The sequence below is a fragment of the Ricinus communis genome, chromosome 8 (genome assembly GCF_019578655.1).
Source record: "Ricinus communis isolate WT05 ecotype wild-type chromosome 8, ASM1957865v1, whole genome shotgun sequence".
Taxonomy (NCBI): Eukaryota; Viridiplantae; Streptophyta; class Magnoliopsida; order Malpighiales; family Euphorbiaceae; genus Ricinus; species Ricinus communis.
This window is the reverse complement of record NC_063263.1, coordinates 7,142,197-7,212,237: the sequence shown is the minus strand read 5'-3', so window position 1 is coordinate 7,212,237 and position 70,041 is coordinate 7,142,197. Positions and strand designations below refer to the sequence as shown.

Genomic DNA, 70,041 nt, shown 5'->3' with positions numbered 1-70,041 from the left:
CGCCTATATTCCATGAGGAAGATAAAGCCATTTTTTTTTTTTGCACAATTAGTATAATATATTAAACTCTAATTTAAAAAGAAGAGTAGTGATTTATTTCTTCACCTGAAATGACATCAATATTTTTGTCTTTTTCATCGTGCTCATTTGTAAGTAGAGGGCGAGTGCAAGTCGTCGAGTTAGATTATATCCCACCACTTTCAATATATTTTTGCAATAAAACCAATAAATATGCATACTTCATGGAGGAAGACCAATCTTGGAAAGGGGTTCTACAGTTGTAGGAGTTATGATATAAGTTAAATTATAAAAAATAGTTTTCTCTCACTCACATGATATAGGCGTGACTTTAAAATATTCAGAGCAGTTATTATACGCGTTCTTAAAATAATGAGACCCTTACATTTAATGATATTTTGGACGTTGTTAGCATTAGAGATTAATTGGACCTTTTATAAAATTTAATAGGTTTAATTGGCAAAAAAAAAAAAAGAATGAAAACTTAATTCTACTTTTTATAAAAGATAATAAATTTAATTGAGAAAAAAAAAGAGAACTTAATTAGACTTTTCTAATAAATTCGAAAATATTTTTGTATCTTTTACCTTTTCATTTAGTGTGTCTTCCTACCGTATTAAATAAAAATAAGATTAATTTTTATGAGAAAAATTAGGACTCTAAGAATTTTTTTTAGTATATATATATTTAGAATTAATCTATAACGTGCCATAAGACTCTTATAGATGATAAAATATTAATTTAAATATGCTATTCTAAGAATTTAAATTTAGAATTTTTATCTAAAACACGTTAGTATCTAGATATAATTAAATAAGGACAATAATTCAGTAATTAATCAATTAAATACTATTATTTGATAATTAATAATTGATTATGCCACATCACCCATTATTGCCAACCTGGCACTTGTTCCACCGGGGACCCTACTTGGCACTCAGTTGTGAGCATGTGTGTGTGTGTATGGCCTTATAAGAGCATGTGGAAAGAAACAACAGAGACTCTCTTCAATCATCTTCTTCTTCTCCCTTCTTCTTAGGCGTGGCTTTTGGCTTTCATTACCTTCTCTTTCTCTTTCTCTTTCTTTCTCTCTGTGTGTGTATGTGTGTCTCTCTCTTTGAGCCATCAAGAACCCATCAATGAACATGTCTGCTTTCTTTACTTCTCTTTTGTATAAAAAGAGTAGTGAGAGCAAAAAGACCAGACTTCCAGTCTGTTTTGTCTTAGTTTCTCTTTCACATATATAATCATCATCATTCTTGCTTCCATTAATTATCTTTATCCTCTCTCTCTCTCTCTCTCTCTCTCTCTCTCTCTTTAAACCAGCTTTTTTAACAGCTAGTAGTACTATTTCAAGCAGACAACAAATCATTCAAAACTTACTGTTTGATATCCTTCTTTGTCCTTATTCCAAGAAAAGAAATAATTAATCTCTCTATAAATTGATATGGATCACCACCAAAGAGAAAATCCGTCTTTCTCTTCAACTCTTCTTGATGCAATTTACCGTTCGATAGACGAATCAAACGGTAAAGGAGAAGAAGAGTTGATTTTGTATAGAGAAACTATGAGGAAGAAGCACAGCAGTAATGGTTTCAAAGATGGAGCTGCAGTTAAAGAAGAAAGAAAAACAAGTTTGAAAAAAGCATGCATGATTGAGAAATGGATGGAGGAGAAAGTAAGCTACGAAAAAGTTGCTATCCGGAGAAAATCCATGGCTGATTTCGACAAAATAAATACTCGAAAGGATTTCACTCATCGTCCTGTGTTGCTTAACTCGAGTTCTACTTCTTCAGAGTCGAGCTCTGGTGGTGGGTTTTCTTCTTCAGAATCTGAATCAGTTTATGGTCTGAGTTCAAGATCATCGTCAACTAATTACACCATGCAAAGGCCAAAGCCAATTAGAACAAGTGCTTCTGCTCGGCCTGTTGATGAACTTGGTATGTACAATCATCATCACCCCACAACACAAAAGCCTAATAATAAGCATCATGAAGGCAGTTTTGTCAAGACAAAATCCAAAGCCTTGAAAATCTATGGTGATCTCAAGAAAGTCAAGCAGCCTATTTCCCCTGGTGGCCGTCTTGCAAGCTTTCTCAACTCTCTTTTCACTGCCGGAAATGCGAAGAAGGCGAAGATATCTTCGCCGTCAGGGTATGAGGAAAGGACCAAGTTCAAGTCCGAGCAGACATCAACATGTTCTTCAGCTTCTTCATTCTCAAGGTCTTGTCTAAGCAAGACTCCTTCCTCCAGAGGAAATGGAACTAAAAGATCGGTAAGGTTTTATCCGGTTAGTGTAATTGTTGGTGAGGATTCCAGGCCTTGTGGGCACAAAACTTTATATGGCACTGATCAAGAGAATCCTAGTCTGATGACAATCACTACAACAAGAGTTCCTACCAATGAAGAGCTCAAGTTTCATGTAATGAATGAAAGCCGCCGAGTTGAGGAGGTTGCAAGAGATCTTTTAAGGAATTTTCAAAAGAAGAAGCAAGAAGAGTTCGATGTTAGCAATGGCAATGTTCCACGATACCAAGAATTAGAAGAAGATGACGATAATGAAGAAGAAGAAGATGATGATGATGCAGCAAGTTATGCAAGTTCTGACTTGTTTGAATTAGATAATCTTTCTGCTATTGGGATTGAAAGGTATCGAGAAGAATTGCCTGTGTATGAAACAACTCATCTCGATACTAATCGAGCCATTGCCAATGGCTTACTTCTGTAATTCCATGAAAGCAAGCAAGAAACCAGAAAAAAAAAAAAAAAATTTAAAAGAGAGTACATTTTGTATTAATTATAGCTTTATTAATGAACGGTGCGGGGGTTTACATCAGAGAATAAGATTTTTCATCCTTTTATTTATTTATATTTCTTTGTTAGCTTTGTTTCTTCATTTTCATTAAAGAAACTTAGAAAATAATTATCAAACATAATCTTCAAATATATATTTATATATAAATTAATTTATACATATAAAATGTAAAGAAGAAGTAACTTAAAGATTCTGCAATCGTGTTCATACAGGAGAACTGGAAAAGAAAGAAAGGGTAAAGATGGTGAAGAAGATGAGGTTAAAGCAAAGGCAGATTTTCTACCTTATTTTCCATATCAAGAGAAAGAAACAACTTTCTTTTGTATTTTATTTATTTGTTTTCTCTTTCTGATAAGTGGGGTCCTTATTTGCTTCAAAATAACACTACCTAACTATAGATACCCAGAGGATTACCAGTAAAAATAAAGTTAAAACTTGAATTATAATGTTAAATGTATGATATAAATTTTTTAGAGCCAAAAAAATAAAAAAAATAAACACTATCTTTATGAGTTTGAGATGTGTGATTAAAGTTATATCTTGGCAGATTGTAATTAATTTAGTGGTAAATAATGACACAGGTTTGATAATGGTAAAAAGGACCAACCAAAAAAAAAAAAAAAAAGAAAAGAAAAGAAGGTGAATTGATGAGGTTAGTGGGAAAGAAAAGGAAGAGGAAGAGAGATGCATGGTCCCTAAAGATGTAGACAAAAGGATCTGCACTTTGATCCTCTAAACCTTGATGTCAAATTTGGTTGGCTTCTAAGGTATAAGCATGGGGTTTTAAAGTTTATGATATGTCTTCCTCATTTTGCTATATACATGTGACCGCTAATCTCATCTTCAAGAATTGACTCCAATTTTATAAACTTTTTTCATAGCTTTCCATTTTAGCTAAATTTTACTTGCATCGACGAATAAAAAACTGATATATATATACACGAATATTTTACATTTTGACATAAAATGATCAACAGACACTTAATTATTTAAATTTAAAAAATATATATAAATCGTGCATACGTCTAAAATAGATAACTTTTTTCTTTCATTTTTGTCTCTCTCACATCAAATAATAAAGGGTCTATATCATGTATCTTATACAATTGGGTTATTTGTTGTTACCTTTTGTTAATATATTTGAGCTTCTTGCAATTACAGGACAAATATTAAATATCAAGGATCAAAAGCTGTCTATCAGTATTTGAATCAGAATTTTGGTCCATGATGCACCTTAAGTTTGTCATTAAGTCTTATTTTGAACTTTTCTTTAAGGTATATATACATATATAATATTTATTTATTTTCCCATTTAGCCTTCTGTTTCATGGTGTGGTCTCAATTACTATAGGTCCTCGTATTGGTATATCCCTCCCTCACCTATCATTCAAAAAGAGTAGACTTTAGGGGACCGATGTAGAATATCAAAACTGTCTTGGATCTGTAAATGCAAATTGTCACAAACACACAACTTTTACAAAATTTTGTGGTTGCAAAGTTATACATAAAATTCAAATTATGTTCAAGGTCAAATAAGCTACATCTCGCTCTACATTTTGAAAAGGAGTGAAGGAATAACTTTTGCCACACATAGTAATCCTAGAGGAAGGGAGGGAAAACACTACACTTTGTATGGACTCAAATTTTTTTTCTCAAACTAGTGTTCTTAAAGTCGGTCCGAGTAGCTAGTTCAATTGGAAATTAATTACTAGTTCAGTGTAATTTAGTGTATAAAATAAGAAATTTAGTCAAGATAGATTTAGCCAGTTGGTTCAATTGGCTAATCGACTTTGCATTATACACTCATAAAAATGATAAAAGTCAAAAAGAATGAATTAAAAAAATTTATCAAACAAATTAAATCGACCGATTTAATTATCCGACCAACTGAACTAGTGATTGAACCACGTCCGAGTCGATCATTATTTCAATATTTAGGATACTGTTTGAAATGTCATGGAGACCAAACACACTCACGAATAATGTTTTTACGTTAGTTGTATGTTACCCATTGCCGGGTGGTGACAAATTCTTCCAAGAAAAGGATTAAGAGAACTTTTTCTTTTGAAACTAAGGATTGAAAAAACTTTGAATCTTGAACTTCAATTGGAAAAACTAATTTGTATTAGTACTCAAGCTTAGTTAGTTTAGTTACATGTTCTTCAGATTTACAATATTTTGCCAAAGATTCAAAATTTCCTTCTTTTCTCTTTTTCCATATTGTTCGTGAAGAAAACCAAATGGAAAATGTTCTTTTTGCAACTGCTTTAATTACGTAAATGTACTAATTTTTTCATATTTCATGTTGTTTCTCTTTGGGACAATACTCTATTTATTGCCATCTCTAATTGAGATTTTAATTTCTTATTTATTTTTAGAGAAATCCTTTTTTATTTATGAATAGTTATTCCTATATATATATATATATATGATTTGAATATATCATTGCAAAAAATTAAAATTCCCGAGACAACTCTTCTCCAATCCCCATCAAAATGAAGAGTCTTGTCTTGTACAAGTAGAAACACCCTTATTGTGAGAAAGGCATTATTGCTAACAAAATCTCATATTATATACTAATCTTGTTTAGTAGACCCTTTAAATGATCTCACTCAACATTCTTAGCAGTTGGCACATGCATTCTTATCAAAAACAGTTAGATTTGCCCATATAATTCTCTTCCTTTTCTCTAAAAAATAATGGATTAGCAAGACGTCAAGAGAGGAGAGACCAAAGAGGACCACAAAATCATAACAGTGTGATATGCTAATTAAGTTATCATAATTAACAGATCCATAACTAGCAATTTTTTAACACCCAAATATTTAAAAGTTAGCTTAAGAGTCTTAAACTGTAGGAAAAGAAAAGGCTATCCCTATAGACTATATACAGTCAAAAGTGTTTATAGGTCCAAAATGACTATAGGATTAGAAATAAATAATGCAAAGGGGACCAGTACTAAATATAAAGTATGCTAATTGGATTGAAAAGAAATCAAGAAGTGACATTCTCAAGTTATTAATTTCCCATCTAATTATAAATAATTAACTAATAACATTATTAGCTTGGGAATTGTTACTTAAATGAAAGCTTTATCTACTTAAGATTTGATGACATCAATTTACCTTAATTATTTAACTAACTATTTAGGAGGCAGTAGTTTTAAGTTCAAGCTTTCATAAATGAATTATCGCTTTTATAATAAGTATAAAAATTGATTATCTCATATTTTATAACCCACGTCCCATTAAACTTTTTTTAATTAAAAAGAACTTACCCTTGTTTTTATTTTATTTCTTATTTTCTATGAGGTAAATTAATTATATTTTTCCATATTATTGGTGAAGTGGGAATTAAGTTAAGAGTATAATGATGAGGTTAGCGGTGCAGTGGGTGTGAGACCACCTACCCTTGAGCGTTGACAAGTATTTTCTTTGTTAATAACCCTATGGTCATCAATCTCAGAAATTAAAAGAAAAAACAGAAACCTAAGATCATGACCATAATCATTTTTTCTTCTTCCCTTTGGATTTTGGCCGTCAAAACTCTTTACATTGCATATGCACATCGAAATAGAAATTGGCACGAGCATCTAGTGAGGCAGTCCAGTACAGATGGTGTCTTAGTGTATGCATATACCTTCAAGTGCATACATTTAAATACATATTAAAAATAATGCCAGTGTTTTATATATTTAAACATTTAATATTTACCTCAATCATTTACATAAATATGTAGTATTTATTTATTAATTTTAAAAGAATTATTGTATCTTATTTTTATTTTGTTAAATAAAGTGTTAGATAATGTATTCCCATTTGTAAAAAAAAAAAAAAAATAGCTTTCATAAATTTTAATATAAATGTTGTAGGCAAGTCTTGGAGGGGTATGCATTGTTACTTACCGACCATGCATGTGTAGTGTAGCTGTATGGTATTAGCAGGCAAGCAACCAGCTTAATTATGTGGCAACTGAGTTGCAGACAAATTTGGATTAGGGTATAAGTGTACACCACAAATTACATTATGATTGGATCAACTGACTTTATGATTGTCCTTGTACAAGGGTGCATAATGGGTCATCTAAAGGCAAATTATTTTGAGGTTTTAACCCAATTTTTGTCTCAGGAGGAGATGAAGGATTTGACCCTCAAATTTTGATTGATATATAGTAGCTTCCTAGTGTTTGCTAACCTTTGTTTTACCTTAGTTGTTCAATTATTTTGTATGAGCTATTAGAAACGGGAGACAAATAGGACAAAGTAAATTAGCATAAGCTGTCAAGGGTTTTTTGTCCATCACCAAACTTCCACTCCATTCTTGCTAATCATGCATATATGTAATGGAAGTGTACTGCAATTGTTTGCAATCAAATAACTCTTTCGGTACACACGCACTTTTTATCTCGTCGATTCCGATAAAAATTAAATTTAAAATTTTATTTTATAGAGTTATTTCAAACTAATGAATGAATCAGTAATTAAAATAAGAAATTTTTAATACTATATCAAATAATTATTTTATTTAATAATTTAAAACTGTTGGCGAATAGTTTTAATGTCTCTTGCACCGTTACATTGTTATGAATCAAAATCTAATAATTATAGTCAAATTACAAGAAATATGTTTCTCTCATTCGCGAAACGTATATTTATTTTAGTAAAGAAAGTGAGGCATGGCGGCCCACAACACAGTGGCATGTTATTGCTAAGGTCGAAGAAGAAGAAGTGGTGGACAGAGTTGGTATCAGTTGGCTAATTCTAACGCAGAACTAAACAGTGAGCTTTTAACCGCACGTGATGGAGTACCCAACCTTGTCTCACTCTTGTCGCGCATGCACACGTGTGCACTTCCTCCTTAAATTTGTACCCCTTTGCCACAGTTGATTGCCACTACTTCTTCCCTTGATATTTTTCTTTCCTTCACTCTCTTCTTCTTTTTTTTTTTTTTTTCAAAAACAAATTCTCTCCACAAGAAATAAAGGAAATAATGACCGATAAATCAGAATTATCATTGCCTTTCTCAAATAAAATTTTGATTTTTCCTTTAATAAAATTATAAAATTTTAAATTAAATGATTCATATCAATCCTAAGCATAAAAGGTATTAATAATAATTTTTCTCATATATAAATTAAGTAGTTCTATGTACGGTCATTAAAAAAAAACTTGTGCTATAAAATATGACCCATGTCACATGTTATGAGTTTCATATTAATGCAATAGTACAATTAATATTTCTGGTCAGAAATATTTCTTTTTCTTCTTTGTAAAATAAAGGCAGATGAGGGTGCAAAGTAAAAAGTCTATTTTTTATTATCACAATGTACCCAATATTCAAAAAGAGTAATAACTCGATGTTCATTTTATGACAAAATAAACGCACTTTAACATGTATACTGGGCTCAGGCCACTAGGACTCCAAAGAGTAGGGACTTAAAAATCTTAATTTTTTTTAATGTATTATGTTATAAATGTTTTTAGATGAATAAACAAATTATTAATTTTATAGATTTCTGAAAATTATTTAGGATAATAAATAAATACTACTAATACATAATTAGCTTGATAAATGCTGTTAAAATATCTTGAACAAAACTTAAAATTTTAGTTCCCTTTATGACGTATCTAATTTAAATTTTTCTGATGAAGAAGATTTGTTAAAATTAACATTTAATAATTTTTTTATAATATAACATGCTTTTAGTATTGATAATTTTTATTTATTTTAGAATTAATAATTGTAAAAAAAATTATAAATACCGAAAGAATGACGTCTATTAATTTATAGATTTTATAAGAAGAGTAAACATTCTTTTTAAATGTACGGATAACTTATAAAATATTTAATTTAATGCATTATTAATATTAAAATATATATTCTTAATTTTATAAATTATTAATAATTTATCATATAGTTTTGTTTATATATACATGAGAGGGTGTAAACAGTTTGTAAATTCACATAAAAAAAACTAATAAAAGAGCGGATATAATATTTTTTTAACTTTATTATGCTAGTCTGTCAATATATATGATCATATCTATATGTTATTTTTTATAATTCTTAATTTACTAAAAATTAAATTATCTATAAACTTATAAAATATATAGCATAGTTTTAATTGTAACTATCTGCCAATATGGAAACTAAATTGAATATCTATCCATTAATACCAGAGAAATTGCCAAGAAAAAGTTGAAGCAAATCCAGTGAAAAAAAAGAAAAAAAGAGCTAACTGTACTGGGACCTCTTGGATAATTAACCTTGCCCCCTTATTGCCTAACAAAAAAATAGTCACAACCACTCAGTACTCGACACATGTAATTACCTTCACGTGTGGCCACGTCACCCTAATACTTAAATAAAATTACTAAAATGCCCATGTTATTTGAAAAAGAATTGTCTTTTGACATGGGCATTGTAGGAAAAGAGAAAAAGAAAGGGACAGGGCAGCTTTACTAAAAGAAAAGGAAGGGAAGTGCTTGTGTGTGGTCGTGTGGGGAGTAAAAACAGAAAGTTTATATTAAGAGAATTTTTGGTGATCCCAAGAAGATTATTGTGGGGAACTCTTTAATTTGCTGCAGCTTTTTCTTTTTTTCCTCTTTGGAAAGAGACAGAAGACAAAGAGAGCCAGAGACCATGAGGAGATTTTATTCAATTTTTCAAGTTAAATTTTATTTATTAATCAATCTGATCAACATTAGAAATATTTAACAAAAAAATAAATATCTCTCTATATATCTTTTTTATAAATATAATAAAGTCCTAGTTATATGGTCCGACGAACGGCCGACAAAAAAATCAATTTTAAATTTTATTTATCGAATAGTTTAATTAAACATCGATGGAAAGTTAATTTTAAAATCTTACAGCTATAGAAAGTTAATTTGAAAAATTCCTATTATAAACAGAAACTAAACCGGTAATCAAAACTAAGCTAATCAAAGCCAATATTCCAATAAAGAAAGAGGAACTGAAATTGTTGCCAAGGAAATGAGCCAATGAGTTGAGTCTTCCTTTCTTTTTGTGTGTGTCCTTTTCTCGATTTTCTTTTCCCTCATCGATGACAGTTATTGTATCCAATAAGGCCTTTTCACGGAAATAAGCATCTTCAATATTTGTGTGTTCAGGTATGAGTTGGCTTTGCTTCAAAAAATTTGGCAATATTGTGCATGAAAAGCAGCACTTGGAATAATCCTGCACATACATAGAAGGCTTTCTCTTCTTTTTATTGCGGATGAAAAACAGAGACAAGGCTGTGTGTTTCTCAGGCAAGAAGCTTGCTGATGTGATACAATTTTTAACAAAGGTACTTGTGAACAAAATTCCATAGCCTGCAATAATTAGAAGCACATCCCACACACTAACCATTCATCATTTTTAATTATTCTCATGCTTTTTCCCTTTTTGTGTTTGTGCAGATATATATGCCCTCTTTTAAAAATATTAATTTCCAACTATTTCTCCAATTTTTAAATGTCTATAAATGAATTTATTAAAGTTATACAAAATTATTATTTGTTAAATATACATGTGCATCCTTAAAACTTTATCTAATATTTTAAATTAAGTTTGAGATATGTCCCCACTTATACAAGAGACTGATAAATTATTAATATATGTTTATTAATTTAAAATAATAAAATATATGTCAATCATCCAATACTAAAATATAAAATACTCATAATGCATATTTTTTTAATTTATTTTAGTGTATATAACGAAACTATAGTAGATATTTATGTACGGTTATAAAATTATTTTTGAAGCCTCACTTAGTAATTTATTCTTTTGAGTGGAATAATTCTTTCAAAATCTTGATTATAAAGTTAAAAAAATTTATTTAGAACTGGTGCAAGGGACCCATTAAATTTAATTAAAAGAAGATGTTAGAAGAGAATTAAGATTAACCTTTTGCTGAGTTGCTTTCGACATTTCAAAATTGATACTTTTGATATCACGTTTCTCACATATATGATTGAGAAGATCTGGCTGCCATGACTACCATCAACTTATAATGATTGCAAAGATATGGATTAATATAATTAAAAACAAGACGTACCAAAAAGCCTTTCCATTAGGGCAGCTGCTGTTAATCAATTACAAATTCATTTAATATATAAACATATATATCATCCTAACCAACTCTAATGCTCTCTAGTTTCAACATTCACTTTATCTTTTCTTTTCTTTTTTCTTAAAGAAAAGAACATTTTGCTTTCAGGAATGGGAAAGAAGTCATTTTTACAGGTAAAATATAGGTGAGATTTCACATGAATGGAACCAATAAAGCAGATTAGATCAGGTCTAGCTAGCTATCTTCTTTTCCTGAAACATTTCTTTCAAAATTAGTATCTTTCAGCTTGTCAAAATCCCCATGTCAATGGATATGAACTCCTCTAAAGCATGTGATCACTATTTCTTTTTCCTGCTCAGATTACTTGTAAATCACATGAACACATCAAAGCAGTTCCCACAGGCCATTAAATCCTTACCTAGAATACTATGCAGTCGCTAACTACAATGATAGAAAAAGACATGCATGGATACAGTGACATATGTGAACTTTTCCAGACTTATTAATTATAATGATAGAGACCCAATTAAATTATTTCGAAGTTGAATACTTAGGGAAAGACAGAGATGGTAAACAAAGTCTCCACAATGCATTTCCTGTAGCCATTAAACAATATCTCTGTGTCTTTAGATCATTCACAAGGTTTTCATTGATTCCTGATATATGTGTACTTGATGTAAGAAACCCTAGCTAGCTAGCTAGCCAGCCAGATAGATTCCTTGTAAAAGAAGACATGCTTGGCCGGTTCATATCATATATATATATAGACCATATAGGGCAATGATTAATGTGCTGTTATAACTCTATTATAATTTTCTTTTAGTGCTTTGGCGGTATGGGGTCATTTTTTCGAAAAATATATTTTTCCTAGTTGGATCAAAGACAGACCATTTGTGCTAAAATAAAAGAATTTACATAATAGCTAATCATATAATTGGTTTTGTTTAAGATTTTTGGATTTTCTTTTCATTAGGGTTCAATCAAACTATATTAATTATACAATTAGGGTTAATTCTTTCTATTAGAACATTATTATTATGATGTAAGTGATTTAAATTTTATAATATTTCGAAAAAATGATTATATTCAATTTTATACTTTTAGAGATTCAAAATTTTCTTTCTTTGCGTGACTTTAAAAATTCAAATAATCAGTTGATGGCAATGGTAATATCAAGAAAAACTTGACAATCAAAAATGAAGTTAATCAAAATAATGGATCAGCATATGTACTAATCTACATTTTACAGTCAGTCAGCCTATCAAATATCTACCACAGGATATATGGAGTTTTCAAATCTTTGGGGAGGAAAGTGACTGTACTACAAACCGAAGCAACCATATAGCCACCACATTGCATCTACTCCGGCCGCTATAAATCATTTTGAAGGGCACCCTAAGTGGCAAAAGGCAGAATCTTTTGAAAAGAAAACGTGCTTGGATGGCTAAAGAATTAATGTAGGGTAATCAGTAGTGTCCTACCAATACTTATTATTGATACCCCTATTTACATTGTCTTCTTCGATGATTCACACTAACACCATCGCTATCTGTTCATATGCTTTTTTGCATGCATGAAACTTCAAGAACTTCAATTACCTTTGCTTTATTTGCTTTCTTTTTCTTGATCATAACGTTTTCGCTCTTTTTCTTTTTTACATTGTAAGACATACCATTTGAATTCATAGCTAAAAGAAGCCAATATTCTTGGTAAGTCCTTGGTAAATGTTTCAGTACAAAAGGAAATATTAAACAACAATGAAAATTTGAATAATTTCATAAGTATATATGAGTTATTTTTTTATTTGATTTATTGGAGCACCGATGAGCTGTGGACTGCACCCGATATAGTCATTTTCTATCACCCATAAAGATAAATTACTCCCGTCAATATTATTGAATATAAGAGATGAGATTTAAATTTGAAATCTCTCAAATCTCGCAAGCAAGAGTGCCAACCGGACCAGAGTTCGGCGTGGACCAGTACCTAATTGAATTTACTTGTAGGCTGTAAAATTCCAAGCTCTCGATGACTATGAGACTCACAATCAGGCGTGGCACCAGTTGAAAAATACAGTTTTTGTATTCTTGTAAAATCTTGATTGAGACTGGAACAATCTTTGATTGTACACGCACCAAATATATCAGTGGTTATTGCATGTATATTTAGACAGATCTGAAACAGACAAAATTAGGGTTGTGCCAAAATGTGCACATAAATAGTATATTGCGGCGGCCAAATTGGTTTTGACATCATGAAACATCAATAAATTGGATTCAATTAAGATGGGTAGAGAATTTGGTGGGAGTCTTTATCGCATTGGTTTTGTATGAAGGAAATATATGAACAAATCTGTAATCTTTTAGCCGGTGATGATTGACCCCAGAATAGTTCATTTGATGTTAGACTTCCCTTCATTTACTTATTTCCAATAAGAATTTAGGTCGGTATTTGCTATATGTGTATGTACTTGAAAATGAAGTTTTTGGTGTGCTTGGCCTGATGATACTCAAGTTTACACTGTAGCTTTTGCTGCTTTCTTTAATGCCAAGTTGAGTGAGAATGACATTGTTGGCATCTTTAAAATACCATAAAGAAATTCAGGAACATACAACCTAAATTAGTAAGAAGCTGTAAACTACTTTGCTAGTCTAATACGGAATTAATATGAGTATCACATATCTATTAGCATTAAATAATTATTATATATGTTAATTATTTAATATTAAAATATTGTGGAACTTTTTCGAGTGACTAAAGAGATGTGGTAGTTAAATCCATATTTAGATATCTAAATTTTTTATTATTTTGATCATTTTAATATTTTAATTTTTAATATAATTTGATAGAGTTTCAATTTATTTTTATTTGATATTTAAATCCATTTTAATATGCAGTTTCATTTAACAAGTTCACGCGTACTGCGTATTAGTATTTAAATATTATTAAAAAATAAAATATAATGTATTTATTAAGTTAAATTAAAAATTAATATTTAAAAAATTATAAAAATAAAATTTAAGTAGTAGATGCATATTTAACCCTCTTTTTATATTTAACTTTCAAAAAGCTGCTGCTGGGGATTCGTTTATGGGCCTTACACTGAAAATAGAAGAGCCCAAATAGGATCCAAGGTAAAGGAACATTGAGAAGATCCAAAATGTGTGAATTGGGCCGGCCAGAATTCTTAGGTAGGGTAGCACAGAATTCTTTTGTACATCTTTAAAGAGAATGGCTTTGCTCAACCTGCTCCATAAATTAAAATGCTTAACCTACTCCATTAATGCCACTAAATTACTAACAAATGCAATGAAAAATTGGGATTACCTACTCCATTAAGGTTAACCCTCTCCCTCCCACTTTCATACTCTATTTTCACTTTCCACATATTAAAAAAATTAGTTATTAGATTTTGACTCTTTTCTTTTCTTCTATGATACTCTTATTATTATTTTTAAATACGGTGTATAATGATTTAAATATTAATAGATTTTTCGACTCATTTATTATCTCATTTTATTCTAATAAAATTCTAATATTTTTTATTTAATTAATTTATTTATTAACTATGGATGATATATATATATATATATATATATATATATATATAAATTAATGAAGGATATATTTAATAATTACTTATTAAATTAATAATTGAAAAGAAAATGGAATATATTGAGATGAAAGAAAAAAAAGAAATGGGTTATGAAAGTGGGAGAAGGGAGTATGTTTAAACACAAAAGAGAAATTCTAGTGTGGTCAAGACACATTGAATGTTGCAACTAGTACACCCCCTATGTTGATCAAATTGATAGCCCTATTGAATCTAGAAATACCTGACATCAAACCTAAGATTCTCAAGTTTACGTTATTTTATGCAAATCTTCCCATTTTTTGTGAGGATTGTTAAATGTTAATTGTTATTTCTCATATGGTTCAAAAAAGAATTTCTAATTTTTATATTTAAATGGGAGCTTTTGATGATAGATTGCTGAGTTATTTATTTTCCCAGTTTAATTTACTTACGGGCCAAAAAGGCCTCTGCTCGCGTTTTTATAAAAATTGAAGTGTAAATTTTTTTATTTTTATGATGTAAAAAAATCAAAAATATATTATTAGTGTTTTTTTTTTTTTTGGTTTGTTTGATAAAATAGTCAAAAGAAAAATTAAAATAACCAAACCAACCATACTGTTTTTATGAAAAAAAGTTTTAAAAAATAATATTTTTGTAAAAAAACTTACAGAGTAATGACAATATTTAAAAAAAAAATTCTAAAATGATATTAGTTATCTAGACTATGCATATAACGGGCCTAAAGCCTTGAGTTTTTTGCCCAACTAAGCCCATTTTCTACCATTGTCAAACTACCATACAGCGTTGAAATGAAACCAACGCAAAACCTCAACGTCTTCTGAACAATCTTCCATTGAAGAAAGCAAGAAATTTCACAAAGAAAATGAGTTTTCTTTTTGGCAAAAAGAAAACCCCTGCAGGTTATATCATAGTATTTTCTTTTTGGTTCTTTTACCAATTCTTGAAATGATCAGCATGCTCTATTTGAATTGTAATTGCAAGTTTTCAATTTATGGGAGTACGAAAACTGAGTTGGAATAAAGTTTTGATTTCTTTTTTATTTTGTTGCATTGCAGAGCTTTTGAGGGAAAATAAGAGGATGATAGATAAATCAATTAGAGAAATAGAAAGGGAAAGACAAGGTCTGCAAGCTCAAGAAAAGAAGTTAATTGTGGAGATTAAAAAGAATGCCAAACAAGGCCAAATGGTAAAAATAAATATGTAATAAAATGTCTTGATTGAATTGTATGACTTATCCTCTTATGGGTTTTCTTTTTGCGTACATTCTACTTCTGGGGTTATCTTCTTATTAATGAGATTAGTATATAAATGCCATTACTTTATCAAACTTCTCATTTCTTAACCTTCTTTTTTTCTTCAGTAGCTAAGTTTTTTTATGGGAATGAATAGTTGGACTTTGGTACTTTTATTTCAGGGAGCTGTAAGAGTAATGGCGAAAGACCTTATCAGAACTCGACATCAGATTGAGAAGTTTTATAAGCTTAAATCACAACTTCAGGGTGTGGCTTTAAGAATCCAGGTAAATTTCTGCAATGATGTTTTCCATTATGTATGTATGTGTGTCTCTTGCATATATGCTCCTTTTTTTTTTTTTATTGTGAACTCTTAATATTTTTTAATTTTTATAATCAGGATCATGCATTTCAATTTTTAAGTTGGCATTTCATGTTTGGTGTAGTACACTGATCAAAACATTGGTTGTTGTTAGACATGGATAGAGATAAGGAACTTGTTTCTTTTTGTTAGACATTGGTTGTTGTTAGACCTGAAGTTTGTGTTTTGCTACCTTGCTGCGCTGCCGTTTTATCCTAATTAGTAAACTTGGATTTCAGAGACAAAAGACTGATTTTCTTCATGAATCAGGGAACTTATGGTTTCGAATTTGTTAACTATTTTGTAGAAACATAATATGTTTTCTTTTCCCTATTATCTACCAACTTTTCTATGTCTAGTTATTGGATGCTTTAATAATATAGAGAGAGATGTTTTCATATTTGAACCAATGACCTATGTGATTATTTTAACAAACACATGAATGCACAGACATGCTTTTGCTGCTGTTTGATATAGGGAAATGATTTTTCTTTTTAGACATTGAAATCAACTCATGCAATGGGGGAGGCCATGAAAGGTGTCACAAAGGCAATGGGCCAGATGAATAGGCAGATGAACTTGCCATCCCTGCAGAGGATAATGCTAGAGTTTGAGAGGCAGAATGAAAAGATGGAAATGGTTACCGAGGTAATGGGCGATGCTATTGATGATGCTCTGGAAGGAGATGAAGAAGAAGAAGAAACAGAAGAGCTTGTAAATCAGGTGCTTGATGAGATTGGCATCAATATTAATAATGAGGTATTTCCATCGCCTCTCAATTTTTATTTTTTATTTTCCGTCATGAACAATTAAATTTAGCAATCTAACCAGGCAAAGCATTATCCTGCGTGCAATAATCCTATGTTATCCTGAGAGGAAAACTGAAGGTGTGATCTAATGATTGTGACATTTCCACTTGATATGCAGCTGGTGAATGCACCCTCAGCTGCTGTCTCTGCACCAGCTGCAAAGAACAAGGTTGCCCAAGCTGAATCAACCGGGACTCATGACGAAAGTGGGATAGATGATGACTTACAGGCAAGATTAGATAATTTGAGAAGGATGTGATTTTGAAGGTGATAGTAAAGGAAAGCTTTGTGTTAGCTATTTGGATGATATGGACTATGTAAGACGTGTGTGAATTGCAAGCTGGTATAGTAGTGAAGAATCAGATTTCTTTTTGTACATAGTACGTTAGGTGCTTCAGATAATTTTTACTTTCCCAAGATTTGTCGCTACTGTGTTAAACATTCATGTTTTCCATTAAAAGTAGAATGATGACTGTTAGTGGTGTTTAAATGGAAAATCTTCCCGAAAATTGAGTTAGAACATGGAAGAGCACATGATTACATATAAACATAAAAAATTTCTACCTTCGGAGAACTATATAATTGCTTGTTATCTGCAAGTAAACAGATCAGAATGACACACTTTTAATGATGTACTGGTTGGATAAGAAATCAGGTGTTGGAAGCTGAAGATAAACTTCTAGTATCTAAAAGGCCATCGAAGGAGTTCTCTATGGTCAATACACTGCTTTCAGAATCTAGTCGGTGGATTGGTGTGCGGCAAAGTGGACAATCAGAATGAGAGTAAACCCACATGTCTATACAAGAAGCATGAAATGAATGCTTGCAACGCGGAAGCTGCCTAACATATTCATCGTCCTCGAAGTCGGACAAGCAGACAATACATTCTGTTTCAGAAGGTACTTCTGAATTCTCTATCCTTTTCTTATACTTGAATGTGGAAGCTGAATATGGATTCAGGTTCAGTGAAACACTGCTCTTATGATCTGCAGGATTGGATAATTCTTGACGAGATAACTGGTGATGTGATGTGCGCCATCCAAGCATTACCATGGTGTACACTGCAAATGCAATGGCAATAGTTCCAAACAGAACAAGGCCATATAAGATTACGGGCATGATTAGTTATGAACGCCTGGCTCTAAAAAGGTGTGGCAGATGAGCTTTCCAATTGCAACAGTGGTGACTGGTGGAAATGACTAACCATTGTTGGTGGTGCTGTTGTTCTTCCCCTCGTAGCTGAAAACATCTCACCCTCAACTCATTGAAACTTCCAAAGGTTGTGGGGACTCCCTCGGTCTATGCTCACAGGCTGTAGGAAATCTTTTTGCTCCAAAGTTAAATTAAATAACTAAGAGAGAGAGAGAGAAAGATAACATAATTTATAAACTTTGCCGGCTCAGATTCTTGAATCTATTATTGAGTCCAAGAAGCCAGCAGTGGTATTTTCCTAGGTAGTGTCACTTGAAAAGGAAGTAATAAATGCAATTTTGGAGGTGGACAAGATTTGTTTCCTTTGGAACTTTATGAATGATATTAGTAATTTTTTTTTCCTTGGGTAACTACGGAACGTGAAAAATAAAATGACGACAAAAGATTTAGATTCTAATAATTGGTTTTGACAGATGACAGAATCTGAACTCAGATTCCGTCCTTGTCTATTAATGTCTGTCCAGTGTCCTTCTGTAATACACAATTGTGTAGTTTTATCTTACAATTCAAGAGCTCAATTGCTTTTATTTATTTTCTTTTTAGTAGCATGAGTTAGTGAGGAAGTCCACTCACTGATTACCCTCAAATAATGTTATTTGTTGCTTTTTTTGCACTAGATATCCCTTATTTTGGTTAGACTTTACATTTGCAAACTAGTTTTTGAAAACCCGCAGTATCTATTTCTTTCTTGGAAAGCAAAGTCACCAGAGGCACCGTTTCCAAAGGCACTCCGGTACCATATAAATACCGTTAATCTCAGCAGCTTGTGGCTTGATTTACTTAAGGATAAGATGAGGAATCCCCTTGGAAAATTATGTTCCATTTGTCCATTAGTCTACTAAACAAGCAATTAATGATGGACTTGATTGCAGAAATTGGCTGCATTGAAATTGGAATCTGTCATGATATCTGTTTCCGTCAACTAGCTATTGTGCTATATAGAGCAAAAGGTTCTGTTACATTTGGTTATTTATTGTACAATATAACATGCATTTGTATGCTCCAATGAAATATTGTACTTTATATTGTGTGAACTCCAGGTGCCCTCTTAATCTGCTATGCAGGGGCATTCAACACAGCACAGGTGAAATGTCATGGGAGCTGGTTCAAAGAGCAAGGTTAGAATCTATATAGGCTACTTTTGGTAGTTTCATATCCCTGTTCTGTTTTTTCTTTTTTAGTATGTCAGGATTGGAACACTTAATCTCCTACTCTACATTACATGCCTACTGAACATAGTTACCTGTCTCCAAAATTGCAGGGCAACTGATAGTCAGGTACTTGTGGCATATTATACTGTCTACTAGATTCGTTTGTGACCTTAAAGCTATATAATATGAACTCTGAGAATTGCTTCAGAGGAAGTTATTCGTAGCTACTTGCTCGCCTTCTCGAGATTCTGATGGCTGCTGCTATAAGATATGGGGTCATTCTACTCTTGTTGGAACCGTAATGAAAAAGCTTGGAATTATTTGATTCATTTTATTAGGAAAATGTTTGGGATTAAATGCATGGTCTTCCTAGAAATACACTGTTTATTCTTTAAATTTTAAGAGAACGAATACTGATAACACTAAGAAAAGGTTAGAATGAACTGATATTCGTGCTGAACTGTTTGGTCCGATAATTGCAATTCATGGTCCTGAAGAGACTGCGTTGGTTGCTGAGACTAATTATTCTGATATTCATATGGAAGGTAATTACAGCAATTGTTTCAAGTAATAATGCTCTGCTACTTCCTGTCTTACAAGTATGAAACTTTGCGGAGAGAGCCTTCCACTTGAGAAAATAATGCAAGGAGATGTATAGCAGTTTAAGGACTTTTCTGTTAAATACTGAAATTAAAAGGTCTGGAATTGCATCAAAACAATTCCTCAAATTTTGAATTTTCAAGCTCTTGTGATAATATAATAGTGTTGCTACTTTGCACTGGGGAAGTCACTGAAATCGGTGACATTGTTGCATTTGATTTAAATCTTGATATGTGTCGTTGGTTGATTAAAATGCCCAGAGATAGAGACAGTAACCTGATGGATAAGGAGACGTATCCTATGAAGATGCTGCTTATATGCATTAACTGGAGGATTATGAAGAAGGGAAAAAACCGTACTCGGATCGTTTGGATTCTTTTAATCAAAACGAGGTTACACCATTGACAGTAAAATCTTGTGTGTTTCTTTAGGTGTAGGGTAACATGATCTCTTATGGTGAGTGCGAGGAGATGAAGTCGCAATTTCGTGCAGCACATAACAATAATTGGACAAACCAAAACAGAAATGTTCTTTACCTTTCATTGAAGAGAGAATAGTGCATATTCGAGCATAAAATGATGCCATGTGTCTTTGTAATTCTAAAGCTCATAAAACCTGAGGCTCAGCCTTCAGAATCGGAATATATTATAAATGAAAGAAGACGACCAAAAAGGGCTCATCAAAATTACAACATAAGCAACTTGTGTATCTATTTCCAGAACTAGATTGGCAGTCACTGTCTTGCCGCTAGTATTCCATTGGCTGAACCACAAGTGCTAGATGTCCACAGCAATGCCAGTAGATAACGTTAAGTCTTCAAGGGTGCCTTCTTCTCTCTATCGGAGATTCGAGCAGGAGCTGTTGAATGTGATTTGAACCGACCCCGGCCTCCATCTTCCTTTTCCTGAAAATTTACGAGAGCATATAATCAGTTATATCAAATATCCTGGTCCTACAAAAGAACCATTAAAAGAAAGGAAAGAAGAAAAAAGAAAACATCTTGGTGAAGTCCATACACAGTTGACAGTTCAAAAAGCATCTAAATTTCCAAAATCTCCAATTTCAAGATATTCAGTGGCCAAATTTATGATGTAAATAGTTATTCAGACCGTAGCACTGAATTCTGCAATGACCAAATTACAAATCAGTCCTTACCTTTTTCTTAACAATCTGAACCACATCCTCATCTTGTAGGACATGACTAAGGCCACAATGTTGAGGGTAATGTCGTGCACTCGTTCCCCACACTAGCACATACTTAACATCCTTCACTAAACTCCTGTGTATATGATTACAGAAGTCTTCAACTGAGCAGCCGCCTCGATCCTATAATTACAAATATAAGAATTAGTTGAAACTACAAGGATTTAGTGATTTCCACAAAAAGAAAAGGAAAAGCGGTGATCATACACATCATGTGCAGATGAACAAGAGAACAGATAAGTCAGCAACATACAGCTGAAAGAACTACAGGATCAGTGAAATCAGGCTGCTGGCCTTGTGGTTTTGTGTAGACTCTCACTAACCCCATTTCATCCCACATCTTCGCCAGTAGTCTGTCTAAGTTGAGCTATTTAAGAAACAAAAGACAAGAAATTAGTGTTTCACAAGCCATACTTTGCATTACTAGTGGCTTTTGGACAGGTTATTAGATGCAATTACATGTTTATATAACATAAAGCATAAGTGAATACAACCACTTTGCAAAGAAATATTCATATTCACACCATTCATGAAAGCAAGCTAGTACATCATTTGTGGCCAAAAATTATGGAACTGATATGACGGCTAGCTTACATTCTGCTGTTGCTACATATTATTATTAACACCACATTTATCAGATATGAGAATTCTGCAGAACTTGCCTTCAGATTGCAGCTGATGACAACAGAATTTGGTTGGCGAGCTAGCTTGTCAACATCATCAATACCAATGACATCTATCTTGTTGTAAACATATATACATTTCATGTATTTGCGGTTACCCTCAATGACATCGATAAGATCATCCACTGTGGCATCCTCACGAAATAGCACCTATATTCAACAGCAATTAACTATTATATGGAAAAATATCAGAGTACACATATAGAGAAGGCAATTTAACATAATTTCACAAATCTACCCCAAAGTTAACAACACGTTACGTACAAATTATAAGTAACGAGAGGTAGCACAAGATAGCCTACCATGAAATGTGAAAAGCATAAAGAGTTAGAGAAATGGAAAATATTAACAGAAGATGAGAACATCACTTCTAAGTTTCCATCACTATTTTGGATCATCAAATAGACTTCATTTTGAATTATGGCAATAGAACAAACTATTATTCAGAAAATTATTCTTTAGTTGAGATTCAAACTTAATTAGGCATTAAACTAAAATTAACTTCTTTCTTATCATAAAGGAGTGTTTTTTCAATGAAGAGGAAAATATTAATTAGGCTGAAACAAGCTAAAAGAAAAAGGTAACAATGAGAAGAATAGCAAGTCCTGATGGCTACAACTGGGTCTCTTCTATGCAACTACTGTGTTTAGTAGAAGTTTTTTAAGAATCAACCATCGCATAACCTGATCAATGTCATGACAGAATCATGTTTCCTATGATGCTGCTGCACTATCAGCAATCCATAAACATGAATGTGATCACTCATAAGCATAAAGTAGAAAGTACCTCTGCATTGTGAATTTTGTATTCATGTAAAATCTGATAACAGAGCTTCTCATCCACATGAGTTAAAGGTAAGGTGCTGTTGAAAGAGATGCCACCAGTTTTTTTCTTCTTGAAATAAATCTGGCAAAGAAAGAAATCGAAAGCCAAAGATAAGTGCACTCATATACTGATATCAAATAACATACATACTTGAAGACTTGGCAGCCACATTCTGAATTGTCTCCATAACAACAGATCAGGCGCCTAGTCAGAAGTGAGATAACATACACTAAAAGTTCAACTTAAGGTAGGAAGAAGGCACTTTCTGTCCCATGATTATCTGATTTAGTTCAATCAAATATTAATTCTATTCTTGTTCTTTAAGTAGTCATTGTGATGCTTAAATTCACGTCCCCAATTAATAAACTTACTTGAGGTGGTCTCTTATTCAAGCGTAAACCCACAGCTTCAAGTTCCCTTGTCAATATTTGCCGATGGCCCTCACTCTAGAAGCATTTGCCAAAATATTACATTAATATATGAACAATAGTGGAAAATCACCAGAGCAAATTGCAGAAGCAGGAAATAAAAAAAAGTACAAATAGTTTGCGCTGTTGATAGAGGAAAAAAACAATTGGAACATGCACCCAGAAGGCAGTCATCAAGGAACTTGGAGTGAAGAAGAAACAAATTCTCTTTTTACAAAATAATAATAGTAATAATAATAATAATAATAATAATAAATTAAATAAAAAAATTAGAAAACGATAGTGGAAATGGATTGGTGGAAGTTTGATTACAGCACCTACTAGAGGCTGAACATTGTTAAACCTCTTTAAAGGGGAGTGAAACTAACTAAACTATGCAAGTGTTTGAGATGATAGAAAGATAGCAAATATATCTGAGACATAATGCCGCCTAAAAAAGGACTCGTGCTTGACCGAAATTGGATCTACATGGTTTTATTTTAAATTCAAGGAAAATGAGGACTCTTCCCTTTTACAACTTCTCTCAATCTAAAGTTCACATGCTGAGTTTAAATAGTGAAATAAGTTATGCCAGTCAAAAAGCAAGAATTTTAGTCCACAGGCTTATCACAAGAGCCATTATATTCACTCATCATATGGAAATACTAGCAAAATCAGACATATAATCGATACAATATAAACACTTACTTTTGAGGCATCAAGAACCATCAACACTATGTCTGAAGACTTGGAGACAGCAATAACCTGAGAGAGAAACATCAAAGTTATTTTACACTCTACTTACATATATCCAGTAGGTCAATAGGATAGATAAAGAAAGAATCATATTCAACTTAACAACCGTCATAGCTTTCTATCATGATCCTATACTTCCATGACAGTGACACAAAAAGGAATAGTGAAAATCACAGCGACCTTTATAAGGTTTGGGACCAAAAGACTTGAATCCCTGCTTATTCGAAAATACCACTGTGAGTCCCTGACATTTGGAGCACACGCAACAGTTTAGTCCTTCCGTCCATAATTCATTAGCTAACTGTTAGGTCAAAGTTATTTTTCTTTCCTCTCGCCTTTTCTTTTCACTTCACTTTTGATTCGCTCTGAAAAAGGGGAATTCAAAAGGGAATTCTCAATTTTTTTTTTTTTTTTTTTAGAATTTCTAAATTCTATTAGAAATTTTTATTGTGTAAATCCGGCTCAAAGTCAACAGGATGTTTCTCAGTTACTTCACTCGGAAGAAATAGAAAAAATTGTTACTGCTTCTGAGGTTGTCATTAAACCTATATAAATTGACTAAGCTGTCCTTAATATAATGTTGTTTGTTGAAAGCATGATCAACCCTTTTCTTTAATGTAAAAATTCTCATTTCAATCCTTTTTTTCCCATCTCTAAGGGAAAATAGAGTAATATATATCAATCTTCTAATTAATTATTTTTTTTGACAAAATAAATTTATTAGTTTAGACTCGCATTTTAATTCAGTTTAAAAAAAATCCCCAGTTTTAATACTTTAATCCCATTTTATTTCCCAGTAGTAAAATATTTTGAAAAATAGAAACCACTAGATAATCAATAATTAATATTTTCTAAAAAAAGATTTGCTCAAATAAAACTTGCCAAAGTGACAATGATTGTTTCAAAGAGTTAAAACCAGGTGAAGGTCAAGAATTTGACAACAGTGCTTAAAAGATAGCTTCATGTTAATCAAATAGAAACTCAATTTGTCACGAAGAGGCTGACTCAGTCTAAAAATTTGGCCAAGCAAATAACAATCTCCTTTTAAACGAAAACAGAATAGCCCAAATATGGGTTTTTGCAACAATATCTCTTGTATAGAGAAACCCAAGCACAAACCATAATAAAATTTTTCAATCCCAGTATCCAATTTAACTAAGCAGTCTTTCTCTTACAAAAAGATTTAAATAAAAAATTTAGATTAAGCATCCAAAAACTGAAAAATCTTATAAAAATCCAAAAGTCTACTGCTACTGCTACTGCTAACCCATTAAAAATACTCAAATCTGCACTTGCCACCACATGCAAGAAACAATTCAGTCATCCATACCAACCTTTAGACTTCTTGTTTCCTATTACCGACACTTAAAGGTTCTACTCTTTCCATCAATCAGATTCATCTTTCTCCCTTTCTCCTCTTGTTTTTCTTTTTCCTCTTTTTCTCATGCCAGAATCACTCCAACTTCTCATCAGCGTGACTCACCAGATTATTCCCCCAGTCTCTGGTCTTTCTTATAAGAATCAAGTTCTTCCTTCTTCTAATGACAATAAGGTCTTCCATTTTTATATTTACATGAAAAAATATGAAGTTTTTCTAACTAAACTAGGGTTAGTGTGTAAACATAAATGGGTAACTTTATCATCTCATCTCTAACTAATATGAAAGCAGTTGGAGTAAGGGATTAAAAGCAATGTTTTTAAAACAAAACTTATGTGTTTAAGGCGCTACACCTCAGGGAGTTAATTGTGATTTCCCAAAAAAATAATATGAGATGAGAAAATGAGGAAGCAATGTGGTATACCTGTCTCCCACGTCCCTTGCCTTCTGAAGCACCTTCAATAATTCCAGGGAGGTCAAGCAACTGAATTTTAGTATCATTATAGTGTATAATCCCAGGAATACAGGTAAGTGTTGTGAACTCATATGAAGCAGCTTCTGAATGAGTGCCAGTTAACATTGTTAAGAGAGTAGACTTCCCCACACTGCAGCAAAGGAAAAAGTAGTCAGGCATACACGAGCATGGGGGGATAAAAGTCTATCAAATTCCTAACGATCTATTTGTGTGCCTTGCATGAATGCATCCATTAGTCAACATGCACACCTGCAGATAAAAAAGATCCAATCATAAAGTTGGCAAACCTTGGAAATCCTATCAGTGCAACACGTCCATGACCATATTTTGTAACTTCAAAACCCTCTCCAGCTCCACTAGAACCCTGATTAAGAAAAGCAATAGAAATCATATAATCAGCATATCTAAAAGCAACAGGAAATTAACATGAAAAAAGAGCATCAAGAAGAGCAAAATACAGTAAAATTATAATAAAGGCAGTTTATAATGTACAGCTAGCCAGATCAATGCAACCACTAATTTATTTAGTAAGCATTGAGGACCATAATCATAGTGCATATAACAGGAAGAGAACTTACAAAAACATTTTAAATACCTACTAGCACCAACACCATAGAGAGTTTTAACTAATGTTTCCATAAATACACTTAATTTTTAAGTGTAATAAGGTCTGTAGCAGACATCCATGCATCATAGAAGTACATCCACCCTATTATTAACCACAATTGACCAAAAACTCATTATTCATTGAGAATTAAAATAAATTAAAGTTTTCAGACAAGCATATACTGAAGTTTATGATCAGAACTTCTCAGAGCAGATATCTAAATTATTTCCATGAGAATGATTTAGTTAGATTAAGCATCCAAAAAACTAGTTACCACATGGTACCACACCCAACATACATTTGCAAAGAGGAAAGCAAGATATGTACAAGTATTAGTGAATATACAACCAATTTCCATCTCAACCATCAATATATGCCTTAGCAGAAACAGAAACATTAAGATGATTTCACAAAAAGCTGCTTACTTTAGGAGGCTCCAGTAATTGCGTCCTTAACTTTGCTATTTTTGCCTTGAGCTGACCAAGATGATACTCTGCAAAAAAAATAATTAAGTTCAAAACAAAAATAAGAACTTTCCTTTAATATGAAATACACGAAAGAAAAAAAAAATCATATGTAATAGAAAGAAAGAACCTGTAGCTTTGTTTTTCTGGGTTCGAGCCATCTCGGCTTCAATTTCTTTAATTCTCTCAATTATACCCATCTTGGCTTGATTCTAGCTGCCACAGAGTCTATTGAAACAATAAAGTTAAATATTTCAGCTTTATAAACTCCATTGTTAGTGATACAAGTAATGAGAGAAGCAAAGTTAAAAGCTCGTCATTCAACAATCAAAACAGTAGATTGTATTCAATAACATAGCCAAAACGAAATTTAATCTTCAAAAGAGAAAAGGCAGCCAATTCAGGCTCTTTAAAAGCCTTTAAACTTTGTCAAAACTCTTGTTCTCTTTATGAACCGAAATTAAAAAGAAAAACAGAAACTAAGAGTAATACAAACCAGAAAGAAATGGATACGACAACGTTCAGTGAATGAGTGACAGGAACTGAGTGAAGGCCGATCCCAGGTACTGAGATGAGAAAAGAAATAACAAGTGTGGCAGATACAGCGGAGAAGTGTTTGATGAAGAGCATAACAAAAGAATGTAAAGATTGTAGGACTTCAATTTTGCTTTGCTCTTACTAAGCCCATTTCATGACTATATGTAACATCCAAGCCCATTTACCCTTTCTTTCCTTTCTTTTTTTTTCAGAAAGGAAAAAAAAGGCTTTGTTGGTTTATTTTCATTCCAGTATAAAATATCCAATCATTAAATTATTGATACATTTAAATTAATTATAATATCTGTTATGCATATCAGTTGAGCTATATTGGAGGAGCCACCGAGGAAGTGGAGACTGAATCCAAAATGCGACCACCACCACCACCGTCTCTGCACTCCAATTTCTTCTCCTCTCTTAAGCAGGTGGAGAAAAGATTGAAGCTCGAGAGCCCAACAAAACCCTCCAGTTTCTCTCCTCCACCAGGACCACCACCAAACATCAAAACTAACTATACATCAACAGAGTCTCTAAGCACACCGATATATCTCCAAGAGGAATCTAATAGTAACAGCTCAACAACTCCTCAAGAAAGCAGTGAGGCCCCACTAGCATTCCTCTCATCGTCTCCCTCACAATTCTTGCCAAACCCACCTGAAGAAGAACAGTCCAGAAGCATCCATGAAGATGGTGTTGATGATATTCAACTATTGATGCAGGTTTTGGGTTTGTCAGATATTAGAAAAAGAAACAAGGGACAACAAGTAGAAGGGAACGAGTGCTGTGAATGTGAGGGTGGGTTTTATGAGAAGATTGTTGGGGTTAAGGGGCCTAAGTGTAAAATTGAGATGGACAGATTGGAGAGATGGATCGACTACTTTTTACACAATAGTGAATGCGGTGCAGAGGGGAGAATGGAGCCATTGAGATTGGCATTTTTGCTTTTGGGTAGGGCTACTTTTGAATTAGATACTGGCTTGGACTTCCCTTCAACTATTGAGGACTTTCTCAAGTATGATCCACCAAGAGAATGACATTTTGAGGCTTTGCATCTTGTATTGTTTATACTCTTTTATCTTTAAATTTGTTAGAATTATGTTACATATGCTTTGTTAAATATGGCTTCAATAAGAGAATCTTCTATTTCCTGATAAAAAAAAGGTAAAAAATTTTAGCTATATCATGTCGATCGCCCATCTATCTATTTGATAGGGTAGAGTTGCACATGGAAGCGAGCAATTTTCCCTGGAATACTCTGCATGTTGGCCTGCCCCTTCCGTTGGAAAGCTTAGCCCAATGCTCAGTTCTTTGCAAATACAACAAAACTGAAATAATGGTAAATGCCTTTTAATATTTTTCTTTTACATTTTTCAGTAGGCAAAAAGCTATCTAATCATTTGTAAATCCATCAGCATCATCTAACTTCTCCATCTTACAAGAGAGACATGCATGCGTTGGCTTTTCACCTGGTCACATAAGCCACTCAATGGCTCGAAGTAATCCAGAAAGAAACAGGCATATATCATCTCAAACTATCCCACAAATCAAGGAATTTGCAGTATCTTTTTTCCATCTAAATTTCACTCTATTTTGTCAAAGCCTCTATAGTTTCTCAAATTAGGGTCTTTAAACCGTGTTATGAAGTGTATTCTGACTACTGACTACTGCGGTGGTGTCTTTTGATGTCAACTCTGCCCTTGACCCCACCATAGAAAGGCAACAACAAATTTCAAACAGTGGACAGAATTATCTGTGTTTATTTGTTATTTATACAACTAAAATCTAGTAGTTACAATGCTACAAGAACCCTGATTGCTTTTCATGTACACTACTTCCAGTATTTCCGGCCACCTTGCTTGAGCTTATATTCGGTGGAACCTGTGACTGCATCTCAGCCAGCTCTCTGACTCTCAATAATATTGGTTCAGGAATCGGCATCGTACCGGCAGTTTTTCGGGAGTTTATCTGCATTGTTAACCACAAAACGAGATTAACATCGCTACCAAGAAAAATTACCATTAATGATTTACATGGATGAAGAAAATAACAGATGCGATTGCTCACCCCTCTATCTGACGGTATCTGTGCGAAGCTAGCTTTCAGTAAATTCCTCCATTTGTCCTGAACATTAATTTGATATCAGCCAAAATTTGGTGCAAACATAACCCTTAACAAACATGAAACTTAAAGGTCCGAGTTATAAAGGCATACCTTGAGATCAACAGAAGTGCGATATGAATAGGATGCAAATGCTAGCCTCTTAATCTCAGACCACCTTCCAGCCCCATACCTAGATACACCCTCAACTAGCTTCATAACCTCAGAGAGAGTCCAAGCTCGATGATGTTTCCTTCTAATCCCACCCTTCGAAGTGGGCACAGTAACTACATTATCATCTGAATCCCCAGATGAATCCACCGGTTTCAGCACCTTAGAATGCTCAAGTTCAACTGCTTCCATAGTCGGGACTGGTCTATCTTTGCCCTGTACGCCTATACACTGGGTGAGTAAGATAAGAAATTAGCAATACACCCAATTTGTGAATTACTTATATTAGGGCAACATTCCCATAAAGTGAAAAATATCATGTTAAGCATTTCATTAATACAAAGTGAACTGGAAAACAACATTTTAACCAACACAGTGCCACAAAACATCAGCCACCATGGGCTCCAAGCGAAAAACGTGAAGCCACGTAATGCATTGCAATCCACCTCCATCCAAGGCACGATTCCAATGCCATGAGAATATAAGTCAAAGCTCCCTCCTTATCTAATGCTAATTTCACTTTGACTTACAAAACCTAAACTTAATACTGATGTCTAAACCATTCTCAAATTCACCATTAACTATTAAATCCTAAAGGACATGCCAAGTATCTCTGTGCATCAGAAGGAAGTTGATTGACAGATTTATAAGAGCATGATCAAATTGGCACCATCTCCATCATATGTATTACCAGTTTCCTTAAAAGAAACATCAGATGAAAGACCAAAGAGAAGTCCAAAAAATCATTAAAACTCTAATTCTCTATGTTTGGGAGCTTAAATCTTTTGCAAAAAGGGGAAAATAAAACTGAACTAATCTAAGGAGAGAATTCAGGAAAAGGAACTGGACCACAAATCATTCCAATAACATACATATGACATGCTGTAACAATTTTCATCCAACTGAGAATGGTAAACATGGAACTCAAATAAATGCGAGCGAGAGAAGGCAAGAAAGGAAGAGGAAGAATTAGCAGATTGAAAACAAATGAACAGTATTTAAAGAAGCATAATAGACATAAACTAATCTTACCTGGTGCAGAACCTGTGAGGGAGCTGATGAAGCTTTTATTACTTTTTCCCCATTCTCGTCGTCTGTTAAAAAACTACGTGCACCAAGTGCCTTCTTAACCAGTTTAGCTGTCATGCCCATGCTACTTGGATTAAATTTCTGCAATATGCAATATAACATTATAAAACCAACTGGGCCTCCCAATATTAATACAAATTAAACTAAATGAAGATACACAAGTACGAGGCCACAAACACAGAATGAGAGAAACCAACTTATTTTTCCATAATAAGAGATGATCAAGAAAAAAATAAACAGCTCAAACCACCAGCCATGCAAGTATTGTCGTCTATGCCATTACCATCTTTCAAACTGAACCTGCTTTGCCAAATGAGATATTGTTTTTCATTTTCATGCATAAAGTTCATAAAATTGTTAAATTTCATGTCAGACTAACAAAACTTACTCCATCATGAAAACCCATGGTACCAACTTGTGCATGTAAGGCAAAACACATATCTTTAAACAATCTATGATACGTAGTCTACGGAAAATGAAATAAGAAATGAAAAACAGTGATTCTGAAATTGATTTATGTCACACCAAAAAGGAAAAACAGAACTTTCGAAGTCCAGCAAACCACACATGTATTGCTTAGGAAGAAAATATTTACACACCAGAAGAGCCATGAAATTTTTCCTTGGACGGCTTCTTCGAACCCGAGAAACGCATGGAATGTGAATGCCAGATCCTCCAAGAGAATCCAACCTTGTGATCATGGTTCTCCCATCTGACGAGACATTTCTGACAAGCCTACCATGAGAATTTGATGACATCTGTCCTAGTCCAGGATTTTTTAATGAAGTCCTTATTCGCCCAGAGGACTCCTTGGATTCTACTTCTGAAAGTTCTTCAATGTAACGCCTTGTAGGTTTCCGAACTCGTTTGGCAGCTCTTTGTTCTATATTATGATCTTCGCTTCCAGAATTCTCACCTATGCTTAAGCTTCTCTTCAGAGAAACAACTTGATGATCTTCCAGTTGGCTACCATAGTTAATTGGTGACCCTTCCTCATTGGCATCCATTGTACCTAGAGCTGGATCATTAGCAAAGGCACTATTAACATTATCAAAACCTTCTTTGCCTTTCTTAACCAATTTATTGTCTTTAATTATGAAAGTTGTTGCTGAAACATCACAAGAATTAGTTAATCCCATGGTAATCCTTCTCTTAAGCCATTGTTTATCCTTCACAGTAGTGTCTCGCCCAAATGTTGCTTTAAAAGTTTCATGAAGTTCTTTTATTGACAAATTATCCAAGCAAATCTCTCCCTTTAACTTGGAAAAATCAGGTATTGACGTGGTAGCTGTGGCAGAAATCAAAGATCCAGCTTCTGTCAGTTTTGCTGAAGGATTTGAGCAGTCCCCAAAGCTCCCAGATCGATGCACATGGCTCTTACTCAAACTTGATGCTGAGGAAGGGACATTTTCCTGCAAGGGAATTTTAGATTGGAGCTTCTCATCAATACCAGGCAATTTATCATGCTGATCAGAACACTGGTTGTCTACAATCACATAAGCAGAAGAATATTCAGGAGATCCACATGCTAAGCGAAGCTTCTCTTCCTCTTTCACCTTTTGCAACATCTCCTCAATGTACTACAATAGATTTTAAAGGCCGATATGTATCCAAGCAATTAGTAGTTCAATTAGCTAGAATTTAACGCATATTTTAAAATGCATATGAAAATAGCTGAAGAAACAAGCAAGAAAAAGAGGAAAGAAAAACAAAGGACAAAACATGACAACAAATAGGAGAAACCTAACACAGGATTACCACAAATTACTGAAGCAAAAAATGGAAAGTTAACTGCTGAAAAAGTTTACTAACAAAAAGAAAGTTAATGAACAAGGGTGACACTTGCACACTAGGAATTGCTAATACAACCTCGATCCCAAACCTTCAAAAAAACACATCCTCAAAGACTTGTAACATTCTTTCCCAACTCTCAGTGAGAATTCTAAAATGTATAAGAATCGAAACTGCAACATTTATGTAGCCATGTAGATACAGCTTTTGAAGTTCATCTACTATTATAATTTGATATTCTCAATACACAAGTTCACATGAAAAAAATGATTATTGCAAGCAACAAAAAAGGCATTTGCTTCCTTCCTCGTTGGCTTCAAAAACAGTTTTTCAGGGAAAACATTTTCAATTAACCTTTGCTCTACCTAGCCTAATTATTTTCTTTAGTCAACTTCAAAAAGGGTTGCTAACAGAATCCTGACAAGAAATTTCTACTTTCCAGCGCAAAAATGAATCAGTTCTTAAAAACCAAATGCAAAAGGGAAATATCTTCATAAATGATTCAACAACTGGAAGTCTACAACACAATCTAATACATAGCACTTCCATCAATGCCAAGATATGTATAAAGTCAATTCAGTACCAAAGCAGTAGTCTGCGGTGGAAGTGGAATATATATAACAATTGGAAGAACATTAATCCATTCAAGTTTGAAGAAGTTAGAGATTAGTATTGTGAAAGTCCAAAGTACCTCAAGCCGTGCACTGAATTTATCAGGATCAACCTCTGCGTTCTCAGTTTGCAGAAGACCTGCCACATATGCTCATTCAGAAATGGAGACAAAAAGAAGAAAATTGCACCCAAATCAAATGTTTAAAAATAATTGATATGAGCTGCTAACATGACATGAACCGAAAGATACCCATTTTACATGACGTGGAAAAAGCCAAAGAACCAGAAAAAAAAAATGATTAATAAATAGATTAGGCCAAAATAACTCTATTCTTGTACAGTATAAAAAAATTCAAAATGAAAAATGTTTATTAATCAAAAGTATTGAGGATGAAATGAACCAAACAGCAAAGATTTCTCTTAAAGATAAGAAGACAATGGAATCCCCACACACTACCAAACATCTGAAGAAGCCTTCTAACAACTCAAAGCATTTTCAGACACTTATGAAAACTATCACTTGCTGAAATAAACTAAGCAGACAACTGAAGGAATCAATTTCACCTAAATTTCATACTCCAATTTTGATATAAACTACAAGTAGTCATTAAAACCAACCTTCTGAGGCATCCAACTGAAGCAGCATGCCAGAAGAAGATTGATCATTGGAAATACAGCCTACAGCCTGCCCAGTGTCTGCAACAATATGCATTTTACTTTTCTCATCTAGTAGCAAACTCTCAACTTCCATAACTTCATCATCTGTTGCAGGCACCAATCTCCCATCTCCTTCCACCTGTGAATTCAACAGAATATCAGTACATCACAACTCCATAGCCTACTAAGTATCAAGAGATAGGAGTAAATAAAACTAGGAGGCTTCCGAATTAATGCATATGATCAGATAAACTTGAGAAATAAAAAAGTAATTTAAGTTCTGCTTCTATTTGCTTCAAGATAAGACAGGTGCAACAAAATGCAGACATTGTTTCTCAAACCAAAACACTGCCCTAATACTAGCAAAAATAACAAGGGTCAAATTGAATTTTATAATCTTCCATAACTCAAAGAAGTTCCAGATAAATCTGAAATCAGATATAGGATATACAAAGCAGAGTCTTTAACTCGCTAAAAGACTTGTAGGAGGTTCAAAAAAGATCCTTCAAGAGGATAGATAAAGAGCACCAAATTGTCCAATCTAGTGATCATAATTGTAAACTTGCATTGAACTGTATTAAACTACCACAGAAAAAGCATTAAAAGAACACACTTATCGCTGTATCTAAGCAGAATGGATAATAACATAATAAATCTTGCTTCACTACTTTCCATTACACACAAAGCCTCAGATTCGTAAGCAGTACAATGAAGTCCCCTTGATTGCAAATAAAATAAATGAGTGCTCTATCCAATGTCTCATTCCAGTTTATAAGTTTAAATCAAAATTAATGTCTTCAGAGACCTCAATTTAATCATTTGACGCCTGAAACAAAGTCAAAGTGTCCTCCATACCAACTTAATACGACATTGATCAGAAACATTAACAAGGATATAGGGATTTGAGAACTTTTACCCGAACAAGCTTGTATACAATGGGATCACTGAGCTGCTTGGTTGAAGACAAAGAAGAGTAACTTTTCGCGACCCCAGCTTCTTTGAACTTCCCTTCCTCATTCCCCTCAACTGCAACCTCTGTTTCCATGGAAAACCCACCACATGCAACTCAAATACACAAACTGAAAACCCCAAAAAAAATGAACAAAATACAGTAGAGAATTAATTCTTTCCTTTCCAAAATCAAAACTTTATCCACCATATGCATGTAGAATACACAAATCAAACTTGCTAAAAGAAAGAGTCTTTCTATGAAATTCATTAATATCACTTCTCAAACAAATTAAGCAAATAAGTACTTTACAATTTGTCTAGACCATAAGTTCAAAATTCCCAATTCCCAGATATGCTTAATCAAAAAGCAAACCAAATTGACTGAAAATAGTTCAACTATCTATACAAACAACAAACAACAATAAAAACTAAGTCGAAAAATGTAACAGATTTATATCAAGAAGTAAATTAGTTCATTAAATTTCTCCAACTTTCTTGTTTAATTAAACTGCCTTCAAGAAACTAAACTTCCCAAATTGGGTATTTGTATAACCATAAATTACCCAAAAAAATAGATACACTTAACCAATTTTAAGCAAGCTAATTCAGTTAAGAGCTACTATTACTGAATAACAAAATACAAAGATAACAAATTGTACATAAAACACACAAAATTGCATTTTGAGCTCAATTTAAGATTAAACTCGTTATGTACTGACATAAACTCAAAACAAAAATGCAATCTTTTGTTCTACAAACACTAATAAAGAAAAAATAAATAAATAAATAAACAAGAAAGAATTGAAATACAGCGAGTCATATGACTCACCATAGGATTGTGTGCGTGATGACTGATGACCGAGTTGCCTCAGTTTTGGAATCAAAGTGATAAGAAGTGACAAAAGTATAGGAAGTTTAAGCGACTAAGTAATCAAACATCAAACCTTTAGAGAGAGAAAAACAAGAGACTTATTGGATACAAAATGAATTTCTTTTATTTTTTTTTCTTTTGGTAGTGTTTGGCTTTTTGGCTCGCTTTTCCAGTACGCTGTGTTCACTGCGATACAGTTGCGGATTCGAAACTTCGCTCTTGACTTGATGTTATAGAAGCGCGTGGGTTCCGGTTTCTTTCAAAGATATAGAAAATACAGCTAACTACCTAAGGTTTTATTTTATCTCATTTAAATTCTATATACTTTTCAAATGATTCAATTAAATCCAAAAATCAACCATAAACTTGCAACTGCTATTGTTGGCAATATAAGCATTATTGAAGTGTACAGATGGCGCAGGCAATATGAGCGGTTTTCTGCAGAGTAAGCAGAATAAATTGATAAAATATTAATTTTTACAAGTTTTTCACCGGTAAGGAGATGTTCAGAGAAAAAGAAATCACCTGCCACAGTAAAACGATCTTATTTAGAAAAGTTTATCTACCGACTTAGACGAGAAAAAGGGTTCGTGTACCACACATTTAAAATCAATTTTTATACCTGAATCTGTATTTTCATATTTTACACATATAAACATTCTATGAGCAGCAACTAAAAGTTTTTAGCTTTAACTCACAATAAAGCTGCATCTTAAATTTATTTAAATTGTTTTAAAACCATTTAAAGTTTAGATGATGAAATTCTTTTTTTACTTTTTTTGGCTCTCATGCAAGTTTACAGTCCCGGGCCTGATACAAGATATTAAATCAACTACTATTCTAACTGAATACCACACGTAAGAAGTAATACCAATCAAACAATGTATTAGATTTTGAGACCCTTCGAACAACTGGACAACACCAAGAATATGCTTGCACGATGTATTATTTTAAAGTTGATTAGCAGTTTATAAAGACTGCAGCCAATCTCTGAAACTCTACTCCCATCAAAAAGAAATTAATAAATAAAACATCCAAGAATGTCAAAACCTTCATTCTGATAGATCATATTGTTCAAATAGCATCTAACAATTCAAGTGTCGTTCTCTTATTTCATATTGCAAAATAGAACAGCACAGAGCAAAACCCACATTTTAAAATGATGCATCCTCTATAGCAGTCATCAGTATCTCGTCATCCTCCTATAATATTCAAGGAACCAAGATCAGGTAGGGGGTTCAATGCAAGCTAGTTTGCCTTGGGCTTCACCCTTAGGATGCCAAGCACATGCTCCACCTGAATTATAATAATGGGTTGCAAAGATTACATATTTGGAAAATATAAATTTGATCAGAAGACAAATATAAATTCAATCTGCGCATCCAAAATCCAAGCATTCCTTTCACTTCATTAGAACCAGTCGTAAGGCAAGGAGTAAATAAGCTTTGAGCAAATGCCTCACACCATGAAAACACATTTATCAGCAGGATAACTTGAGGAGGTCAAGTCTGCATCCTTGTAGCTCTTCATGCCAAGTAGGACATGAACATCCCTCAGCTTACAGCTACCAATTACCTGTACATGATTGGGTAGCTAAGGCTGCTGTGAAAAACAATCTTCGCCTAGATTGGATGGTTAACCCTCCTGCTCTCTGATGCGTGTCTTTGTATGGCCAGTAATAAAATTTTCCTTTGATATAGAAAAAAAATGACCTGCACAGGATAACCAAATGCATAAGAGATATACTTTGATGGCACTTTCGACAAATTCAAGGACACTATAAAAGGCCCTCAAAAGACATAACACATGTAGTCCAGAATTGTAACTCCAAGGCATAACTCTTATCAACTAAGATACTGAAAAACAAAATTACTGATTACTTAGAAACAGAACACAAAAAAATTTAATTTCTTTCAACAAAAAGGAGTAAGCAGTCACAGTGGCTTACTTGCCTAATAAGCAATCAATTCATATTAATAACTTTGGATTACTGGTAATAGAGTTGTATTCAGAATGTGAATTCTCGAGTTCAAACTCCACTCGGATCTAATTTGTATTATTAATATGCTTATGATACCATATATTTACGATCAATCTCCTCACAACTATTAATTTGCTATCTCATTCGATGAGACCCTGAAAAATGGAGGCTTTGCCATGCAACTGAACAGTCTCCTTGAAAACAATTTAGTTGTTTTGGACACATCAGAAGTCTTCTTACAAGGTAAGAAATGAACCATTTTCAAATACCTATAAGCAACAGCAAAAAAAAGAATCCATACCTCATTCTGCTTAAACATAATGTTAAGCAATTACTACAAAAAAAAAAATTTAAAGGTTACCAACATCAAGTGGCTTTGATTAAGTGCAAAATGTAGGAGCTTCCAAACTCCAGGAACCTCAAAGAAGAGTTCAAAGAGACTAACAAACTCCAAATGTTTAATGTAAGCATTGTTGATGGATCCACTTTGCCCATCAATTATTTTTGGGAAAAGGGAGGAGTGTGATCAATGCTAGGCAAATAAGTTAAACATTCTGTCACTATAAATATTCTAAGCAATCATAATCACATTTTTTAGTCGTTTTGGACATCAGAAGTCTTTTTACAAGGTAAGGAATGAACCATTTTTAAATACCTATAAGCAACAGCAAGAACAGAATCCATGCCTCGTTCTGTTCAAACATAATGTTAAGCAATTACTACAAAAAAGAAAATTAAAAGTTACCAACATCAAGTGGCTTTGATTAAGTGCAAAATGTAGGAGCTTCCGAACTCCAGGAACCTCAAAGAAGAGTTCAAAGAGACTAACAAACTCCAGATGTTTAATGTAAGCATTGTTGATGGATCCACTTTGCCCAACAATTATTTTTGGGAAAAGGGAGGAGTGTGATCAATGCTAGCCAAATAAGTTAAACATTCTGTCACTACAAATATTCTAAGCAATCATAATCACATTTTTTAGTCGTTTTGGACATCAGAAGTCTTTTTACAAGGTAAGGAATGAACCATTTTTACATACCTATAAGCAACAGCAAGAACAGAATCCATGGCTCGTTCTGTTCAAACATAATGTTAAGCAATTACTACAAAAAAGAAAATTAAAAGGTTACCAACATCAAGTGACTTTGATTAAGTGCAAAATATAGGAGCTTCCGAACTCCAGGAACCTCAAAGAAGAGTTCAAAGAGACTAACAAACTCCAGATGTTTAATGTAAGCATTGTTGATGGATCCACTTTGCCCATCAATTATTTTTGGGAAAAGGGAGGAGTGTGATCAATGATATCCAAATAAGTTAAACATTCTGTCACTATAAATATTCTAAGCAATCATAATCACATTTTTTAGTCGTTTTGGACATCAGAAGTCTTTTTACAAGGTAAGGAATGAACCATTTTTAAATACCTATAAGCAACAGCAAGAACAGAATCCATGCCTCGTTCTGTTCAAACATAATGTTAAGCAATTACTACAAAAAAGAAAATTAAAAGTTACCAACATCAAGTGGCTTTGATTAAGTGCAAAATGTAGGAGCTTCCGAACTCCAGGAACCTCAAAGAAGAGTTCAAAGAGACTAACAAACTCCAGATGTTTAATGTAAGCATTGTTGATGGATCCACTTTGCCCATCAATTATTTTTGGGAAAAGGGAGGAGTGTGATCAATGCTATCCAAATAAGTTAAACATTCTGTCACTATAAATATTCTAAGCAATCATAATCACATTTTTTAGTCGTTCTGGACATCAGAAGTCTTTTTACAAGGTAAGGAATGAACTATTTTTAAATACCTATAAGCAACAGCAAAAACAGAATCCATGTCTCGTTCTGTTCAAACATAATGTTAAGCAATTACTACAAAAAAATAAAAAGGTTACGATCATCAAGTGGCTTTGAGTAAATGTAAAATGTAGGAACTTTCGAATTCTAGGAACCTCAAAAAAGAGTTCAAAGAGACTAACAAACTCCAGATGTCTAATGTAAGCAATGTTGATAGATCCAGTTTACCCATCAATTTTCTTTTGGGAAAAGGGAGGAGTGTGTGTGATTAATGCTATCCAAATAGGTTAAACATTCTGCCACTACAAATATTCTGAGCAATCATAGATCATATTTTTTAGCTGTTTTGGATGCATCAGAAGTCTTCTTACAAGGTAAGAAATGAACCATTTTTAAATACCTATAAGCAACAGCAAAAACAGAATCCATGCCTCGTTTTGTTCAAACATAATGTTAAGCAATTACTACAAAAAGAAAAGGTTACAATCACTAAGTGGCTTTGATTAATTGCAAAATGTAGGAGTATCCGAACTCCAGGAACCTCAAGGAAGAGTTCAAAGAGACTAACAAACTCCAAATGTTTTAATGTAAGCATTATTGAGAGATCCACTTTACCCATCAATTTCCTTTTTTTTTTCTTGGGAAAAGGGAGAAGTGTGTGTGACCAATGCTATCCAAACAGGTTAAACATTCTGCGCATGTGATCAATGCTATCCAAATAGGTTAAACATTCTGCCACTACAAATATTCTAAGCAATCATAGATCACAATTTTTTGTTGTGTCTTTTTACAATATAAGAAATGAACCATTTTTAGATACCTATAAGAAACAGCAAAAACAGAATCCACACCTCACCGTTCTGTTCAAACATAATTTTAAGCAATTACTACAAAAAAACAAAGTTACAATCATCAAGTAGCTTTGATTAAGTGCAAAATGTAGGAGCTTCCGAACTCCAGGAACCTCAGAGAAGAGTTCAAAGAGACTGACAAATCCAAATGTTTAATCTAAGCACTGTTGAGAGATCCTCTTTGCCCATCAACTTTTTTTTGGAAAAGGGAGGAGTGTGATCGATGCATTCAAATAAGGTACACATTCTGCCACTACAAATCTTCTAAGCAATCATATATCACAATTTTGATTAAATCAAGAAAGTTGATTCTAGAGAACCCAAAAACCATCAACAACTGATTTGAGATTCACAGAGATTTTGGTTTTGGGGCTCTAAAATCAATCCTAATCTGAAATTTCTTCAAATTACTAGTTGAATCCAAAATAACAAAGCTGAATAAGCACACAACATCCAAGAAAGTAGAAAAGGAAAACATAAAATTCAGATCTAAGCACTATAAATAAGGCAGATCTTTGATAAAAAAAATATCTAAAAAATATGAAAAGTAGAATAATAAAATATGTAATCACTCGAAAGTGGCATAAATAAAGTATATTTTACTATGTCTGATATAAAATATAAAAAAGAACAAGCATATTTTTTAAATGCAAAATACATAATAAATTAATAAAGCTGCTTCAGATCTATTTGTTTAGCTACCAAGAGAAAGAGAAAAAAAAAAAAAAAAAAAAAACAAGTGAAAATACATTATCGAGATTTCACCTCTGCTTAGTTCGATTTCTGCGCTAGTTTTGGCGTCCATGTGTATGGAATTCGATCAGAGAATTTATGAACTGACGATGTTGGAACTGATATTTTTGTTTCTACGGTCGAGATTAAGAGCTCAGATATTTCGTTCCTTCGTTTACTTCTTTTCTAGCTTCATCCTAATCGTGACAGAGTGACTGTGTTTATATGGGAGAGAAGGGAAAATGATCGTGAACCTCATAATTATATTAATAGAAATATAATTGGGTGATTACATCTATTCCACCTCTAACTTCCTCCAGAAAACCTAAGACTCCCTGAACTTCTGAAGAAGCCTTTAAACAATCCAAATTTGTACATCTGATTACTTTTAAACCGTTCAGCGCCAATGAGGCGCATCCTATTCGTAATTCATACCTATTGAATGTATCAACAAAACATCATTTTTACAAAATATCTTTTGATTTCTTAAAAGAATTTTATATTTAATAAAATACTTTTTAACCTTCGAAAAACTTTTAACATGATTTTTATAAAATATTTATTTAAAACCTCTGAAATTTGTAAAATATAATTTATAAAAATTAATGATGTGTTTTAATAATGATATTAAAATTCTTAAAGTTTTTTTTTCCTTTTTTATGCTTTCAAATTTTGAAGACAATAGAGATGGACAACTTAAATATTTAATTTATAATTTAATAGGTCTATAATTTATCATTTTTTTATCAATTAAATCTAAATTTTAAATTTTATCGAACGCTTTTATATATAACGCGTCACTAGATATTCTATCAATAAATTAATAAAATAAATATTATCTTTTATTTTTATAATTTAATTAAAATTTTAAAATCTAAAGTTATTTCACTTTTTTTAAAATTTAAATTAAATATATTTGAGCATTGGATAAAAAATTATAGATTATTTGCTAAATAAATTTAAATTAGGTGTATTTTACTTTTAAATATAAGTTCAAAGGCTATTGTTGAAAAAAAATTAAATTAAATATATTTAATCTTGAGACATAAATGTAGAGAGAAAATTAACCATTTGTCTCTTTTTACGGTGAATGTGAGAGGATTTAAATCTTATATTTTAAAATTTTCATAAAAATAGTAAGAGAAAATAGATGAGTCAATAATCTAATCCGCTTTTTAATTTTAAAATTGTAACCAATGCCAGTAAATTTTGAGTGATAATTTATAAAATAACTAATTACTTGCAACATTATAAGACAAATACAAAATATAGATTAAGATTGTCAAAATATGTGGATTTTATTTTCTTTTATTTTATGAGTGGTCATGATAGTTTACAGAGTATCACTGAGATTGCTTTCTATGAGAGAATTTAAATCAAGAGTTCTAAATAAATTTCTTAATATAATAGTTGAGTATATTGTATTTAACAATAAATCAAAATACTAAATATTAAAAAACTAAAAAAATTAGATGAAAGAGTTTAAGGCAATCTTAAGTCTAATTTTTGGGCGAAGGTGCTGACAAGTGGATTCCTCCTAATCCCAGTCTGCTTAAGTTCAACTATGATGCAGCTTTTACTCACAGCATGTGTTTAGCAGGAGGTGACATTCATCTCCAAAAAAACCAGAGTGTTAGCTATTAGCTATCAAAAGCAATGGATAAGAAACCCGCTTATTAAAAAATATGCGAATTCGATTCTTTCTAAATTTATTTAAAAAATTATTTACTTGAATTCGTCCTAATATAAATAGGAAATTTGCATACTAGCTGAATCTGATTAAAATCTGTATAAATTAAATAACTATTAAATATATTTATAAATATTTAAATAAAATATGAATACTCTGTATTATCTATATAAACATTTGAGTAATTAAATAGTATCTATTTATTAAATCTGTTTATAATAATTAAATTATAAAATATAAATTAATCAAATCTAAATATTCAACATTAAAAATATATAATATTATTAATACAATTCAAATATAAATTTAATAAAAGTAAGAATAGTATTCTAAATAATAAAAATATAATTTAATTTAATATAATTGAATTTATGTAATAAATATTTGCACTGTAAATTTAAATTTAAATTCGACATGAATAATAAAATTAAATTTTAAACTAATTCATTATTATTCGAATCGTTTGTAGGATTCAGAGTCTCCAACTATCATGGCTATTATTAGCTACCTCTTCTATTCGGGTTACTAAAGTCGTAGCCTTTTGAGATATTGTTTGTTGTGCACAGTCTCTGCTAATTATTCAAAGTATATTTTTGAATACGATAACATTATTTTGATTACCTCTCTTCAAAAGACAAGATTAGTTGCGGCTCGTATTTTGCATAGGACTGGCTCTTTTTCTCTTAGCAGGTTCTGATTCGATAGCATCTTCAACTTTGAATAATGAAATGGCTATTTGAGTTTATAAATTTCTCGAATCTTTGTAAGGCTAATTGTTAATACAATTCTTTAATTGTTTAAAAACAACCATACTAATCATAAAAATATAATTTGGATTTTAATATTTAATTTAATTTATTTAAAATTAAAATTATATAAACTTAAAATAATATTAAAAATGTAATGATCTAAACTCCCGTCAACTTAAGATAAACACATTTTAAATTTGAAATAATTAACAATAATAAAACCACTTAAAACAAGAGTGATTCAACACAATCAATTTCAAACTAAAACAAATCAAAATTACTATAATCTAAACATAAAAAAGTTAGAGTATGACTGTAATATTTAAAATTATAATCTATCTAACTAAAAATTTGGAATAACATGAAATATGCTTATTTATTGAAATAATATGATATTTTAGTAATGTTTAGTTATCATATATATATTTCACTAGTTTATTTATTATACTTTCAATTAAAATCTTTAAAATGAAAAGTTTCTTATAATTTACCTTCAAGTTTTGGCCTTTAGATATATTACAGATGAAAATACTATACGGTTAATTTAATAAATCACGTAATAAAATTTGCATAACAATTGTATAATTTCAATTGTCTAATGTGAAAAGTTTTTTTTGTTTTCTTATAATTCTCCAATTTTCCAAGAAAACATTAAAATACGGGAGAGGACATATTGAAAGCATAAAATATATTAAGATTTCCAATGATTGGAAACAAGTGACACATATATTTATCTCTTCACTTGTGAATGATCACCATATATCATATATTAATTAAGAAAATATTTAAATTAAATTACATAATTGATTTGAGGACAAGAATAATTTTGATTTTTTTTTTATCGTTTTTATATAAACAAAAATATTTCATTTGCAACTAAAAGTTGGAAAAAAAACAAAGATAATATGCTGTAGGTAGTCCATAATATGGTTATCCACTTTCGCGGCAATGAAAACGGCTGGATAGCGAAAAAGAAAAAGAAAAAAAAAGCACCAGGTCCAGGGGTCAGTAATGGCGGGTACCTTTTCTTCAATTCTGCTCTGGCAGTCTTGCTTATCTTTATCGTATCAGAATCAGAGCAAATCATTGGATTTCTCTCCAATCTTCCACACCACAAATAATCGTTCTCTTGTTCACTGCTCAGCGAAGAAGAAAATAGGCTTCATGGATCAAATTCTTGACTACATTGAAGGTACTATGCTACTTCATTCAAGTAATCTTCTTCTTCTTTCTTTTTTTTTTTTTTTTTTTTTAATTTTTGGTTAAATACTCAATTTTGGATAATGGGTTTTTGTGTTTGTTCAATTTTAGGAGGACCCAAGTTGAGGAAATGGTATGGTGCACCCGATCTTCTTCCTAAAGATGGATCTACTATGCAAGATGAGGATGAATTCTCAGGTGCTTTTTTTGTTGATATTTCTGGTTTCTATTTTTAATTTGCTTGCAGTTTCTTGAAAATAAATTTGGCGTTCACTTTGAAACGCAGAAGAAGAGGAAGTGAGAGATGCAATTCTTGTCACAGATGGGGACAGTGAAATTGGCCAGGTGTGTTTCACTATAAATTGCATGATTTCAGAATTATTTCATGCATAGAGTTGAGAATTTTGTTGATTACCTTAATCTGAGCACTGTGATCTCTAGCTTGCATAATGTGTAGATGGTAATACTGTCATTGATTGTCAAACGAGCTAAAGTTAAAGCATTGGTCAAGGATAAACGAAGTGCAATGGAGGCCTTTGGAACTTATGTTGAGGTGGGTGCATTTGTAATTCATGGTCATATCAATTGAAAGCTGCTCTGTCTCACTTATATATCCTTTTATGCGCTATAACTGCTAATGGTTTTTGAGTTGTTATCTTACAAAGTCAATGGCTGGAGATACAAGTAGCATGCTTTTCATAAAGAAAGCTCTCAGAGGTGTTCGCGCAATTATATGCCCAAAAGTATGTGTTTCAGAGTTTTTCCCTTCTATACACTTGCATATGCTCATTTGCATTATATAAATATTTGTACATTTGGCTTTTTCTATGTATGTTCTGTTATATAATGGTGTACAGTTCGCCATTATAAAAGGTTCTGTTACATATTTATATACAGGCCTCCCACAGTAAACGTTAGTTTCATGTTAACCAGCTAATTAGCAATCTCATATTTTATTTAGCATGCTTGTTCTTGACCTAACAGCAAACTAAATTTGAATTTCTTAGAGCCTTTTGTACAATGTTCCTTGTCCCATTTTATTGGCCATAAACTGCTCAGTGATTTCTCCTTGTACTTCTTCACAGGAAGGTTTCTTGTCTAGTGTTGGAAGCTTGAAAGGTGTAAAACATGTAATCTTGTTATCCCAGGTATTCATCTCTCCCTCACCTTCTTAAGCAGTTACTAAAATAAAGCATTGTGATCTGTAGATGGAAAAGGCAATTTAGCATTGATTAAATAACATAAATACAGTATACAAATTAGTTTAAGCTTTTATTTCAAACACCTTATATTTAGTGTTATTTATTTGTTAAACCTCCCAAGTGATTGGTGAAAATCCCAACAATTTCAACTCATTCATGAAGTTACTTTTTTTTCTTTATTTCATTCATTTTGTATTGCAGTACTCTTTGTAGATTATTGTGGTTTAATAAGGTTAACAGTTGTCTGTTTATAGAGGTAGCAGTGGCATTGAAGCTATGATGAAAAGCAACGCAAGAAAATTGACGGAGCAAGATGAATCAGCACTAGTGGCCTCAGGAATTCCTTGTACCATTATCAGAGTTGGTATGTTACAAAACACTCCTGGTGGAACACAAGGTTTTAACTTTGAAAAGGTATTTTTCCTATATTTTTATCCTGTCATAGTGTTGATAGAAGATGCATGGTATTGTGAAGTACATTTTTCTTCCATGTAGTTCATGGCTCCCAAGCCCATACTTCTGCAATTAATGTCTCAAATTATATCAAACTCGCACTGGTTGACCAAAATGGAAAGGCTTATTAACTGGACTTGACTCATCTTAGCAAGATGAGAGAAACAGAAGGGTTTAGTTCTCAAATTCTTGCAACTTTTATAGAAGCCTAATTTTGTTGGTGGCTTTGATGGGCATACGAAATTTATTTTCCTTTAGAATATACATTGGGCTAGAGCACTAACAATTCAACAACCTCATGACAGGGTTGTGCAGAGAAGGGAAGTCTTAGCAAGGAGGATGCTGCCTTCATTTGTGTAGAAGCCCTTGAGACAGTTCCTCAAGCAGAATTCATCTTTGAGGTTGGTGAAACATGAAAAACCTGTCTGATGAAATTATTCATTCCTGTACTGCCTTCCTGGGCATAAATCAGAGAAAGAAACTTCATTCTCTGTTCTTGTGAAAGGAAGGGGGCTGGTTGGTTTGACAAAGACAGAAACAACAGAGATGCGTGAGTTCAAACTTATTTTCAAATCAGTGTCCCGGATTGGCTTCAATTGTATTTGGAGGCACAAATATATTTCTAGAGAGAAAAAGAAAAAGAAAAAAAGTCATTTTGAAGATGTCATGATTAGTAATATGATGCAATGAGAACAAATGATCAATGTAGGATGAAGTGGACTTTTCTTGAGTGATGCATAAGATAGTGTAATGGTCTGTTTGTCAATGAAACATCCAAAATAACAGCGTTTGTTTACTCTGGCCTAGGCCTAGTCGTTGTCTTTTTTTTTCTTTTTTCTTTGTTTGTAATTGTTTCAGCAACTATATCACCATAATGTCTACGTTGTTTGATACAATAATAGGTGGTCAATGGAGAAGAGAAGGTTTCGGATTGGAAAGAGTGTTTAGCCAGATTGATGGAGAAAGCTGAGCTGTAACTTCTTCCAAGACGTTTCCTGGAAAGGCCAGGTCAATAATATTGCTTTGTTTATATTTGCTTTTCATTTGCAATTGTGATGCTTTCACTTGGTTGTGTAAAATATTATATATATATATATACATTCTTTTGTTCCCATATAAAAACTGCTATTCACACCAATCTAAAGTGATTTATTATTATCACTCAAAATTATCTTAGAACTCGTATTAGGTTGTCGATGTGTGTTAAAAAAGCAAAATTATGCCTTTAATAAAAAAAAAAATTCTCTACTTCTTTCAAAGGTTTAATATGTTGATCATAGAGATAAGAATATCCGGACATCCTCTCAGAATACCTGGAAACACAGGTTCACAAGATTAGAATGATATATGAATTTGGATATTCAGAAGTAATAAATTCTGGATATTTTTTAAACTGGGCTTATACTGGAGCATTGATGGAAAGTAGAGATCCAATAATTGAGTCTCCATAACATACAGATTGTGAAGAAGAGAGAAATGGCCTGCCTGCATGATTCAGGCACAATGTGGGTCACACAGATTTTGTACCTACAAGTTGCATTGTTCTCTGCTCTCTCACAAACTGTAGAACTGTCTTTTGTGTTCAGGAGAGGGAACTTTGCCTACAAGCCCACCTGCAACTGACACTCGATTCTCATCCACTTTTTATTATTATTATCTTCTCCAATAATGACCAAAGATATGATCATCACAGAAAGAACACATACAAAAACAGACATCAGAGTACGGACATACACACACATACAATCTTATAATCTTTAAAATTGCTTGATCCTTTCACCCACTTCTTGTGGAGGAGGAAGGAAAGGAGCATGTCAAGTTTTTAATTATATTTAAACTTTAAATCCTTTTCCAAAGGTCATTGAGATTCCCCGACAATGGCGTCTCTGATCTTTCCGTTTTAAAATTTGTAAATAAAACAAAATAATATAATAATACTCCACAAGCTACAGCTAACCTTACCCTTTTTCATCTCTAAGATATTCTTCCACTAGAGAAGCATCAATAATTGGAGATATGACTATATAATCAAATGCCAAAATCAACATATATAATAGGCTAGCCATTTCTAAAGCAATCACGCAGATCAAGAAAACTAATGAGTGGTTCCATGAACAAACTCAAGAAAATGCAAAAAGTTGCTGGCTCCACAAGAAAGCACCTTTCCAATCTAATTGTCTGTTTCTGTCAATTTTGTTTCACATGTTGAGGGGGGAACTGTAATGGCAACATCAAATTAAAATGTAAAAGGTCATTGCAGAACCAAGAATATTAAAAATAAAAAAAAAATAAAAAAAAAAGTAGAAAGGAGAATATTAGAGAGAGAAGCAAAGAACCTAAGCAAAGGATAAACAAAGTTTACTTAGTTCCACTCCTTAAAGAGCCATGGGACCGGCCCTTGTTCTGTTCCATGATTATCTTTCACTAAAAGTACTAATGCCTTAAACTACTACCTAATGTAGCATTTTTTTTTATTTGATTGATCGCGAAGATAATCAAAACAATTGAAAGATTGCAAATAAATTGGGAGAGACAGTGTTCAAAATAATTATCAAACAAAAGGTGATGTTCTAAATCACAGCTGTTTGCTGCAGAGATCAAAACTAATATTACATAAAGCTGCTTTCACCAATTGGAGCAAAAGCATTTTCAACTCAAAAAGGCCAATAATTCGCAAGGTCACAGCAGAAGTGCATGTTTCCACTTCCCCCACAGTCAACAAAAGGCAGAGAGAATTAACAATACAAGAGCTTTAAAAAGACAGAAATTCTTTGGCTATCTAAGGGTTTTAAAAATATAGAATATCATCAAATCTTAACAGTAATCTTCATATAGGACGCAGACATCATGAGGAATCTTTTGACAAACATAGGAAAAGAATAAAGTGGGTTGTTGAAAGTCCTCATCAAAAGCAGATCATGGTATATCACCAGAAAATGGCGATGATCATCAATAAAAAGACAAATCATAATTGGCCATCTCTAACAACCTAAAAAAATGAGTGGTCTTTAAGGGTTTCAAAGTTTTCCCTATAATGACACTTAAGTGATCAAAGCTTTGGTCAATCCAACATTTACAAAGATCAAATAAAGTACAGATGACAAATCATAACTACAGTGCATCCAATAATAGATCAAGCATAACAGGAAAGAAATATCAGGCACTAAAAATTAATAAATCATGTCCTATTCCAGGAAAAAGAAAAGAAAATAACAATGTCTATGGAATTAGACAATTAGTAAAGACAGCAACATAGAAAATGTAATGGGAGGAGCATTTTTGATTCAACAAGATGAATTAGTTCTACAAACTTTATTATCATAAATTTTGTTATATTGTTATCCAATCGATATGGTGAAAATTATACTAAACTTAAAACCTCAAGCACATCACTCATACAAAGCTCATAAAGTTTTTTTTTTTTTCCTTCAATATCTAAATACTGTTCTTATTCTACCACGAAGAAAGTACAGACTCTGTATGAAAGCTAAATTGGATCAATTACCCGGATCTAATTCTCTTCTGATTTCCTTTCCCATTGGACTTCAAAATCCCACTCGATTCCCCTTCTGATGATGCTTCCATTGACCTGGAGAAATTAGTAGAAAGATCTGCATAAAGATCAACCACCCTTCTAATGTTATTGTTTAGCTCTCTGATCAACCCCACATTTCGAGTCAAGTTATCAGGAATCTTGGATTCATGGTTTTGGTTGATTTCATTGATTAGCAACCTGTTCTGATCTAAGATGTCCTGAACTTGCATAAAACTCTTTTGAACTGTTTGCAATACCTTGCCATCTACTTGTGTTCCATTGCCTATGCCAGAAAATAAATCACCTTCCATTTCAGCTTCACTTCAGTCAATCAAACCCAGTCCTTTTTCCTGCATCCATAAATAATTGGGTTATACACCCAATAAGGAAAAGTAAGGATAAAAAACAATAAGCTACCTGTACTAAATTTGAAATTTCTAGAATTCCCATTGTTATTTAACCTGATCTCTTTTTTGCTTTTACAATTCTAATTTAAAAAATGAGGCCCGGAAAAGCCAAAGAATCAATTAGCCTATGTTTGTTTGAGAAGAAAATAGGGAGAAAGAGATTGACATTTCAAACCTAAAACCTTCCACTATCTTGGAAGCATAGCATCCATAACCACTAAATTAACCAAGTCTCATCCAATGGTTTAACTTGGTTAAGTGTCCTTGAATCATTTTTCTCAACCAATAACCAAACTTTGGGGACCAAGAAAATGTATTAAGCAGATAGAAAAGTGAAGAGAAGAAAAATGACTCAGTAGATGGATGGCTTTATGATTTAAAAAAAAAAAAAAAAGAAGAAGAAAGAAAGCATACCGCTTTTCACATAGAAAGGAGATTTTTCTTTTCCTTTCCAGAAAACCAAATGACAAAGTTAAAGATTAATAGTGGAGAATAACATCCACATTGAAATACCCAAAAAAATCAGTCGGTCAACACAGAACAAATAAGAAAAGTCCTCCTCCACAAGAAAACAACAACAAACAAAAATCTCAATAGGTCAAAATACTTTCGAAAAATAAAAAGAATGAATCAAATTGGTGTATGTACCCAGTACTATAATTATCAGCATGAGAAAGGTCCATATTTATTTCTCAAATGGGAAAAACAAAAGCAGATGCTTTTGTTATGTATATGCTTTCCAAGAAATAACCACAAAGCAAGAACAAGCAAAAAAATGGAAGACTTCTATTTTATAAGCATAGATTTAGCACCTTTAATTTTATTTTTTTTTAAATACCTTGCTCATTTACTCAAAACAAAAAACATTAAAAAGAAAATTAAGACTAAATAAGCGTACAAATTATGAACAACTAATCATCAAAACAAAACGAAACAAAGACAGACTTACCCATGAAGTCAAAAGACTTTAAAAAGAAAATAAAAACAGTAAGCAGAAAATCTCTTAAAATTTTATAGCAATTCCTATTGGCTTACCTTGAGAAGATGGAACATTTTTAGCAAGAAAGAGATGAAGAGATAGATGGGTTTTTAAGAGTCCAAATTTCTCGAGGGAAAAAGAAAATTTTCTCAAGAAAAGGAATTGGGAGAGAGATAAAAGAACACACAGAAAAAGAAGAAGAAAGAAACTGGAATAGAATGAAATCTTGTTGGTGTGGGTGTGAAATAGAGGTCTTGAAATCACGAACCAAGAGAGAGAGAGCGAGAGATTGAGTTATGTACAAGATTTAAATGACAGAGAGAGAGAGAGAGGAAATAATCGTTCATTACTTCATATATATTTACACACACAAACAAAAATATAACAACGTTTCTGTTGTGTGTTGTCTGTCTGTCTGTCTGTCTCTCTCTCTCCCCCCCCCCCCCCCCCCCCCTAACAAGCAGATATTTCTCTCTCTACCCAATGTCGTCTTCTTCTCCTGTTTACTTTCAGCTACTTGCTTTCTTTTCGATCTTATTTCTATTAATTTATTTACTGCTAATCACTAAAATGTCCTTATAATTTATCTTAATATGCGTTTTGGCCCAATCTTTAACATTAATTTATCACATTTTTCTCTCTCAAAAAAAAAAAAAAAGAAAACATTAATTTATCACATGTTTTCAATTTTCAAGCAGACTATGTTTGAGCCCTTTTCAAGATTCCATTTTATTTTGATCCTAAGCATTCCCCCTTATTCAAAAAGACAATTCACATGTGTTTTGGAACTATATTTTTTTAAAATTAGTCTAAATAGATAACAATCGTCTATAATTTCTTTTATTTAAACTAGATTCGATCAAAAGATCATATGATCAAATTAAGCTGATCTTAGGTGGCTCAATCAATTGTAATATTTTACTAGATAATGAATTTTTTTTATCTTAAAAAAAAAGAATAATTGAGCTATATTGGATTTAATTTAAATCTTCAGTTGAATCAACTAGCTTGTTTAACTTCTTATTAAGAGAATGAAAATAAAGTAGAAATTTAAGGCTTAAATCATAAATAACTGCAGTAATTTAGAGAGTAAGAAGGTATAATGAAATCTTGAATAAAGAATTAAAGTGAAAATACTTGGTTTATCAATTAGGACAAGTGTGTAAAGACTTTATAGATTAAGAGTATCGTTTTTGAAAAAGTGTAATTTAGAAAAACTTCAAAGGTGTTTCAGCAATTAATTTTTTTTTTTTTTAAATAAACGAATGGGAAAACGTCACAGCTTTTCTTCTGCGTTGATTGCTACGTGGATTATTTTCTAACAACGTAATCGTAACCGTCCATTTCAACCACCTGAAGCGGCGCCGTATTTGTCCTTCTATAAATTGTTCTTATTTAATCACTTCACTCTTTTGCATAAAATTTTTCCCGGGAAAAATTCTCTTTTCTCGGTAACCAAACACGCTTCCATGCTCCAATGGACAGTCTAATTTCCACAGCTCTGGAGGAAATCTGTTCACGTGGCGCAACCGGTCTCTCAGTCTCCTCTCTCTGGTCCACTTTAACTCCAACACCTACAAACTCTCTCAAAATCGCTATCTGGAAAAACCTCCTCTCAATTCCTTCTCTTCAATTCATCTCCAAAAACGACACGCCGTTTACCTCCACCGATCCTAAAATCCAGCGTTTTGAAGACGCCGAGAAACTGAACTTAAAAATCGTAGCAAATAATCATCTTAGGGATTGTTTCGTTGGCCTTTATGACGCTCCTTCTACCGGTATTTGTCCTCTTCAACGTCGCACTCTGGAACGACTCGCCATATCTAGGTTAATAGATTTTCCTTTTATTGTATTAGTTAACATTAAATAATGTAATGATGATGATGATGATTCTAATTAATTAATTTTGTGCAGAACTATCGGAGTTACACAAAACCAATTAGCGAAAGAGTTTGGAATTGAAGGAAACAATTACTTTTATAGAGTGAGGAATCTTGAATGTAGAAAATTAATTGTTAGACAACCGGCAGTTGTAAAAACTAAAGAAGCTGCTGTTGATTGTGAAGGAGGAGAGAGTAAAAATAGTTCTATTGTTAGTACTAATTTGATATATTTGTCTCGATACGCGAAGCATTTAGGTGTGCAACAAAGATTTGAGATTAATAAAGGGGATATAGATGATACTCATGGTTTTGAAGATGATGTTGCCATCAAGGATTTTTTACCTGCTATGAAAGCTATTTCTGATAAACTTCAAGAAGCTAATGATAAGGTAAAATTAAAAAACAAAATTCTGTGTTTCTTTTCGGGTTTTAGATTAGTGTGAAGTTAGGTTTTGGGCATATTGATGATTTTTTTCTTGTTAATGATTGAAGGTGCTTATTGTATCTGATATTAAACAATCTCTTGGTTATACTGGAAGATCAGGGCATAGAGCTTGGAGAAATGTAAGTTAAATCATTTCACTTTTCCCATGTGTTCATGTATGTTTAGTCATTTCTTTTTTTGACTTTAAAGAATTTGGTTTTAAGCTTTCCAAATATAAGAAGGGACTAAATATAATTCAATTGAACTGAATTCTTGAATTTATTGAGTTTCCAAACACACATTGCTTGTTCCCTTAATATTTTCCAAATTAGTGTGGTCAGATTGTAATTTGATGTTATTGTACTGTTTTGTAGATATGCCGTAGGTTGAAAGATGCTGGCATTGTTGAATCATTTGATGCTAAAGTAAATGGAAAGGTATGTTAAGAAATCCTCTTATGCAAGAATGTTGTTATTTTGTTATGCACATGGTTTTGAATTTATTTCATTGTTTGCTTCTTGTGCTTTTACTTTTCACAGGTTGAACATTGCCTACGCTTGTTGAAAAAGTTTTCTCTTGATAATTTTGAGAAAAAAATCCTTGGATGCAGAAATGATTGTCCCAACAAACAATCAGTGAAGTTCGGAAGGAGGTCTCAACAAACTGAGCAGCTTGTAGAACTTCCTATTGACCATCAAATTTATGATATGATTGATGCTAAAAGAACTGAAGGGGCTACTATGATTGAGGTAAGCAATGCTTCTTATTGTTGCCTTTTCAATTCTCTGCTGCTTGTTCTCATTCTCCTCTCAACTCAAAATGATTATTTGTACTTTCACCATAACGAGGTTAACCTTAGCTTTTTGAATTGCTTCATTTGCATTTACATAGTGATGACTCTATCTTCCTGTTGTGGCAGACAGCATAATTTTCATCATTGTGTCCGGTACTTGTTTGTACTGTAAAGTTTTTAGTGCTTGTTTTTGTGCATTGCTGACAAGGTGTATGCAGGAGGATGTATTATAGCTTTATTTGATGATATCTTTGCAATTGCTAAATGGATTTGTGCGTCATATTGGTATGCCCAGGTATGTGGGAGGCTTGGACTTGATAGGAAAAGAAATGACTCTCGGTTGCATAATTTGTTCTCTAGATTTGGTATGCACGTGCAGGCAGAAAATCATAAAAAAACTGTTGCATTTCGAGTTTGGACTCCTGAAAATTCTACTCCCAAGGAGTCAAATGCATTTTTGGATAAATCGAAAAGTGTCCTTGGTGGAAATGATCATACTTTGATTGTGGGCAACTGTGATGTTCCAGACGGATCTACTGAAGCCCTTGTGGAGTACAATCATTCAGCTGTTGAAATTGACTTTGCGACATCTAAAAAACCAAATGACAACAAGGAAATTGAAGCTGAACCATGCAATGGCTCCCCTGATAATGATCAAACTAACCATGAGCTTCTCAGTCCTGAAAAGGTGCCGGAGTTTTTCATTGAGCCAGACGATGCCACTTCCAATGCCAAAATTGGTCGTGTGAGTGCAGGAAGAGATACTGATCCTGCTTCTTCAGAAACCACTTTATTGAAGCTGCCTGATTCTGGATCATATCAAGCGTATCCATATCTGCCGTTAACTGTTGATGGTGCTTTGAGGGAGCAGAGGATAGTTGAACGGTTACAGGTGCCCTTTGTCGTTCACTTTGTTGAAGGCTTACCAGGAAATTAGCTTCTGCTTTTTTGATAGTGTTTCTTTATTCCCTTTACTGAAGAGCTATTTTGTTTGATTTTTCTTCTGTAGGATGAGAAATTTCTATTAAGAGTAGAACTTCATAAGTGGCTTGTAAGTCTTGAGAAGGACAAGCACACTTCAATGGACAGGAAGACCATTGACCGATTATTATCAAAGCTTCAGCAAGAAGGCCGTTGCAAATGTGTCGAAATAAATCTCCCTGCTGTTACAAACTGTACTAGTCATCGTCCTATTATGGTTGTTCTGCACCCATCTGTTCAGAGTTTTCCTCCTGAACTACTGGGTGAAATTCATGATAGACTAAGGTCGTTTGAGAAAGAAATTCGTGTTCAGGCATCGTCCAAGTTGAAGGTTAATGATGCAATCCCTGTATTGAGTGGTCTCACGAGAACTCACCCTCGTAGAAATGCAGAAGAACAAGCTGTTAAAGCAGAAGCTATGCGTGCCAATGGTTTTGTGTGGGCAAAAATGGTTCGTGCGAAACTGCTTCATAATTTTTTATGGAGTTTCCTGAGTAGTCTTCCTGGAGGGGATGATGTCTTATCAGCTGGCCCATGTGAGTGTACTCAGAAGTACTTTGTACTTGAATCAGCCATTAAGGTTCTTCCGGTTGAGTTGTTCTTAAAGGTGGTAGGAACTACTCATAAATTTGATAAATTCGTTGAAAGTAGCAAGAGAGGTTTGCTTCTCTCTGATCTTCCTGTTGAAGAATATAAATTGCTGATGGATACTCGGGCAACTGGGAGACTGTCGTTGATAATTGATATTTTACGGCGGCTGAAGGTATACTTTACACACATACACTCACAAATGCATTGCTATATATTTTCTTAGACACTTGCAATGATCTAATTATGTTAGCGTAACCTTTGCCTCTGGGTATTTCTAGTTCTTTTATCCATACTCATTAGTTATTGTCCTTGGAGTCCTGATTGTATGATCTATCTTAGATCATTAGAATTTATACATATATCTAATGTAAAAAATTGCTCAATGTACCAATTGGTGTTAATGAGTTGTCCCCACCTTCCGTTTATTTTGAATACCCAGAGTGATTGAGACTTCCATTTCATTGTCATTACAAGATCCATTTCAGAAGATACTTGTGTAATTATTTAAAATAGATGGGAGGTTTGCACATTTTAGGGATATTTTGTGTTGGTTTACACGATGTTTCTATTCATTTATCCATTCTTTTATCTATCTGAGTGCAAAAGGGGCTTGGGGCTTGAACTTCCACACTGATATGAAATCAGAGTAGCTGAGTTAATCTGTTAGTCATTTTAGGAATTGCTTTTCTTTTTTGGACAATAAGTCCTACTTAGAGTTACAGTAATAAGAATTAATAGGATTAGAAGAGTAACATTGAGATTCAGACCTTCTTAAATGGTTTGCCAAAATGCGAGCGTGAGGATTTGAAACCTTATTTGCTTGCTATCTCTCTGGTTAGGAAAGTTGGACTTAATATTGCTAGATTATGCCGGGAATATTTTTATTTGTTTTTATCAACCTGTATGTTTTCTCCATCCCATCCTCCTCTCTCTCTCCCCTTTATCATACCTAACCATTAAAATCTTATGCTAAATATTCAAGTTCCATATTGATATATAACACCAAACTGTACATGTGCATTGCATTTATCTTTATGAATATTGTAAAATCTCTTTAGTCTAATTGGATGAAGTTGATGCTGGGATCTGTATTCGCTTGAAATAATGAATTTTACCTGGATTCAATAATTTTTAGTACATGTGATTTCCTGCTCTCAGATATTAGTTTTATCATGCCTCATAGTGGGTTCTATCATGTAGCTGATTCGGCTGATACGCAATGGGCAATCAGGGAATGGAGTAAAAATCCATCATGAAAGCATTATGTATGCAATGGAGCTTAGACCTTACATAGAAGAACCCTTGTTAGTGGTTGCAACATCTAATTTAAGTTCGCTTGATCTTCGCCCAAGAATCAGACATGATTTTATTCTATCAAATAGAGAAGCTGTGGATGATTATTGGAAAACTTTGGAGTATTGTTATGCTGCTGTTGATCCACGAGCTGCCTTACATGCATTCCCTGGATCTTCTGTACCTGAGGTATGTGCTTAATTCTTGGCGAAGTTGTTCCTTTATTGAAGTATATCAAGAATTGCCACATGCAAATTGTGACGTCATTTACAAGTATTAGGTTCTAGACTGACAAATGATGTGGACTGGCGTCTTTAAGTGACTTCGTATATGCCAATTAAGTTTATATGTCTCAAATAAATCCCATGGTAACATACACTGATTTTTAATATATAGATTCTCCAAATCACCTTGAACCTCAACTTTATCTGTCTGTCGTCTACTTCCAGGTTTTCCACCCCCTTTTTTGGACCTCTGTCCGGTTTACGTCTGCACATCAGCGTGCTGAGCTCCTAAAGTGGATTGTGAAGGATGATTTGAAAAAAAGAATTTCGTGTGAAGAGTGTGAGAAAATTGCAAGGGATCTGAATCTGTCCTTACAGCAGGTTAGTGAATTTGTGGTGCTCGGTTTTTCCCTGTATGACTTGTACAAAGCCTGTTGTTTAATTCAGTTTTGGTTATGCACCTACTCACTGGGTTGAGCTACTTGAAAATAAACTTCTTCAGAACTTTTTTGGTCAAGTTGCATAGTTCTTGCAGGTACTCCGTGCCTATTATGGTAAGCACCGGCAACGTCTCAATATATTTCAGGGTGTTGTGAGTGCCAATGAGCATCATCAAGCATCAAAAAGAAGCAAACTCCCTTCTTCTACCAAAAGAAAGAGATCAAGAGAATCAAGCTCAGTAAAACGTGGAAGGCTTGATGCCGTAAACAAACAGCTACCTGAGCAGGGACTTATAAGATCAGCAGATACCACTGACCAATTCATAGAGGAACGACCAATTCATAGAGGACAACATGCTGATCATTTGCTAGCATATTGTGAGAATGATCATCTAGATTCTGTTGAAGAGCTGGGGTCAGATCCAAATAATAAACAACAGTTCATAATCAGCCAGAATGCATGTTCAGATCCCCTGCCAAATCGACAAAGAAGGTTTTCATGGACAGATTCAGATGATAGGTAAGAGGAAACTATCTTTTGGATCATGAGAACTATCTTGCCAAAGGATGTCTCTAAAGTCATCAACTTCATAAGGTGATACCTCATGATAATGCAATAATCAATGGTTGGTCCTATTTAGGATACCTCATAACGAAGGAAGTTGCTCTTGATATGTGACTCAATATGATGTGAGAACCATGAAGATGTTGGGCATAGAACTTTGAACTAGACTTTTTGTTAGATTTTCTGGATGCTTTACAAAATTCTTTTGGTTGGTCATTTGAGTTTGGCTTTTTATTTTTCAGGAAGAGAAAATAGATGCTCTGTAAGTAAATTGCTTAGCGCCTTGTCTTCTTGCAGGCAATTGTTGATCCAATACACTAGACACCGTGCAGTTCTTGGGTCAAAGATTAACCGCATAGATTGGAATAAAGTTCCAGACCTACCAGCTCCTCCAAAAGCATGTGCTAAGAGAGTATCATCATTAAAAAGAAATATACAATTTAGAAAAGCTCTTATGAACTTGTGTACCATGCTTAGTAAACGTTATGCAAAGCACCTCCAGAAAACCCAGAGCACATATCTTAACAATAGTGGATCCCAAGTTCTTGTTCGATGCTCAACTACTGTTGATAGCTTCTCCAATGATATTGAAAATGCTGAAGGGGCAGGTTTTGAGGAAGAGCAGTGGGATGATTTCAGTGACAAAAATATTAAGCAGGCCTTTGAAGGTGTTCTTTTGTACAAGCAAATTGCTAAAATGCAAGCTTCAAAAGGATTTGGAACTGCCTCCGAAGAGTTGTCCAATTTAAACACAAATATGGTAGGATATTTGCATTTACAATGCTTCCATGGTCATCTTGTCATCATTTATTGCATCTGAAGTATCAGAATCTGAGTTTTTTTAGTTAAGCATTGCCTCTAGAGATTTCAACAATTTGCATTAGAAAGTACGCACTGCCACCTAATCAATCTAAGCTTTAGTGAATCATGTTAAGAAAACCTTTGCCATCACTTCATATTTTGTCATAAAGTCTATGCATGCCATTTTTATGTAAGGACTTCGCAATATTTTTTTTTTTATCATTATTTTGAGTATTCAGTAGCTATCTATTACTTTATTAGTTGGATGGCTAATTGCTGACTTATCTTCACAGAACTCTCTGGAATCTGAATTGATTTTATCAAACAATCTTAATGAGGATATCCACAAAGATAGCCAGGGAATACATAAGGATCCTGCCCAAAGATCAAGACGTCATCGCCTCCATCAGAAGTTCATTAAGTGTTTGAAGGGAGGAACTTTTGTTGGTGCACAAGTACATAAATCATTGGCAGTTTCTAATGCAGTAGAGCTTTTAAAGCTCGTCTTCTTGAGCACCTCAGCAACACCAGAACTGCAAAATCATCTAGCAGAAACTTTACGGCGTTATTCAGAACACGATATTTTTGCAGCTTTTAGCTATCTTAGAGAGAAGAAAGTAATGGTAAAGCTTATTATCTATTTCTTTGGTTTGTCGCATGCATGCAATTGATGAGCTATGCATGTGAATTATCGCCTAAATGTGGCTCTTGTCAGTCATATCATATGGTATAGACCATTAAACTGTGAAGATCGAATTTCTATGATTGATATTTATTAAGGATATGTATATTTATCTACTTTAAGGATATATGCATGTATTTACTTTTATCTTGCTCAAGTGCTTCCTTTTTATGGGAAAAAGATATCATATTGTGTCCTAATTCAATCCTCTTTGCTATTGAAGTTATTTATCCTACTTCTACATGATTGATTGATCTTGGATGACTTCTCCCATCCCTTTATCTATCTTTTAAGTGGTACTGTTCCATTAAGCTTTTCTTAAATGTAAAAATTCTCATTCTATCTCTCATTATATTACTACTAACTGAACTCAGATGCCTTATGGGCTGTGTTTGCGCATGGATAAACTATTTAGTGCATATCCAATGTTTTTCTGACTCAAAGTTCCTCGACTCCTGCAATTTTTATTGACTTCATGACCTCGTGATTGTCATGGCTAATTTTCAGCTGATATATATATCTGAATGGAGTAGCTGCTGGATTTGAGGTGTACATTCTAAATGTCCTTACAGATCTAGGGTTTTGAAGCTGAAATGTCTAATCTTCTGTTTTTAAGTTGCCATGTGATTTGCTCTTAGTCTGTTAGTTTGTTCCAATATGTGGTGCGTTATGGATAACTGACCTCTTAGGCATATCTATATACTCTTAGACCTATTTAAAATTTGGCATACAATTATCAAATGGGCTTGCATTTCTTATAAGACTGGTTAGGTAGAATAGTATACTGACACCAATTGTAAATGGGTGAAACTCTGCATGGTTTTGATATCTTTTGGAACAGTTTATTTTTTTAATTTAGATCTGGAAACCGAGATATAGTTATTAAGAACTCTTTTCCTGCATTGAACTGTCTGTGCCTCCTCCTGATTTAATTCGTTATTATTTTGCTTCTTGACTACTGGCTATGCATAGTATTTATAATTTTTCACGTTTTGCAGATTGGCGGTGATGGTGATCAACCTTTTGAGCTGTCTCAACAATTCTTGCAAAATATTTCTAAATCTTTATTTCCATCTAATACTGGAAAGAGAGCTGCTAAATTTTCTGGTTGGCTCTTTGAAAGAGAAAAGGATCTGGTGGAAGGGGGTATTAATCTTACTGCAGATTTGCAGTGTGGGGAGATTTTTCAGTTGTTTGCTCTAGTCTCTTCTGGTCAACTGTCCATTTCTCCATGTGTGCCAGATGAAGGTGTGGGAGAAGCTGAAGATGTGAGAGGCTCTAAACGAAAGGCTGAGGATTTCGAACTTTGTGATGGTGATAAATCTAAGAAATTGAAATCTTTGGCAGATAGTGAACTCATTTCTCGGAGGGAAAAGGGCTTTCCTGGTATAACGGTACTTCTGAACCGTGCAAGTATTTTGACAGTTGATGCTGTAGATATGTTCAAGGATGTGCTCACTTGTAATGGCGAACTTAATCAGAGTGATAAACTCAATGATGATTTGAGCCAGACATTCAACTCTACTTCATTTCAACATGGCAGTGCTCCAGAAATCCTCAATTTTGACTGCATCCTTCCTGCAGCAAGATGGTCTAGTGAGTCACCTTGGGAAGCAATGGCAGGCTTTGCAGAATATTTGATGTTGAAACCTTCTGATCCAGAAGAAACAAATCTCTTTAGTCCTGAAGTCTTTAGGACAGTTTGCATGGCCATTCAGAAGGCTGGTGACCAAGGTTTGAGTTCAGATGAAGTTTCGCAAATTGCGGGTATGAGCTCTATAGGCCCCTCTCTCTCTCTTTTAATTAAAAGAAAATTAATAGGTTTATCTTTCCACTATAAGAAAATAACACTTCGATTTAGGTTTCACTATATTGAATATTTGAAGGTGTCTTTTGCAGGAGAAAATAGACACAACCATATCATTGATGTGCTTCAAGCATTTGGATGTGTGTTGAAGGTTAGTCTTATTCTGGATTCATAAATTGTATTCCTCTAATGACAAAAATATGTTTAGTATGGTGTACCTTTCAGAAAGTGATACGCTTGGCACATCTATAGGTGGATGGATCCTGCCTTTTAAGTTTTGTCACTGGCCATCCTCGGGAATGGTTCCTTCTTGTTGTACTTCTGTTAATATTTGATTTGCACGACAAGTTTGCTAGGATTTTACTCAAGAGAAATAGTTAGTTTCTAAACTGGTTCACAATCAGCCGAATTTTTATATTATTAGAATATAAATTAATAAGAAACTAGAATAATGTTAGAAAAAGTAATTGTAAATTGTAATAAAAAAAATATCAGACACAAAAAATTGTCAGTTATTAAATTGAGAGTTCAGAGAATATGATTTAAATGCTAGGATGATGAAATTTTTTTTTTGAGTTTCTCCCGTGTCTTTTTGTCATCAGCAAGTTATTACTCTTGTGTTGAAAGATGAGGAATGTGGATTTGTGATTGATAACGGCTTCTTTCATAATCCTCTTAGTTTCACATACATAAGGGGGGCAAACTTGGATGAACTGAACTTGGAGCTGAAGAATTTCTAACCTCCTCCTTTATGTTACAGGTCAATGCGTATGACTCTGTTCATGTTGTCGATGCTTTATATCACTCCAAATACTTTTTGACCTCATTGGCAAGCGTCCAAGACCTTGATCCACATTCAGTGCAGAAGTCCTCAGAGAGAAATAAAGGTTCAGTTTCCTGGTCAGAAAGTCATGATGTTGTTGGCACTAGTTCACGGAGAGAAGCAATTGTGAGTGATAACTGTGTGCACAAAGTTACTATCCTTAATCTTCCTGATGAGGATGGGCCCTTGACTGAAACACAATGGACCAATGTGCATGGAGGCAGCTTGCAAGAGAATGTTTTACCAAAACAAAATAATGACATTATTACTCAAAAATTATCCTCAAATGAATTACATATGCCCATTTTGCCATGGATCAATGGAGATGGGAGCATGAACAAAGTTGTCTACAATGGACTTGTACGCCGTGTTCTTGGCATTGTGATGAGAAATCCGGGCTTACTAGAGGTACATGGTTCTTTTTCTTTTTAGTGATTACAAATCCTAACTCCAATTTGTATGTATCCTAAATACTGTAAAATTTTTTATTACAAATCCTAACTGCAATCTCTATGCAACCTAAATATTGTTAAACTTTTCCATTGTTTGCAATCATACATTTACAACTTCCTAGCACAATGTAACAGGTACCAAACTTTATCATAGAAATTAACGTGTTAAATATTGATTTCAAAGCAAATTTTGGATTTTCTTGATATTTGAGTATTTTAGCACTGGTGTGAATTTCTTCATTGTTATGTGAATTTTTGCCATTTTGTTGATGGGTTTAGCTCCTAAAGCCATTTATACTTTGATGGAGATTTCTAAAATATATTGGAAGCTTCAATTTGAAGAAGTGCTTTTGTTGAGAAGTAAAGTATAGCTTTAATTATTTTTTTCTGACCTCCTTCCTCTCTTATTTTTGTGTCACAGGAAAATATCATCCACCAAATTGATGTGTTGAATCCCCAGGTATATATTATATCTTAGCTCTAAATGGTTTGATGGTACAAAAAATATGGAAGAGAGAGAGAGAGAGCTTATCTAGGGGAACATTTAAATTAAGAATGGGCTTATGCAACTCTGCATGACATTTCCTTCTCTCTACATCCATAACTTACGTTCAATGTTTCCGATTCTCTTTTTAGAGCTGCAAGAGTCTGTTAGAGTTGATGATTTTGGATAAACACGTCATTGTGAGAAAGATGCATCAGACTACATCAAGTGGGCCCCCCGCCTTGCTGCAAACTCTTCTTGGGAGCAGCATCAGAGAATCAAAGTCAGTATACCGTAAGCATTTCTTTGCAAATCCCATGAGTGCATCGATGCTGTAGGAGAGTTGTAGCCTTCTTCATGCATCGGTTTTTCTTTGGACGAACCAAGTTTTATTTATAACGTTGATGATGCTGCTAAATACAGGTTTCATTGGCTAGGGTCTGTAACTTTAGGGTCACTAGGAGTTGAAAACATATGTACGATACAGCTCTGCATTTCTAGCATTCATAGTTGGTTGTATCTATTTGCAGCAAAATACTCGAAATGTACAGTCCAACATTTTTGCCTAATGATATACATATACATGGCCAGAGAATATTATCCTGCAGAATCTATCCAAGTTCCAGTCTCAATTTGTCTTCTAACACGGCATTGAACCAAATGATTATTAGGCAGTTCTCTATGCTAAGACCATGTTTGACAGGACGTAACGAAGTATGTAATGGAACTGTTATTCTGTTACATATTTTATTATTTTATGTAATAGTATAAAAACATGTGATGTTTGTAACCATAATAAATAAATATATTATCTAATTAATTACTTTAAGTTTGTTGTAAAACTCAATACACAAAAATATGTAAATTATTTAAATATTTTTATTTCATACTTTTTTTGTTAATGTAGTTTCGACCCTTGTAATCGCTACTACCATTCACTGCTATCATTATTCGGTCATTGATTATAATCGCTACTACCATTCACTGCGACTGATGACTAGATTGCAGCTGCTAGTTACTAAATTCTGGTGGTCCAATTTGGGCGGATCTTGTTGTACTCCGGTCACCAGTTCCGGCGGCATTCGTCGGACTCCAACCACCGTAAAGGTTTAAAAGAATTAATAAATTTAATGATTTTTTAATGACTTATAATATTTTATATTTATATTAATTATTATAAATAAATTAAATATTGAAAAAAAATTATAGTTACATTCCTTATATTTTTCTACGATAACAAAAAATGATAATAATATGATTATTACGTTACCATTATATTATGATTGTCATTATATTACATTACTTTGTAAATATTCTTTCTTTTTCACCTCTCTCTCTCTTCTTTTCCAAAAACCTGATTGTTTTGGTTTCTGCATGTTTTGTTTTCTCATGATTGATGGTTATAATTTAAGCTAAATTTATGATTTGACAAGCAAAAAGAGGGTTGATGACTGATTGATTGTTATAATTTAATTTTATTTTTAATCTTAAGATTACCCTTATGAATGTGCAGATGTTATATTCAATCTAATCTGTAAAACTTTTAAAATGCATATTCATGAATCTAAATTTGTGAAGTCTGATTAAATCCATGGATATAAATTTTAAAACATCTAGAATGAACTTTACTGTTTATGGTGTCACTGAAGATGGCTAGTAAACGGAATCGAACATCCGATTTGGTGGATGATCACTTTGTTTACGAGGATGAATCTCCAATCATCTGAGTTTGTTTATATATTTACTTACTTTCACACGCTGTCTGCGATATTTTATTTATATTCTTTCTTTCTTTCTTTCTTTTTTGCTTTTGTGGTATTATTATTTTCTTTTGTCTTTTAGTAATTGTTTGAATATAGTACTTTGTTCTTTCATAATCTTTTTTCGCTTTTATGGTTTTTTCCGAATTCTTTGTTTTTTTTTATCTGTTTGATTTTATCTTTTATTTTCTTTCAAACAATAACTAGCAAGTTTTTAACCTGATCTAATTAAATGACACGACAAAAGACATATATAGTTAAATGGATTTGGATGTAGGATAAACAAGTTCATATCATAAACGGATCAATAAAAAAAAGAACTATATTTAAATGAATTGACCTGCCTAACTCGCTAGTGATAAAATTGAACACATTTATTTAAAATAATATCTTATATAAATTATTTTATTACTTATCAAAATATAATTATATTTTTAAATTTATAATTTAAATTTGAGGCATTTTATAATTAAATAAATATATATTTAAAATTATAGTAAATTATTTTTATTAAATTTAATCTATTAAATAGATCATATGGGTTAACCCGTTTAACCTAATTAATAAACGTGTTCATGTTTGATTTGATGTTTTGACACGATTGGTTAAATAGATCATATTACAGTTAGCTATTTTTATATTATACACGTATCTCGATAAGACACAATCGGACACAATATAACACAACACAAATAGCAAGCTTTATTTAAAACTTTCCACTATTATTTGAAAATCAATAGTTAACTTATTTAAACAAGTATTTTTTTAAAAAAATTGGTTTGAGACATTGAAAATGAGAATACAAAATTTAAATATTTTGTTAAAAATGATAGAAATTTTGATTGTAAAAAGAAAACTGATTATTCTCTAAAGAATAATATTAATATTAAGCTTTAAGAAAAACAAAAATCATATAGTGATGGTAAGGACAAAGCCGGTGTTTCCTCCGTGTTGATTTTGATTTTATATTATTTTCATGAAGTTTGAAAAACTAATGTCTTTTGGTAATAGAATGTCTTTTACATCAAAAATTTATGTATATGATATTTTCTTTTTATTATCCGTTGTGTTGAAAAAAAATATTGTGTCCATGTTTGTACATAAAAAGAAAATAAAAGATTTTAAAATTGGAATGGAAAAAAATTAATAACAATCAGAGTATAATATATCTGAAATATACTAATTATGTATTTGTTATATACTTTTACTGTATCCTTTAAAATCTATTTTATATCTTGTCTGAAATTTTTTAATCTATTATTGATTTATTTTTTATATTTATATTAATATAATAGTCAAAATACAAATATTTTACTATATATATATATATATATATATATATATATATATATATATATATATATATATATATATGAAATATATCTATTTTTAAATAAGTTTTTAAAATTTTAAAAATATATACTTATTGTATACTCGTAATCTACTTTTACTATCTACTTTAAAAAAAAATTATATTTTTTGGTACTTTTTTTATAACTAATTTAATAATTTTAGTAATTTAAAAAAGATAGTAGATACTCATTATGTACTCAGAGTATACTATATACTATTAAGTTTTAAAATCTATTTAAAAATAAACTAAAACATACTCATTATATATTTCAATGATACCTTTTATATACTCGAAATAAACTTAGTATAAATCATATAATGTCGTATTCACATTTTGCTTTTCTAAGTTGCTCAATAACAGTTTTATGTTATTATATTTATTTAGTCGTTATAATTTGAAATATTTTGATTTGTTAAAAAATTTTCAAAAATTATTCTTGATTCTTTACTCATTGTGAATTATAAATGTGTTTCTATTGAACTTGATGCAATTGCAAAGTAGTTATTTTGCAGTTGAATTTCTGTAGTAACTATACAAAAAGAGTATATGGTAAAGTAATATTTTGTCTTATTTAACTCTAAATAGAATATGAGACTTGTATTGTCTTTTATTTATAATGGTGGATAACCATTTTTAACTTGATATAAAATCTGATTTTTGTTATTGTGTTCGTTGTGGTGAAAAGAATAAGTATTATGTTTATATATCAAAAAATATATAAGATAATTTTAAAAATCTGAGCGGAGAAAACTCAATGAGAATTGGAGTATCATATACTTTAATAAACTCGTTATATATTTAATATATATTGTTCACTGTTCGTTATATACTTTTAAGACTGTTTTATATTTTTCAGAAAAATATATTTTTTAAAAAAAGTATATTATTAATCTATTTCATTTATATACTTATTTTCATATAATAGTCAATATACAAAATATAGAAAACGGTATAAGAATGCATATGCTATATCAAAATTTATACATCTCATTTTTTTCCAATATCCATTTTGGTGGAAAAATAGGTATTATATATATATATATATATATATATATATATAAGATGATTTAAAATTTGAACAAATAAAATTTAGTAAGTATCAAAGTATTACTTAATGTATACTATTTATTGTATACCTTGAAAATTATTTTTTATTTTTTTATGTTTTTAACTAAATATAAAATAGATTTGTACTTTTCAATTATATTAACATGAAGTATATAGATTTTCTCTCTATATAAATATATAATTATATATATAATTGAAATTAAATTTTGTGATTTGATTAACTTATTTTTTCATTTTATTTTTTTGGTTTTAAACCAAGTTTTTTTTTTCTTTTTCTATCACTCTTATTAAGAGTGCTTTTTTTTTTTTCTATTTTATTTTCTTATGTTAAATGATATGGAACAATTAATGAGTAATAATATATATTATGAATAGATTTTATATATTTTCTCAAAACACAATTTAATATAATTTAGATGGATATTTGACCAATCATTTAAAAGGTTAAAGTTTGAAACTAATTAGATAACTCTTAAATTAACTAATTAAAATTTATTGTAACTCTTATATAAAAAAGATAGATTTTTTAAAAATTAAATGAAATAGTTAGATGAAATCAAATTTAGAATTAAAATTATTTGATTTTTATTAAATATTATATTTTATATGATTAAAACATTTTAAAAGAATGCACTTTAGTTTTCATGGTATATATGTATTAGAGCAAGCTTTTATGTTATTTTATTTTATCTTTTCTAATGGATTTGGAAGGAGAAATATATGTTTGAAGAGAATTAAATATAAACATTCTTTGGGTGGAACAAGCATTAAGATCTGATGCAGTCTAAAAGTTAAATTTTTATATTTTGAGCATATTTTTGTTAACTTTTAGAAGTGTGGATATAAAAATTAAATGACTTAATTTTTTAGACATTTATAAAAAAATCCCTTGTTCTTTTATAATAGGAACTTGAAAAGGGAGTACTTTTGAGCTCGAATGGAGCCTTAAAAGAGTTGACACAAAGGAGGGAAGCAAAGTTTAAAATCCAAAAAGGTCTTTCTTGGACTAGGCAAGAGAGCAAGAAGACCTGCCGGACTATGTAGGAACTTAAAGAATGCTTAATATCTGCTTGCCCGAATGGGGTAGGATGAAGAAGAAAGGCTAGGAATTTAGCCCTGTTAGACTGTTTGGCTGCATGGATTGGGGAGGATAAAGCCTAAAGTTTGTCTGGGCCTAGGACTGTAAATGAATCAAATATTTCCCGAGCTATTCAGAGCTTGAATCAATAAATAAATTCATTTTAGATAATTTGTTAATTTAAAAAAGCCGAGATCTCCATTTTGAGCTAGATAATTTTATTAAGCCGAACTCGAGCTTGATAGAATTTAGTTTGTTAGCTCGCGAATCTGCTCGTTTACTGGGCCGCGAGCAGATTCGTGAATAAGCTCATTAGATCGAGCTCAATCTCAATTTGTTTATGAAGCTCGCGAATAAGCTTGCAACTTGACTTATTTATAATATTCGTGAACATGCTCGTTTATAAGCTCGACAAGCAGACTCGTGATAAGCTCGTTCATAGGCTCGAGATCGAGTTTAAAATAATAATAATAGTAATAATATAATTACAACATTTTAATGAAACTATTACTATTAGTAAGAATCACAATAAAAATAATAAATAATAAATAAATATATTTTATAACAATTTAATAAAATAAATATTTTTCAAATTAGATAAAATAAAGTTGACGCATTGTTACAGTTTTATTTTACTTATAAACTATTGTATATTTCAAAATTTAATTACATTTTTATGACAATAAGATATTCTAAATGCATCCTCTAATTATACTAGTTTAATAAAAAATTATTTATTGTCAAAACATTAATGAGTATATAATAGGTCATGACTAACCAACCATTAGCTTAGAAAGAAAAAATTAAATTGTGTCTAAATCAATACAGTCAATGGTATTGCTATTATTGTGAAATCTTATATGTATTTTAACTTTAATACAAAATATTTTCTTTTCAATATCATACTCTTCAGTTCTTAGATATTTCACATTTGTCCAATATGAATCTTAGAGTCAATAGAATGGAGTCTTAGTATTGGATCATACAATTTCTTTGAAAAATCTTAATTTAATTAAAATTTTAGATTGAACATTAACTTTATTAGGATTAGAATAAAAAGTTAAATTAATTACGTATAAAATTAGAATAAAATTAGTAAGAGTATTTTAATCAGTTCAAAAAATTTTCTCGCCCCATACTTTTTATATATATTATAGATTATAGGTAGATGTAGATTATAAATATAGATTGACAGATATAGGACAAAGGGTCAAGTACCTCATTGAACTTGTGTCGAAGAACCAAATAGATTCAATTTCATTTTTTCTAACAAATAAGTTCACCTTGAGTAAGTCAAAATTTGGATTAATCTGACCTTTAAATAGAAGTGTGGGCTCATTTATTTAAAAATATCAAAATTGGACTTGTTTGGTCCCTTAGCACAAGTTCAGAGAGATTTTTCACTCTTAATCTATTAGATATATATTAAACATGAAAGATCTTTAAGGTAAATTATATAGATTATATATATATATATATCCCAGAAGTCATCAATCTATTTTTTCAAGTCATTCCT

General features: G+C 32.3%; 8 protein-coding genes across 14 annotated transcripts; 5 read left to right on the top strand and 3 right to left on the bottom strand.

Moving 5' to 3' along the window:
- Positions 1-1,029: 1,029 nt before the first annotated feature.
- Positions 1,030-2,900, top strand: LOC8284670 (protein BIG GRAIN 1-like A). Its single transcript, XM_002521300.4, has one exon. It carries the CDS (start codon positions 1,466-1,468, stop codon positions 2,744-2,746), a length of 1,281 nt encoding a protein of 426 aa, XP_002521346.1. The 5' UTR covers positions 1,030-1,465; the 3' UTR covers positions 2,747-2,900.
- A 12,345-nt stretch (positions 2,901-15,245) lies between these two features.
- On the top strand, positions 15,246-20,014 carry LOC8284669 (vacuolar protein sorting-associated protein 2 homolog 1). The gene is made up of 7 exons (XM_002521299.4): positions 15,246-15,406; positions 15,563-15,693; positions 15,922-16,026; positions 16,599-16,859; positions 17,028-17,808; positions 17,902-19,239; positions 19,383-20,014. The coding sequence occupies exons 1-5, from the start codon at positions 15,370-15,372 to the stop codon at positions 17,166-17,168; spliced, it is 675 nt and encodes a 224-aa protein (XP_002521345.1). The 5' UTR covers positions 15,246-15,369; the 3' UTR covers positions 17,169-17,808; positions 17,902-19,239; positions 19,383-20,014.
- Positions 20,015-20,389: 375 nt separating this feature from the next.
- On the bottom strand, positions 20,390-27,491 carry LOC8284666 (developmentally-regulated G-protein 2). Its single transcript, XM_048378693.1, has 12 exons — positions 27,167-27,491; positions 26,801-26,898; positions 26,632-26,699; positions 25,887-25,963; positions 25,549-25,729; positions 23,699-23,755; positions 22,955-23,029; positions 22,545-22,664; positions 21,738-21,908; positions 21,329-21,442; positions 21,028-21,198; positions 20,390-20,776 (listed from the first exon to the last, which is right to left on the bottom strand). The coding sequence occupies exons 2-12, from the start codon at positions 26,868-26,870 to the stop codon at positions 20,681-20,683; spliced, it is 1,200 nt and encodes a 399-aa protein (XP_048234650.1). The 5' UTR covers positions 26,871-26,898; positions 27,167-27,491; the 3' UTR covers positions 20,390-20,680.
- Positions 27,489-28,387, top strand: LOC8284665. Its single transcript, XM_002521295.4, has one exon. It carries the CDS (start codon positions 27,576-27,578, stop codon positions 28,239-28,241), a length of 666 nt encoding a protein of 221 aa, XP_002521341.1. The 5' UTR covers positions 27,489-27,575; the 3' UTR covers positions 28,242-28,387.
- Positions 28,388-28,729: 342 nt separating this feature from the next.
- Positions 28,730-35,651, bottom strand: LOC8284664. 2 transcript variants are annotated; one of them, XM_015720640.2, is made up of 9 exons: positions 35,405-35,651; positions 34,541-34,703; positions 33,586-33,763; positions 33,047-33,105; positions 31,164-32,144; positions 30,508-30,645; positions 29,419-29,706; positions 29,272-29,328; positions 28,730-29,172 (listed from the first exon to the last, which is right to left on the bottom strand). In XM_015720640.2, exons 2-9 carry the CDS (start codon positions 34,667-34,669, stop codon positions 29,005-29,007), a joined length of 1,998 nt encoding a protein of 665 aa, XP_015576126.1. In that variant the 5' UTR covers positions 34,670-34,703; positions 35,405-35,651; the 3' UTR covers positions 28,730-29,004. The 2 variants fall into 2 exon arrangements, with proteins under 2 accessions (XP_015576126.1, XP_015576128.1); XM_015720642.2 differs by having other exon boundaries at positions 31,164-31,976.
- Positions 35,652-44,125: 8,474 nt separating this feature from the next.
- Positions 44,126-47,223, top strand: LOC8284663. The gene is made up of 9 exons (XM_002521293.4): positions 44,126-44,438; positions 44,558-44,644; positions 44,733-44,791; positions 44,904-44,999; positions 45,112-45,189; positions 45,532-45,594; positions 45,889-46,062; positions 46,407-46,502; positions 47,004-47,223. The coding sequence occupies exons 1-9, from the start codon at positions 44,258-44,260 to the stop codon at positions 47,076-47,078; spliced, it is 909 nt and encodes a 302-aa protein (XP_002521339.1). The 5' UTR covers positions 44,126-44,257; the 3' UTR covers positions 47,079-47,223.
- Positions 47,224-47,311: 88 nt separating this feature from the next.
- Positions 47,312-51,459, bottom strand: LOC8284662 (protein ELF4-LIKE 4). 5 transcript variants are annotated; one of them, XM_048378173.1, is made up of 3 exons: positions 51,079-51,459; positions 49,607-49,986; positions 47,312-47,414 (listed from the first exon to the last, which is right to left on the bottom strand). In XM_048378173.1, exons 2-3 carry the CDS (start codon positions 49,945-49,947, stop codon positions 47,327-47,329), a joined length of 429 nt encoding a protein of 142 aa, XP_048234130.1. In that variant the 5' UTR covers positions 49,948-49,986; positions 51,079-51,459; the 3' UTR covers positions 47,312-47,326. The 5 variants fall into 5 exon arrangements, with proteins under 5 accessions (XP_048234130.1, XP_048234131.1, XP_048234132.1 ...); XM_048378174.1 differs by lacking the exon at positions 51,079-51,459 and adding an exon at positions 50,458-50,633; XM_048378175.1 differs by lacking the exon at positions 51,079-51,459 and adding an exon at positions 50,219-50,398.
- A 963-nt stretch (positions 51,460-52,422) lies between these two features.
- LOC8284661 lies at positions 52,423-63,872 on the top strand. 2 transcript variants are annotated; one of them, XM_002521291.4, is made up of 17 exons: positions 52,431-52,849; positions 52,937-53,294; positions 53,398-53,469; positions 53,704-53,766; positions 53,869-54,078; positions 54,418-55,014; positions 55,132-55,866; positions 56,895-57,176; positions 57,437-57,592; positions 57,747-58,171; positions 58,514-58,976; positions 59,311-59,640; positions 60,698-61,466; positions 61,599-61,657; positions 62,267-62,737; positions 63,203-63,241; positions 63,418-63,872. In XM_002521291.4, exons 1-17 carry the CDS (start codon positions 52,500-52,502, stop codon positions 63,601-63,603), a joined length of 5,565 nt encoding a protein of 1,854 aa, XP_002521337.2. In that variant the 5' UTR covers positions 52,431-52,499; the 3' UTR covers positions 63,604-63,872. The 2 variants fall into 2 exon arrangements, with proteins under 2 accessions (XP_025013508.2, XP_002521337.2); XM_025157740.2 differs by lacking the exons at positions 58,514-58,976; positions 59,311-59,640; positions 60,698-61,466; ... (2 more) ...; positions 63,203-63,241; positions 63,418-63,872 and having other exon boundaries at positions 52,423-52,849; positions 57,730-57,831.
- The last annotated feature ends 6,169 nt before the right edge of the window (positions 63,873-70,041 follow it).

What these genes read in the sequence shown, in the direction of transcription:
- LOC8284670 (XM_002521300.4), top strand. Translation starts at nt 1,466, where the DNA reads ATGGATCACCACCAAAGAGAAAATCCGTCTTTCTCTTCAACTCTTCTT.
- LOC8284669 (XM_002521299.4), top strand. Translation starts at nt 15,370, where the DNA reads ATGAGTTTTCTTTTTGGCAAAAAGAAAACCCCTGCAG. An exon ending in GTGTGGCTTTAAGAATCCAG is followed by an intron (nt 16,027 to 16,598) that starts GTAAATTTCTGC and finishes TTTTCTTTTTAG; the next exon opens with ACATTGAAATCAACTCATGC. An exon ending in GCATCAATATTAATAATGAG is followed by an intron (nt 16,860 to 17,027) that starts GTATTTCCATCG and finishes CTTGATATGCAG; the next exon opens with CTGGTGAATGCACCCTCAGC.
- LOC8284666 (XM_048378693.1), bottom strand. Translation starts at nt 26,870, where the DNA reads ATGGGTATAATTGAGAGAATTAAAGAAATTGAAGCCGAGATGGCTCGA. An exon ending in TGGTTCTTGATGCCTCAAAA is followed by an intron (nt 23,030 to 23,698) that starts GTAAGTGTTTAT and finishes AAATGCTTCTAG; the next exon opens with AGTGAGGGCCATCGGCAAAT. An exon ending in TCATCAGCTGCAATCTGAAG is followed by an intron (nt 21,443 to 21,737) that starts GCAAGTTCTGCA and finishes TTTCTTAAATAG; the next exon opens with CTCAACTTAGACAGACTACT.
- LOC8284665 (XM_002521295.4), top strand. Translation starts at nt 27,576, where the DNA reads ATGCGACCACCACCACCACCGTCTCTGCACTCCAATTTCTTCTCCTCT.
- LOC8284664 (XM_015720640.2), bottom strand. Translation starts at nt 34,669, where the DNA reads ATGGAAACAGAGGTTGCAGTTGAGGGGAATGAGGAAGGGAAGTTCAAA. An exon ending in TCAGTTGGATGCCTCAGAAG is followed by an intron (nt 33,106 to 33,585) that starts GTTGGTTTTAAT and finishes CATATGTGGCAG; the next exon opens with GTCTTCTGCAAACTGAGAAC. An exon ending in AATTCAGTGCACGGCTTGAG is followed by an intron (nt 32,145 to 33,046) that starts GTACTTTGGACT and finishes AATCTATTGTAG; the next exon opens with TACATTGAGGAGATGTTGCA.
- LOC8284663 (XM_002521293.4), top strand. Translation starts at nt 44,258, where the DNA reads ATGGCGGGTACCTTTTCTTCAATTCTGCTCTGGCAGTCTTGCTTATCT. An exon ending in CCTTTGGAACTTATGTTGAG is followed by an intron (nt 45,000 to 45,111) that starts GTGGGTGCATTT and finishes TATCTTACAAAG; the next exon opens with TCAATGGCTGGAGATACAAG. An exon ending in ATGTAATCTTGTTATCCCAG is followed by an intron (nt 45,595 to 45,888) that starts GTATTCATCTCT and finishes TAAGGTTAACAG; the next exon opens with TTGTCTGTTTATAGAGGTAG.
- LOC8284662 (XM_048378173.1), bottom strand. Translation starts at nt 49,947, where the DNA reads ATGGAAGGTGATTTATTTTCTGGCATAGGCAATGGAACACAAGTAGAT. An exon ending in CAGAAGAGAATTAGATCCGG is followed by an intron (nt 47,415 to 49,606) that starts GTAATTGATCCA and finishes CTGTGTTTCCAG; the next exon opens with GTATTCTGAGAGGATGTCCG.
- LOC8284661 (XM_002521291.4), top strand. Translation starts at nt 52,500, where the DNA reads ATGGACAGTCTAATTTCCACAGCTCTGGAGGAAATCTGTTCACGTGGC. An exon ending in CTGGATCTTCTGTACCTGAG is followed by an intron (nt 57,177 to 57,436) that starts GTATGTGCTTAA and finishes GTCTACTTCCAG; the next exon opens with GTTTTCCACCCCCTTTTTTG. An exon ending in TGGACAGATTCAGATGATAG is followed by an intron (nt 58,172 to 58,513) that starts GTAAGAGGAAAC and finishes GTCTTCTTGCAG; the next exon opens with GCAATTGTTGATCCAATACA.